The sequence below is a fragment of the Lutjanus erythropterus genome, chromosome 3, assembly GCF_056507025.1.
Source record: "Lutjanus erythropterus isolate fLutEry1 chromosome 3, fLutEry1.hap2, whole genome shotgun sequence".
Taxonomy (NCBI): Eukaryota; Metazoa; Chordata; class Actinopteri; order Lutjaniformes; family Lutjanidae; genus Lutjanus; species Lutjanus erythropterus.
The window spans coordinates 3,043,505-3,109,737 of record NC_139319.1 but is presented as its reverse complement, the minus strand read 5'-3'; the positions used below and the strand labels follow the sequence as shown (position 1 = coordinate 3,109,737).

General features: G+C 38.9%; 4 protein-coding genes across 4 annotated transcripts; 3 read left to right on the top strand and 1 right to left on the bottom strand.

Moving 5' to 3' along the window:
- The first annotated feature begins 605 nt into the window (after positions 1–605).
- Positions 606–8,252, top strand: taf5l (TAF5-like RNA polymerase II, p300/CBP-associated factor (PCAF)-associated factor). Its single transcript, XM_084714681.1, has 5 exons — positions 606–975; positions 1,472–1,613; positions 1,938–2,042; positions 2,375–3,135; positions 4,336–8,252. The coding sequence occupies exons 2-5, from the start codon at positions 1,475–1,477 to the stop codon at positions 5,131–5,133; spliced, it is 1,803 nt and encodes a 600-aa protein (XP_084570807.1). The 5' UTR covers positions 606–975; positions 1,472–1,474; the 3' UTR covers positions 5,134–8,252.
- A 3,625-nt stretch (positions 8,253–11,877) lies between these two features.
- On the top strand, positions 11,878–26,291 carry capn9 (calpain 9). Its single transcript, XM_084714680.1, has 20 exons — positions 11,878–12,226; positions 15,912–15,981; positions 16,083–16,201; positions 16,981–17,114; positions 18,275–18,443; positions 18,565–18,648; positions 19,119–19,204; positions 19,836–19,913; positions 20,063–20,223; positions 20,422–20,579; positions 21,135–21,343; positions 22,245–22,281; positions 22,365–22,445; positions 22,867–22,924; positions 23,068–23,132; positions 23,824–23,892; positions 24,052–24,130; positions 25,090–25,206; positions 25,438–25,496; positions 25,603–26,291. Exons 1-20 carry the CDS (start codon positions 12,020–12,022, stop codon positions 25,627–25,629), a joined length of 2,067 nt encoding a protein of 688 aa, XP_084570806.1. The 5' UTR covers positions 11,878–12,019; the 3' UTR covers positions 25,630–26,291.
- Positions 26,292–28,604: 2,313 nt separating this feature from the next.
- Positions 28,605–43,465, top strand: ltv1 (LTV1 ribosome biogenesis factor). The gene is made up of 11 exons (XM_084714679.1): positions 28,605–28,791; positions 30,041–30,172; positions 30,689–30,886; positions 31,500–31,587; positions 32,162–32,294; positions 32,595–32,823; positions 34,318–34,445; positions 34,616–34,755; positions 37,263–37,315; positions 38,699–38,899; positions 42,210–43,465. Exons 1-11 carry the CDS (start codon positions 28,789–28,791, stop codon positions 42,318–42,320), a joined length of 1,416 nt encoding a protein of 471 aa, XP_084570805.1. The 5' UTR covers positions 28,605–28,788; the 3' UTR covers positions 42,321–43,465.
- A 3,021-nt stretch (positions 43,466–46,486) lies between these two features.
- On the bottom strand, positions 46,487–57,098 carry ifngr1 (interferon gamma receptor 1). Its single transcript, XM_084714423.1, has 7 exons — positions 56,779–57,098; positions 51,540–51,657; positions 50,345–50,529; positions 50,066–50,211; positions 48,696–48,873; positions 47,560–47,690; positions 46,487–47,439 (listed from the first exon to the last, which is right to left on the bottom strand). Exons 1-7 carry the CDS (start codon positions 56,840–56,842, stop codon positions 47,056–47,058), a joined length of 1,206 nt encoding a protein of 401 aa, XP_084570549.1. The 5' UTR covers positions 56,843–57,098; the 3' UTR covers positions 46,487–47,055.
- Between the last annotated feature and the right edge of the window lie 9,135 nt (positions 57,099–66,233).

Genomic DNA, 66,233 nt, shown 5'->3' with positions numbered 1-66,233 from the left:
ATGGACCAAAGTCCAAAAGGTGAAGTGTATTAAAAGGGGGGAAATGGCAAATAAATTATTATTAAATCTGAGTACTCAGAATAATCAGGCCATAACTGAATGTTGTAAAGAAAAAGGAGACTGAAACTGATGTTGTTAAATTTATTTCTTCAGCTATGAGCATGAATTATTGTTATTATTATTATTATTATTATTATTATTATTATTATTGTTGTTGTTGTTGTTGTTGTACCATCTTGTCTGTCAAGGCAACATAAAGTTTTTATGTCAAAGATTTCAGAAAACATTGCTTATACTTGGAATTATTTCTTCGTCAATTGTAATTTTGCCACATAACAGCATAAAATAATACAAGTAAAACAATGTGAATGAATTTATTTTTATGATGGATTAGAAAAATGTTGGAGGACCACCTGTCAGGCTTTTAAGGCCACATGTTGAGTGTAAGTTTAGCCGCCCCAGGAGGGATCTTTTGCTCTAAAAAATCTTGTTGGACACCATTAAAACCTGCCTGCAGGTCTTCTTGTTTTTGGAAGTAATAAATAAAGTGCTACATTTGGCGCCATGCAGTGGTCAAACACGTGCGCTACAGCTCCTGACGCACTTCCGGTCCTCCAGTCAACAACGGATACATACGAGCCGTTAGCATTTCTGCTGCTTGACGATGTTGCAATGGAACAACCGACCAATTAGGTTTCCCTTGTGGTCATTTGGGGCAGGGTCTAACGTCCGACCCCACCTTTTAATCTGAGTCCACCTCATTCCGTATTCCGCAGCGAGGACCCTGTCGATGAAAGCGGTGAGCTAGCTAACCGGCTAATCTAGCATGAGTAGATGGAGGCTGACCAGGGGGCGGAAAACCACGATGGAGCGGCAATGACAGGCAGCGGCGTAACTTCGACTGGAAACTAAGTTGCATTAAAACTTCATCAGCCTACACATAGTAACTGAGGACGTAGGACATCACGATATGCAGTGAGTACCGATTTTGAACCGGTGGTGCTACGGAACCGGGCCGATCCCGCTAAAAGTTTGTATCCGCCAGGCCCACCATCGCTAACGTTAGCCGGTTAGCTCCGTTTAGGCATCCTCCTCTAAAGTGTTAGACTGGAATTAAGCGTGGCTCCAGTTGTTTCAACTTTCCACATTAGCTTCAGGCAAACACACACACTCGACTGTTTGTATGGTTGTACTCAGTGTCTTTTGCGTTAGTAAACACATTAGCTCCCTTCTTTGCTAGCTAATTAGCTCTGCAAAGATGCTGTGCTGAAGAGGGTTAATATTGTCATGGAGATGATGAATCGGATTTAAAACACTAATGCAGATAAACATCGTCTTTCAGAGTAATTTGTGCACTTAAAATACTTTGTTGTGAACTGTTTGTTGTGCTTGATGTTTGACAGAGAGTGATGTGCAGGTGTCTTCTCTAGAAAGTCTCAGGTGTGTGACCGTTTTGTTGTCTTGTCTTCAGGTCATGAAGCGGGTTCGCACTGAGCAGATCCAGTACGCTGTGGCTCAGTACCTGAAGCGGAGGCAGTATGTGGACACCGACGTCTCCCTGAAAGGAGCCAAGCTGTTCCAGTCAGCTGAGGAGATGGCTGCCAGCCTCACAGGTGAGCAAACTGTTACTGCACAGATGACACAACACACACACAATAGTGAGACAGTTGTTTATAGAGTCCAGTTTGATTACAGCCCTGAGAAAAGGTATAATCAGACCAAAAAATAATCTATATACCAGTGGGGCAACCATTAGTGTGCAGGATCTTTGAACTTATTATAAGATAACTCAAATTATCTTCATGCAACCAGATGCATTAAAATGCTGATATGTATTTTAATACATTCCATAATAATCTGCGTCATGAATGTTTTGCCTACATTTACATGATGGTATTTCCGCTTTCTCTTCCACCTCTTTCTGGTTCTCTGAGCAGTACAGACAGAGTCGGGATGTGCCAACATCGTCACTGCGGCGCCCTGCCAGTCTGACCCACAGCAGTATGAGACTCAGTACTCCAGGCTGCGCTCCTTTCTGTCAGGTATCACATTCACATCCCTGCTGCAAAGTCACTGAACGCACTATACCTTAAAAAAAAGTCATATTGGAATTATTTTGACAGATATTGTTGAAGAAGATTTGTAGGCCAGCTCATCTCTGCAGCACTACAGTTTTTCATTATAATGCTTTTCTGTGACACATTTTTCCTTTGTCAAAAAATTGTGTGTTTTGCTGTGAGGTTACGAAAAGGTTACAAGCTAAAATGTAAAGTTGTGTTGGAAAATTGCGTCCACCGAATCATATTCCTAAGTCTTATTTGGATGCTGTGTGACCTTTTTTAAATTAGAATGTTTTTTATTTCCCCTAATTCAGAAACACAAATATCCTGGGCAAAGGAGGTGAGCACTATCCTCTACCCGCTCTTCGTCTACCTCCACCTGGACATGGTGCACTGCGGCCTGAAGGGGGCAGTAGATGGTTTTTACAGTCGGTTCCATGGTGCCTTTCTTCAGGACAGCGAACAGCGTGCCACCATAGAGCAGCTCCGCCATGTTCTCACCGCTCAGGACATTGCAGCCAACCCCAAGCTGAGTGCTTTCCTGGAGCACAAGTACGTGGTTCACCTGACAGAGCCGGCCTACAGCTACCTGCTGCGTTACCTGCAGAGTGAGGACAACAGCGCCCTCTGCAGGGCCCTCACCACACACCTGCAGGTGGAGGTGACTGCCTCGAGGCGCACAGACTACCAGCTGTACGGAGCTGCCAGTGGAGCGACTGGTGCCCCAAACTCCACCTCCTCCTGGGCCGGAGTGGACGGGGCAGATGGCGGAGAAGGGGTCGAGGTCCCTGCAGGGATCCCACAGAGTGAGGCGGCCCTGGAGGCTCTGCAGGATTGCATCAAGAAGGTCCGTGAGGGCCCCCCAACACTCACTACCGTGTGTTTTTACGCCTTCCACCACACTGAACAGATGTTGAACACCGCCGAGGTCTCGGCTGACAGCCGGCTGCTTGCTGCCGGCTTTGACAGCTCCACGGTGAAGCTGTGGAGCCTCAGAGCCAGAAAGCTGAAAGCCAAGCCGCATCAGGCAGACGTGTCGCTCATCCACCTGGCCTGTGACGTCCTGGAGGAAGAGGTGAGCTCACTGAAGGGATAAATATCCTCTTCAGGCTGTGTTTAATCATGTAGTGAAGCCACCTTGGTTTAAGAGTACCATCAAAATTTCTCTGTAGGTGCTTTTATTTTTTCAATTTGTGATATGCAGAACTTATTAGGGACTTTGCTTAATGATTATTATTATTTGTTTACCTGTCTGTTATTCACTTAGTGAATCTTTTGGTCTATAATGTATCAATATTAAACATTTTTACTTCCTCCTGTAAATGACCAGTGATTAATCAATTGTAGATTAAATTGACATTTTTTTCTTTAAATTTATTTATATTTGTTTTGAGGTTTTTATATCATTCAGCAGCTTCCCAGTAGTCTTCCTTATACATTCAAGTCTGAACAATTACATATTGGTCATATGTTTTAGTTTTAGCATCAAAATACTAAAAAAAAAAATCCATGTTTCTGCATGATGCTCTTGCTAGATAAACCCCTAGTTAACGCTGTAACATACGTCACCACTTTAGCTAACAGCTGGGTTTGAGTTCTATTCGAGGAACCCAGAGAAAAATGTAGATGTGTAATTATTTATTTAAAAGACTTTACAGGCTGCAAAATGTCCATTACATTTTAATGGGCCTGTTGTGGCTTCTAAGCTAAATGGGAACAGGTTTGAAGTAGCCACTCACAGATATCAATAATGTTAGAAATGACCAACACGCTGTCTTATAGATAGTTACTGTTTGGTGAGACATTATGGTTCAGGTCGTCCAGAGGTTTTCTCAATAGTGTATTGAATGTTTTTGGGCTAGGCTACAAACCGTTTTGGCTAACTGTTGCGCCATAAACCGAAATCAAAACCCCAAACAAATATTCGCCAAAGTAAACAAAAAGCGAAATCAGTGCATGAACAAAAATCAATCAAATCAAACAAAGATTTAATCAAAAAAACCAAAACATGCAGCGGTTGAAGACTTAATTCCCACAGTGTCTTCCACGGTCCACCAGTGTCAGCATGTCTGCTCTCATTAAGAGGCTCCTGAGATGCATTGTGAAGCTGTGCACTCGGTTCAGCACCAAAAACCATCACCAGGTGCTGCCAAACTGTTTACATGGAAATAATTAGAGCTCATATCTCCTGCTTCCGGATAATTTTAACTTTTTCAGTAGTTTAGGATAGAGATGGTCATGTTAGATGTCACATTTTTCCTTTGCCTGTTCTCAGGTGGATGAAGAGGACAGCTCCGGCAGCGAGATAAAGACGCTGCGAGGTCACAGTGGCCCGGTGTTTCGTACCGCCTTCCTGACGGACAGCTCCGGCCTGCTCTCCTGCTCTGAGGACACGACCATCCGATACTGGGACCTGGGCAGCTTCACCAACACGGCGCTCTACCAGGGCCACGCCTACCCGGTGTGGGACGTGGACGTCAGCCCCTGCAGCCTTTACTTCGCCAGCGGCTCCCACGACCGCACGGCCCGCCTCTGGACGTTCTCCCGCACCTACCCGCTGCGGGTCTACGCCGGGCATCTCGCCGACGTTGACTGCGTCAAATTCCACCCCAACTCCAACTACCTGGCCACCGGCTCCACAGACAAGACTGTCCGGCTATGGAGCACCCAGCAGGGGGCGTCTGTTCGCCTTTTCACTGGCCACCGTGGGCCGGTGCTGTCACTCGCGTTCTCACCTAACGGGAAGTATTTGGCATCCGCTGGCGAGGACCAGAGGGTGAAGCTGTGGGACTTGGCGTCCGGGACGTTATTCAAAGACCTGCGGGGACACACAGACAGCGTCACCAGCCTGTCTTTCAGCCCAGACAGCAGCCTGGTGGCGTCGTCGTCTATGGACAACTCTGTCCGGGTGTGGGACATCCGGAACCCCCACGGCGGGCCGCCGGCCGATGGCTCGTCCAGCGAACTGGTGGGAATGTACACTGGAAACACCAGCAACGTGCTGAACGTCCAGTTCATGGCCTGCAACCTGCTGCTGGTGACAGGAAGCGCTCAGGAGAAAGCAGAACAGTAACCACGTCGATCTGGTTTTTGTGTTCATGTTGGAGAGAAAAGCTCCAGATGTTTGTCTGAAGATGATGTCAGACTGTTGTTCTCCTCCCTGAGCCAATCACTGAGACATTCAGTGTCACCACCAGCGCTGGAGTCACATTCATTAGTTCTTGGCATAGAAAAGAAGCGAGGATAAATACATTTTTAGGTAATTCATACATCTCATTCTTCCAAAACTGGCTTAGACATTCATATATATTCATTATTCATCATTTATAGATAAACTTGTTATTTTCTAATTGCCAAAGCATCTTGACTAGATGTCAGTATTAAAGAATTATACAGTTCTGGTTCAGCCTTGGTGTTTGGAAACTGTTTCTTCTGCTGTCATGCACAAAATTTATGATCTGAAAGCAGAATATTAAATATTCAACAAAGTTTTACCCAATAGGAGCTGAAAACATGGCTGTTCTGAACTGAGAAACTACAGACACAGAGATGATTTTTGCTGGTTGTTTGATGCAGAATTGTATTGATAAGCTGTTCCCCGGTGTGCAGAATATCGGGAGCATCTCCTGTACCACATTTCATATGTAAGAATCAGTCTCACACTCAGAGAAGCTCACTTGTGAGCCGTCTTACTCAAAGTCATTTTAATCTGTGTGCGTCCAGTGCAAGAACTTCAGGCTTAAACAAACTCTTGTGTCTACATTATAATTCTAAAATTGTTAAAAGGCACCTTGGAGTCTGAAGGCGTATTTCTCGCATCTCTTCTGATTTAGACAGGCTAGTATTTACACCCTGCGCTCAATATCTGTCTCAATTCGGATACTTCCATTAGTACTCTATCATGAAGTACACTTTGCACACTTGGTTCTCACTCGCGCAGTGTGCAGATTTCGACAGGGTAGTTCTGTCTCAAACCAAGAACGGCCGTCGCGCCCTTACCGGAAAAGCAGCTGCTTCTACTTCGCGGGTGAACTGATCTGGGTGGGGCTTCAGTGCCACCTACCAAAACAACTGTTGGCCTCTTTATTCATTTGTGTTCCATTTCACTTCATTCAGCACGAACATCCTTTTAATTTGATTTGATCTCTGTTGACGACAGGCCAGCCCTCCCTCCTCCTACCTGTTGATTTTTATTTGATTTTCAGCACCAAATCTTTACAAACATAACCAAATAAACATTTAGGTGGCTTCAATCCAACAGCAGCATAGTGGTGCTTATTGATTTAAAAAATACATGTGTGACTTCAGGGCTGCAGGTAACGATTATTTTCATAATCAGTCAATTTTTACATAAGTTTGGTAGCCCCGCCTCCTCTGCTGCGTAGACAACATCGCGACTGTTGAGGGTGAGAAGTGTCCAGTGTTCCACACTCAACTTTTTGACCATTTTGAGTACAGCATCCGGGTACTTGCGGTACATGTTGTTCCGCACTCAAAACAGGAAGTGTAAGTACAGAAGTATGCAGTTTTAAGTTTGCACCAAGCTAGGCTGAACATGTCCAGGGTCAGGCCTAAGTATCGTTTGAAATTCTTCACTTCTAGTGCTGATGTGATACCCGAGTTTCATCAGAAGTACAAAAACAAAACTTCAGTTCATTGCTTTGATGAGTGTAAACAGGTTTTTCTCCAAAGAAACCCAAGCTCACATAAAAGAACTTCACCCAATTAAAACTGTCTAAAATTTAAATTTAAAACAGTAATCTAAAATAAATAGGTTTACAAAAAAACAAAAAAAATATTGCTGTCTTTGGGGACTTCACAGGTTTTGATTCTTGGTGCTAACCGGACTAGCCTCCGTTTCGCTAGCTTCTGCAACTCAATGCAGTTTCTCATTCAGCATTTTCTTCAGAGGGCTTTCAGGAAAAAAAACTATGTTCCTGTTGTTTATTTTCCATAATCTAGGAAGGTGAAAACATGTTTATTCTGTTAGCAAACAAAGAAACTACAGCTCCCATGAAAAACTACAAGCATGGAAACATGGGCCCTTGTCATTCTAACTTGATTTCATTCATATTCATAAATCCCACCTATGCTCTCTTAAGTAATTTTATCAAATTGTCTTGCTCTTATCTCTGCTGTCTAACCACAGACACTCGACAGCTTGCATCTTTCGTTGACGTTTAGCCCTCAGATGTCTAAGGTTTATGGGAAAAGGTGTTTGTTGAAGGTCACTAAAAAAACAAAATTTTAATAATAATGACATCCTTACATAAACACTAACTGAGCCACAGAACATGCTGTTACAAAATCTCTATTCCAAGGCTGTATTTTTAGTCATTGTTGATGTTAACAGATGTCAATATGATTTTGAGTGTTTTCCTTCTGGAACAGAACCAGGAAGTTGTGGTTTCACTTTGGGTTTTGATTAACCAGTGCCACCTTCTACCTGCTGGATGCACTAAGATGAAACCTGATTGAATCTTCTGATCTGACTTTGAGTAAGACAGTATATTCTCAGAATGTGGGACTGTTCTTTTTAAAGTTCTTTCTGTGTTCTACCCGCCCGACCCGTAGTACCTTTCATCCACTTCTTCTCCTCAGTGATTGAAATGCGTTTATTACATAAAACAGAAGCTTCCACTTGGTCGATTTTAAATCGGTTTGCTGTTGTTGGACAAATTCACATCTACAAGAAGAAAGTTTCAGAAGTGAAGAAAACATGTTTTGATGCTTGTGGAGTTCAGAGACTGTATTAAGAGAAATTAAAGGGTCTCAGCGGTGGAATACAAAAGCTAATGAGCGACTGTGTGAACGTGTTTGTCTCTGAGTCAGACTGTCGTTCCTTGTTGAAGAAGTTTCTAAGAATTTAAGGCTGTATTTTTCACACTATTCTGCAGGTGGCATCAACTGTGCAATGCTTAAAGAGTGTAAATATACTGTATTTTTGTAATATTTTGGCTACCAAGAGCTGACATCCAGGTTGTTCTTAAGGAGGGCTAAAAAATACTGACTTAGAAACTGATTGAGTATTTTTGGATAATTTTCATATGTTCAATGTGTGATAAAACTTTTCTTTTTTTTTTAGTTATTTTTTCATAAATTCAGCCTGGAAATTGTCTTTTCTGTTTGCCAGTGAACATTTGTTCCCTCCTGTAGCCCAAAATAAATAATAAATAACAGAATTTTATTTGAGCTAATGCTTCATGGAGTTTTTTTTTTTATTTAGTCACCTGTATCATGTTGGGACTCATCTTCATATAAAACACACTCTGATACAGATGTTGTTAAACAGATGTATCCAACTGGAGGGACAGTGTGAAGGACTGAAACTGGCAAAATAAAATGACTCAATAAATAAATAAAATAATATAAATAAAGAATTAATGATTGAACAAAAAAAAGAAATGAACAAAGCAATATGTGTATAGTTGATGAACAAAGAGGCAAAAAGTTACCCTCATGACACTTTGAATGACAGCACCCTTGTTGGCATAATGATACAGAAATGCATACATAACTGGAAATAACTAAATACAGAAATTTGAAAATAAATAAAATGGGAAATTAAAAAGACAGGAGAGTTTATGTAAAAGTAAATAAATACAGAAGCAATTTAAAATAAATATTAACATGTCACATTTTATAGATTAAAGGAGAACTCTGTGATATATTTACTGTAATAAATCATAAAATGACCAGGATACATCATTGCAGATTAAAGAAACATGTTAAGTTGACAACTCTACAGCTGTAGTTTCCTTTTTTGACATTTATATTAGGACTTGTGTTTTAGTTTGCCTGTAAAATATTAATTAGACTAATGACTAATTAATGCCGAATGTTTGCTAAATGAGTTAGTGTCTGTTTATGAGTTGCAAGAAAATATTAGTAATCTTGTAGAAGGTGTGTGTGTATAACAGTTGAATTGAGCAAAAGTGTATTTTCAGAGCAGTGGACTTTTGTTTTCAGGATAACAGGTTGAACTTTATGACAAACAAATGACAGTTATAAGCAACTGATCAGCTTACAGTGGAGGACTCTGTGTCACTTGTTATTGTTAAATTATAATGATGCGCTCGTCTTGTGCTCGTGCTGTGGTCCTGCAGCCTGCCTGAGCTTCCTCGAGTCTGTGGAGGAGGGCATCATAATCACATGTAATATTGTTTCACTCTGTCTATTTCTGCCCTGGTCATGGAGGTGGAGTTTGGGGCAGTGACCTCCACCTGCAGGTGTGCCGAGGGTCCTGCAGAGGGCGCTGTGTATTTGCTGTTTACCCACTGATATAAATAGGATGCACCTGTTAAAGAAACAATTAAATTCAGCAACACCACAATCAACAGTCTCCAAAGTGACCATACAGATCAATCAACATCTCTAAAATGGTCAAAACAAAAACTTGACATTATAAGTTTCATGAAGGGAGAATTTATCGCAGGATTGTTGTAGTAGATTTTTAGCAAAGTTTTAGCAGTTTTATCAAGGTGTACCTTATAAACTGGAAACTTTACTACAAATAAATTAAAGTGTATGATTACAGGTTAAGACCCCTGAGGGGAAATTCATGTTACCCAGCAGTATATAAAGTTATTAAAATTAACTCCATCTTTAGCTGCAAAGTTAAAGTGATGAAGACATATTTATGCATCGATAACTATAATCCAATAATATAATTTATTACATTAAATACTCAATTCTGATCTGGTCAGTTATGGAATTATAAGCTCTGAACAACAGACCAATGCTATGTGTAACAGACGGTTGCTATGAAGAACAGACTGTTGCTATGAAGAACAGACTGTTGCTAGGAAGAATAGACCGTTGCTATGAAGAACAGACTGTTGCTACGAAGAACAGACCGTTGTTACGTAGAACAGACTGTTGCTATGGAGGCAGTTCTGATTGGAAACTCTAGAGGAGCAATAAAATCACTTTTAAATCAATATTTCTTAGATGTTTAATAAGTGGAATAATGCACAGTAAACCCCAACAGGGTGAGGAAACAAACATTAATACACAGGTAGATTAGCTGGTTTCACCTGTGAAGTGTTGTAATGTGTGCACTGCACACACAGTATATCATTTTTTATTCTAAAATGTATCGTAGAATGTAATTCTGCTAGTAATCCAAATTTTTTACTAAACGTAACTGTAATCTGATTACATCTTTTTTGTAACTGTAATGGAATACAGTCACCTTTTTTGTATCCTAATTATGTAACCCATTACATGTAATCTGTTACTCCCTCTGCCTGGTGCTGTCTCAGTGCTGTACAGTGTCTGCCCACTGCTCCTAAAATACTTATATCAAATGCAGAAAACTCATTTCCTGGTGTTTGTTGTACAGTGGATGACTGTGTCCAGTATGTGACTAATAAACTTGATATTCTCTACCTTAATCTCACACCACAACACGTAACTGTGTAAATACACACTCGACTGGAGATATGTAAAGAATCCAGTGACTGCAGCAGGAATGTGGACGTTGTAGCTGACAGACAGGAGTGAGTACAGAGTCTCATAGCTGCTGGTGTGGGTGGCAGGGTGCAGCACAGACGATGTGGACACACCCCGACCCTGTCTGTCACTACTGTGCACGATGAGTCTATCATCTGTAACCATGGACACTTTATGGATCCCGTCCAGACTGAAATGTTTGTAGTTGCTGTTCATTTGTTTTTTGCTATTTTGTGCATCTTTGTGACTCTATAGTCATTTTGCATCTTATGATCATTTTGTTTCTCTTTGTAATGTTTTTGCATCTTTCTCTTGTCTTTTTCATTTGTTTGTAATCTGCTGCAGCGAGGCACACAGCAGGGCGTCCAGTGTGTTCTTTCAGCTCAACTGATCTGTACTCAGAGTACAACAAAATGGGCTTAAATCCTGAAACTGTGGACTTTCTGCAGATTCTGTTAAAATTTAGCGTTCAGATATGAAGGGTTGAAACAGGAGGAGGAGGAGGGAGAAAGCACAGAACAGACTTTATGTATTAAATGAAGGGTTACTTGTTTTGCTGTTATTCAGTGATAAAGAACATGCTTTGTCTATTCAGCGCCGTAAATCTTCACACAACAGTGCACTGGAGAGACAGAGACACTGTAGCTGCAGGATCAGGCTGTGTGGCTCAGTCCTGACAGTTGTGCCACTGCCACTTGTCCCCATACAATGAGAATATCATCTGTTGTCCTTCGTCACTTTAACTTTGCAAACAAATCTCGGCTCAAACTAACGTTATAACCAAGCAACCACTTTGTGTGCCGTCTTTGCTTTGTGTGTTTCCCTGGCATCTACTCAGGTCCTAATGTCAGTGTCTGTGAACCACGGTGTCTTTGGTAAGATCAAGTCCAGCTGTCTTTGATTTATGCAAATAATCAATTGTTTTATAAGGGCAGCCATGTTGCAGGATGTTTTTGGGAGTGTGTCCTGGTGGGAAATTGACATCAGTGCATACCCTGTATTTGTACTTATGTACAGTACTTAAATGTACTTAGTTACATTCCAGCACAGGCACGCAGAAAGGTTTGAGCCCAGAACCTTCTTGTTTTGAGCCTGTAATGTTCTCCAAGTAATTATCAATAGATGTTAAAATAAGTTTAAGTGCACCACAAAGTTCCCATTTGAAGATGCTGTTGGCAAACCATCAGGAATGAATTCTGACAGTTTCCTGCAGGCCAAGCCCAAAGAGAGAGAGAGAGAGCGAGGGAGATAAGAGACAACAGTCAGTAGGGGCGAGGTTCACTGCCAGGGGAGGATAAACCAGTTTCTGTCTGGAGGGTGTGTGTACCTCCCTCTCTCCACCTGTACTGACCTGACAGGCTCGTCTCTGCATCAAACACACAGCAGGCAGGCAACTCCCTGCATCACACACACACACACACCTCCTCACGTCTCCGTCTCGTCCTCACTGAGCTTCTTATCCGAAGAAGAAGCAGAAGCAGAGGAAGCAGAAGCAGGAGAAGAAGATGCCTCTCCAGTCCACTCTGTCCGGCGGCCGCTCCGGCTCCACCAAGGCCGTGGACACACAGTCTGATGGGAAGTCTTTTGAGGAGCTGAGGAACGAGTGTCTGCGGAAGGGGGTCCTGTTTGAGGATTCAGACTTCCCCGCCACCGACTCCTCGCTCTTCTTCAGCCAGAGTGTTCCTGTGCAGATTGAATGGAAGAGGCCCAAGGTAGGACATGGAGCTGTTAGATTAAGTTTGAGGAGGCTGGACTGATGCTCTGATCAAAGCAGCATCCAGAGAAGTGCTCAGATGTTTCAAACTGTTTCCTCTTAAAGCCCATAAATGTGAAATCTGGGCACGTTGACAGTTAACGTCAGAGAATGAGAGAAACAGGATTGAGTCTGTAGTTTTGAGGTTTTAATATCTTACTTTATCAGTTATTATGGTTCATAGACTTACATAACCTTTTAAGGTTGTATGTATTTTATATATATGAAGCATTTTAAGATAATCCAGGGAATGTTATCACAATTTAAAAAAAACCCAACATAGGTATGACAAAATATTTCTGTCAAAACTCCTGTGCACTTTGCTCATAAACATGAGAAAATCTCAAAAAATAAAACGTAGCTCAAATTAACTTAAGAGGTGGTGAGATATATTGGATAAATATGTTTTTTGTCTTTATTTTAGTCCAATGTGATGAAAAAAAAAACATGTCAGATTAAAAAAAATATTAATGACATAATTTCAATCCTTTCATCATATTTTAGGGATATAAAGTATTTGAAGATACTGAATAAGTAAAAGTACCAGTGTAAGCACTGGCAGAACATTTAAAAGGCTTACATTTAGCATTTTATGTCTTAAATTCAGTTTTTGTTGAATGAATGAACTGTTCATCTGATGAGAGGTTGCGTCACTCATGCAGACTGTTTTATTGTGGGTCAACACTTGCTTGAATATTCTAGTTGTTTTTAGTGATAAAAACAGGTCATATTTACTTTTCTATCAGGTTCTGAAGTCTTGAACTAAACTCTGCTTCAGTTCAACCTGATTTAATGAAAAACTAATGAAGCTGATTTAATGAGTGTAAAAGATGGAGAATCTGTGATTGCTGACATTATGGCACCGGATGAATGAAGTGAGACTTTATTTGATGTTGGTTTCTATTGATTTTTAACACAAAAAGCTATTAAGTATTTATTCAGCCGCAGCTGCAAAACCAGTTCTGCTAGAAAACAGTGTAAATAGAGTCAAGTGCAGGTCTGTACGCAGACTTTATCCCCACACACCTCAGTGTTATCTGCAGGAAAAGTAAAAGTCTGCAGTGAGCTTCTTTCAGCTGATCAGCTTTAAATTAAGACATTTATTTAAACTTTCTTCACTGTTAGTTTATTCACAACAGTTTAAATACAAGCACAGTCACACAAGAGATAGCAGATAAACTTTCTGAGGGCTGATTATAGGGAACAAAACACTGAGCAAACAGAATCCAAAATACATGATTGAAACATGTTTTTTAGACATTAAAAAGTGCATAAAATAATGATAACTTTATTTATATAGCACCTATAAAACAGAGTTTACAAGACAAAGACAAAATTAAGGTAAAACACAAAGCAAATAACACAAAAACACAGTAAACAAGACAGAATGATAAGAAAAAAACCAAGAAAAAAGTACATAAAACTTATAAATGAAGTGTCTATATAAATAAAGAGAAATAATTGGATGTGAGATGCCAAGTTTTTGGAGATATCAAGCACACTGTCTGTACACTGTTCAGTCTTCTCCCCAGTTTAATGGGACTAAAAGGCAGTCACTCACTCAGAAATACATTTGATGGGGCGTCCCTGTAGCTCAGCTGGTAGATCCTGCACCCTGTGTACTGAGGCTGTTCGTCCTCTGCAGGTTTGACTCCCGCCTGCTGTTCATTTATCTATCAGCTGTCCAGTGAATAAAGGCAAAAATCCCAACAAATGCATTTGACAAACTCCTTCCTGAAATCACGACCTGCTTACTCAGGATGATCAACAGAGAATGAGGTCAAATTTTGGGTTTGCTGTCCTGCTTGACATAAAGCACAGACTTTTTTATTAAAATGTCCTTTATTTCTTTTGGCTGGATGAGAAAATTGCATTGCGCTTTAGATAGAAGGCAAAATATTCAGTTTAACCGTTTAACAGGCATTGACTTTATATGCAACTAAATTGCTGCAATAAAAAGTCAGTGAACCCGTTTTAGGCCATTTTAATATTGTTCCCTAAACTGAATAAAGTGTTTAATGTTGATTATATCCACTAGACAGAAATGTTGTAAAAAGATATCTTTGTTTGGAAGCTAAGAAAACATAAGACTTTGAGTGACACTTAAACCTGATATGAGAAAGAGAAGAATCACGACAATAACATTTTTTTCTCTGTTTCCCATGAAAAAGTGTGTGATCAGCTGGTTGAACGGCCTTTGTGATTTCTTATCAGTTTCTTTGTGTTGAGAAATGTTAACGTTGTTGTTAGCACGGTTGTTAGCCATCCACTGGTAATCCCACGATGCCTCGGGTTGAGTCTGTCGACCAATCAGAGGCTGTGTGGGTTTGTGTTTTGAAGCTCTGACCTCAAACTTACTGTACAGTTACCTTTCAGTAGATCTATACTATTATGACAGAGGCCTGAAACGATGAGTACAGTTGTGTAAATGTAACTAAAAATGCACAGATTCTCCTTTTTGTGTGAGGACATTATTGTAAACTGAAGTTGTGAGATTTTATTTGTATTTGTTTATTAGACAGGGACAGTCCACAGCTTTTTCATATGTACTTTCTGGACAGGAATCAGAGATTAACAATTATTTTATTTCTAATACATTGACTAATGAAATTGTAATGTGTGTTAAAATAGGATGATGTGTCTTTTTTATATATACTGATTGAATATTGAATATTATTAATATATTCTACTCTCTGTACTGTTTTTATATGACAATACTTTAACTTAAGTTGCACAAAAATTCCATTGAAGTCTAATACTTACTAAGTCATACCTAGAATTACGAGGACTGGGCAGGTCAACCGGCTGGTTGAGTTGCATATCTGCCTCCTTATTGGGTCATCTGAGGAAAAAAAACCTGAAAAGTTGCTAAGTGTGGAGCCAGGAACACAGTTTTACCAATAAATATTTGCTTGCAAATGTTTTTCTTGCTGTGCCCGTTAAGAGGTTAAGACTGAGCTGTAAAACTTGAAGAAGAAAGTAGTTCCGGTAGATTCTACTGCAGAAAGTAGTTTCTTCATGAAACTGCTCACAACAAGGTCTCTGTTGTAACTGGGTCATGATTCCTGGAGAGAGACGCTGCCGTTGTGTTTTTTTTAGATGTATTTTTTGGTGCTTTGAGAACCACAAGCTGAGTGCCATCTAGTTCCATTACTGGATAGAAGGCAGACGTCTCTACAGCTGATATCTCCAGAACTCTGCAATTCACACCAAAACTATCTAGGAGGATAAATAGCACTACAGGCCAGAGGGAAAATATATAACTTTGATTTTTGAGTGCAATGTCCCTTTAAAGTTAGAGTCTTTTTTTGGCTCATCTGCAGCTCATTTTCCTTCACCTGTTAACGTGCCGTCAGCAGCGACCTGGCCCGAGTAAACTGGAGTAAAACTCACTTCTCGTGTTCTTTACAATGACTGCACATTTCTGTCTTGGGCGTTGCTGCAGAGTAAAATGCTCCGGCTGCCAGCGTGTGGCGTGTGGTGTGGTTTTTGTGTTTCACTGACTGGGATTTAAAGGCTGATTAATATGCCTGGAATGTGAACACGCCTATCAGAGGCACCTATGTCACCTCTCAACTGTCATTTGTTTTGTTCTTTTTAAATAAACCGACCTGTTCTCCTGCTGTTCCTCACCTGTTCTACAGGAGATCTGCGACAACCCGAAGTTCATCGTAGGAAACGCGGACAGGACAGACATTTGCCAGGGACAGCTTGGTCGGTACTCTCAAGTCATCTGCATGAGTCATTTTGTGTGTTTTACTGTATGTGCACAGATTTAACTAATTTACCCATGATGCACCTGTTTGTCTCCACAGGGGACTGCTGGCTACTAGCAGCCATTGCATCCTTGACGCTCAAGAAAGACGCCCTGGCCCGAGTCGTCCCCCACGACCAGGGCTTTGACCAAAGATACGCCGGCATCTTTCACTTCCAGGTACACTGACGGCTGATTGGCTGCAGACTGATGAGGCGATAGTTTATTGGCTGACACGTGTCCCTTTGACTCATGTTCTCCCGCTGGTCCTTTTCAAGTCCAAGTCAGGACGCAGAAAATTAAAAACTCTACCCTGAAAAAGACACAAATGAACGACACAGATTAGTTCAGAATTAAAGTCACAGTTTCTGAGGAATATAGTGTACATTTAAAGGGATAATTCACCCAAAAATGAAAATTCAGTCATTATCTACTCAACCTCATGCTGATTGAAGGTCAGGTTTAGTTTTGTAGTCTGCATCTTATCTGATCGTATCTAGGAAGATGTAACAAGATAAAAATGAGGTAAAAGACATAATAAGATGAGAACAGTGTAAAAGACGTAACAAGATGAAAGTGACACTGACAACGAAAATGACGTCGTGACACAAAATCAAGATAAAAGGCAGCAGAAAAAAAGGGAAGCAGGAATAGCGAGACAAAGATAATGTAGAAGACGTAACAAGTCAAAACAGACAGAGACGGAGACTCGACTGTGGGAAAAAGCTGAGGTTCAGTGAGCTTTGCACAGACACAGTCAGTAGAAATGTCCTTCAACGGGCGAGTTTTTACTTTTATACTTTGAGAACATTTCAGAGCCTAAACTTTTTCACTTTTACATGCGTACTGAAGATGAATCACTGCTTCTACTTTTACCAGAGTCTGTACTTCTACTCGAGTAAAGAATGTGTGTACTTTCACCGCCTCTGTTTGTGACACGTGCTCTTCGTGTCCCTCAGTTCTGGCAGCACAACGAATGGCTGGACGTCGTCGTGGACGACAGGCTGCCGTCGGTGAGAAATCAACTCATCATGCTTCACTCCGCCTCCAACAACGAGTTCTGGAGTGCCCTGCTGGAGAAAGCCTACGCCAAGTAACAACGCTTCCTTCATTTTATACCTAATTTTGGACAGACATATATGTCCCCCTCAGGATGAACTGTGGTGATTCACTAAATAACCTGCAAAACTACATATTCCCATATTGCTGATTTTGCACCTGCCAACGCTGGCTTGCAGTTTCCCCCTGCTCCCAGTCTTTGTGCAAAGCTAAACAACTCCTGGACTTTTACTGTACACACTATACAATTGTTAATCGGTCTTGTAGGCATTGCAGCAGTCACTGACTTCATTTCTAGCGTGCACAAAATCAGCTTCCATGATGCTTCACAGGGTGATAACACACCAAAGTAAGTTGTGAAATGTTAAACGTCAGGCCTGTAGTGAATGCAAAGATGGCATCCATTTAGTCTGATGAGAGCTGCTCAGCTGGCGCATAAGAAAAGAAAAAAAAGGTTTTCAAGCTTCTAGGTTTACTTGCTGGTTATATGACCCACTGAATATGTGCAGTGGGTCATTTTCCTCAGCTTGAGGAAAGTTTTGCAAATGTAAAAACTCCATGGATCAAAAATTCATAATAGAAAGAGTCATGACTGAGCTTGTTTGCAGCTCGATGTGTCCTGTCAACGTCTCTTTTAAAATGGTGACCAATGAGGGAAAATGTTTTTTTTTGGGTCGGTGGGAAATTTTTCGCTGCAATGCTGCTTATACTTCTGCATGTTAGCATGCTGATGTTAGCATTTATCTCAACCACCTCTTCGCTTAATGCCAGAATCAAGTCCATTTGTTCCTCCTACGTCGGTGTGTTCATGAACATTTAAGTTACACTGTGAAAACAACATGGACTCTGCACGACTAAACTCCCTAAAACCACTAAAATATTGCTTTACCAGACTTTATATAACTTTTCTAACCAGTCTAAATCACTCTACACTGACAGCAACAAACAGTTAAAACCATATTAAAAATTACATGTGAGCAAAAAAATTGATAGGCAACATGTGCCAAAGAAAAGGTCAGAGGTCACCAAAAGATCAGGAACATGAGTATCCACAGGAAGACCATCCATCATAAAACTCAACTAAAATGTGACTGACTGACTGTGACAAAAGTCTTATTGTTTAAATCCACATAAATCTTCAAGTTTGGTTTTGCCTCTGTGTTAAATCCATGTTAACCACGGTGTTTATTTTAGATTGCACGGCAGCTACGAGTCCCTGAAGGGCGGCAGCACAATGGAGGCCATGGAGGATTTCACCGGCGGTGTGGGTGAGAATTACGACACCAAGAATGCTCCAAGCAACCTGTTCTCCATCATGAAGAAGGCTCTGGACAGAGGCTCCATGATGGGATGCTCTATTGATGTAAATACCTGAACCCCAAAGAAATGTTCTTATTTATACCATTTCATTATTGTTACTTTCACTCCTCACTCTTTTCACTAAGTAGTTCTCCTGTTGTAAACCTCTCTGTGTTTTTCTCCAGATCAGCAGCTCTGCAGAGTCTGAGGCCAAGACGTCCACTGGCCTGGTGAAGGGACATGCATACTCCATCACAGGCCTGGAGCAGGTAAAACTCCCGTCCTGGAGGGAAGAAAACAACTCAGACAATATATATATATATATATATATATATATATGTATAACTGCTGCTCTCAAAAAACAAGAATCTCAAATGCTTTGCACAAATACAGAAATACACTGACACACAAAAATGCAAAAATGGCTAAAAAAGAAAACAGAAAAATGCAGATTTTCAGTTACGAAATAGAAAAAATAAGAGAGTAAGTGAGAACTGTATACACACTGCAGCATTTTAAATAATAATGTGTCTGTGTACAGAGGTCAACACAGTACAGTAACATTTTTCAACATGAACTTTTAAAGAAAACAAAAAGCTAAGATTGCATATTGATGCAGTCAAATAGATTTAAAAGTGAAAACAAGCCCGTTTAGTCATCAGGAAAGTTGAACACTTTGTGCCTTTTTAAAACAATAAAGTAACGGAAGTTAAGAATTAACGGTTTGTCTGGTTTTCAGGTGAATTACAGAGGTCAGACGGTCCAGCTGGTCCGGGTCAGAAACCCCTGGGGTCAGGTCGAGTGGAACGGACCCTGGGGTGACAAGTAAGCATAAAAGTTATACTCATGAGACACTGGGCTCCTGGAGCAAGTGACTCCTAATCCCTCGTTTTTAGGAGCACAAAACAACAACAAATGACATGACAGCATCTCTCTGTGGTTGTTTTACATCTGATTATAGTTGTTTTATGTCTCTTTCCAGGAATTTTTCATCCCCACATGTGTAATACCTGTTCTGATATGATCCATTCATTCAATTATTTGATTTAATCTAGAAAACGTAACAAAAAAAGAACTTTTTTGACGGTACTGAAAAAAGGGAAATGCCTGTGTGTGTTTTCTTGTTTTCATCTAACTAATCTATCTAAATAAACAACAGTAATAACACATTTAACATTTTAAAGCACTTTTGACATTGGATATTAATGTAGATTTTAAGGAATCTCATTTCCTCATTAAGTTATTTATGTACAATATGAAGCCTTTTATGTCATATTAATGATATTAATGCTTTTTAAAACAGATTTAATGTGGAAACAAATAAACAACAACAACAACAACAAAAAACAATGCCTGTAATGAAAAATAATGCTTGTGTTTATTGTCATTCTCTCTTCTCTCCGATTCTGTGTTTTAAAGTTGTAACATGTTTTTTTTTGTTTTGTGTCTGTTTCAGTTCCAGAGAGTGGAGTTACGTCGACAAAGCTGAAAAGAATCGCATCCTGCAGAATTCAACAGAGGACGGTGAATTCTGGTGAGTCCACGTGTAATCAGACATTTTGAGGCTGCGCTCTCGAGGCCAGTAAACAAAAATTACCTGCAGACAAATGTGCGGGCCGCCGTGTCAGTGTGGCTGCTGTGAACTGTGAGTTTTTGAGACACTGAGTGTGTTTGTGACTCCAGGATGGAGTTTGAGGACTTCAAGAGGAACTACGACAAGGTGGAGATCTGCAACATGACCCCTGACTCCCTCACCGACAACACGAAGCGCCACTGGGAGGTCAGCCTGTTTGAGGGAAACTGGATCCGCGGCTCCACCGCTGGAGGCTGCAGGAACTACATCGGTGAGACGAGATCTGAGAGCGAGCTGAGATTGAATCATTTGTCTCAACATCCAGCAGTGTCAAATGTATTTAGAAATGTTACCCCCCCCAAAAAAAATCCAACTGTACTTTGCTGCAGAATAAACAGGTTAAGTTTAGATGTCAGTCGGTGTTTATGTCCCAACCTGCCGTCTGAATCTCTGCACCTTCGATCCACAGACACATTCTGGACAAACCCGCAGTTCAAGCTGCAGCTGGAGGACGCGGACGATGAAGACGACGTGTGCAGCGTGGTGATCGCTCTGATGCAGAAGAACAGAAGAAAGCTGAGGAAGGAGGGCCTGGACCTGGAGACCATCGGCTTCACAATGTATGAGGTCAGTGAGAAACCATGTTTACGCCTCAGACTCCAGCGTGAAGCGTTTTTATTTTAATGTTGTCACTTTTTTAATGTATAAAGAAACCAGCAACAAGTCAATAGACAATTTGTCTAGACTATTGATTAATTATCAACAAATACTTTTTTAATTGTATTGTATTGGTTTTGTTTTTCATCCTGGTCATAAGCTCATTTGTGGTCAGATCACCTGATTGGCTACTGAAATGCAAATGAAAGATCTGGTCATTAATTCAACTTGTACACAGTTTTGTTCTGGAGCTTTCAGTTATATCACTTGAGCTTCATCAGCAGATGGAGATGTAGGAGATGTTGCATGGAAACTGAAAAGGGAAGCTACTAAATGGACTTTTAGTACATATTGTTTTGTAAATGAATCACTTCTTCTTTTCCAAAATTCTTAAAAATCTGTACCTGTTATCTCTCTGTAATCAGATTTTGTTACTTAACATGTGGACTTATGTGTTAATTGGCATGTATTAAATTAGAACAGGAAAAAATTAATGTCTATTTTCTTCTGTTTCTCCTCGTTCAGGCTCCTGATGACGACGACTACGTGGGGAAAGATTTCTTCCGCTACCACGCATCCAAGGCTCGCAGCAAGACCTACATCAACATGCGGGAGGTGTCGGAGCGCTTCACACTGCCTCCTGGGAAATACCTGCTGGTCCCGACCACCTTTCAGCCTCACAAAGAGGCCGACTTCCTCATCAGGATCTTCTCTGAGAAGAAGGCAAAGGCTCTGTGAGTGTTCAGTTTGGACGTGGAGGGACGAAACTCAAGACAAACAAAACAAAAAGTCAATAGCTGTGTTTACATCAGTGTATTTTTATCCATTAGAGGTGGATGGAAGTGAAAAAAATATTTTTAAATGTATGAAATTCAGCAAAAAAGTTTCAATGCTGGTTTAAGGTGTTTTTTCCCTTTTTTGAGAAAGACTTGGTAGATGGAAACATTTTTTCTAAAAAGTTCTGACGTACAGAGAATTTAGCTCACATGACTGATCAGCTGTTTCCTTCTGAGACAAGAATAAAAATTACTTCAGTTGGTGACACACAAATGAATTAAGTTCTTTCAAATTGAGTTCACAACTTTTTTTAAATCAGATGTACTTAATCATCTGATCACTTTCAAAACAAAAGTTTGCATTAATGCAACTTAAATGTAAGTCAGGTCAACTAAAAAGTTTCCAATTTTTCTAATCAATTATTTGCTTTATCCAAAAGAAAAATATTTCTCCATACCGACCTCATGCTGTGGCTTCAGGAAAAGTAGTTTTTTCATAGTAGCCTATCAATCAGGTGCCGCAGCTCTTAAATTCTCTATTTTCCTCTGAGACTTTTCTTTTTTTTTAGGTTTGGTAACATTCATCAAAATTAATTAGTAAACAGCTTAAGTATTTTTCTACACCTTTTTACATCTTTAGGTTTACAACATAAAATAACATATTAATATATAATAATAAGGGAGCCACTAGAGAGGAGCTAAAGAACCACAAATCTTTCATAAATACGCAATCAGAATACAAGAGATTAAAAGCCTTGGAGTAACACTGAATCGTTTTTTTAAATGAAAAGAAAACATTTAAATGAAAAAAACTTTTCTTTTAATTTTTTTCATCACACCGTGTTTTTCTCCTCTGCAGGGAGATGGGGAGCAACGTAGACGCTGACCTCCCAGATGTAAGTAGATCCTCCAGGTTTTTAAACATCAGTCCATCAGCTCGCCCTTTCTGCTCGTACTGACGCTGTGTTGTTTCCTCCAGCCGCCGCCGCCCAGCCTTCCAGAGGAGGAGTCGGACGAGGAGAAAGGCCTGAGGAGGCTGTTCGAGCAGCTGGCTGGTGATGTAAGAAAACAGCAGCTTCACCTTCTTCACATCAGTCCACATTTAATTTACTTTACAAAATCAAAAATACATATTTTTCCTCAGGCCTGTAGAGCTATTTCTCCATCTTGGTTGTTTCATGTAGGAACTACTTTGTGTCTCATAGCGAGAAAGTAGTTCCAGTAGATTACACTGCTGCAAGAAAGTATTTTTCTTTAAAAGAATAAACCATATTTTCTTGTTTTTTTGGTGCAGCATTTTTAGCCTCTTTCGGCCTGTTGTTTCAGTTTCACAGCAGGCGCAGAACACAGAACAGTTGGTAACATACAAATAGTGAAAAACTCAGATTTGTGTGTTTCAGCAGGTGTTATGGTCATTACTGTACTATGTATTAATATGAATGAATTTAATATTTTTTCTTTATTCCCTCGTGTGTCTACAGGACCAGGCTATTTCTGTCAGAGAGCTGCAGCAGATGCTGAACGGCGTCCTCAGCAGAAGTACGTGAACGATAAAATAAAAGTATTTAGATTTTTTTTTGTCTGTTTATAAGGAGCCACACCAACTAAATGACTTGAGATGTAATGTAATATTATTGTCACTATTATTGTATTTTGTTTAATGACTGTTATTTTGTGTTCAGGAAAGGAGATCAAATTTGATGGCCTGACTCTCAGCACCTGCCACAGTATTATGAACCTGATGGATGTATCCTTCCTCATTACTGACTGACTTATTTTAAACCTCACTTAACTTCATTTACAGTATACAGAAACCGAGAACAGCAGTACCAGCAATTATTTTATTTAATGCTAGAGCTTTGTTATTACGAGCAAACTAAAAGTTGTTTTCTCTGATTACCAAAGATGCACCTGAGTCTGAAAAGAACAAATAATGCGACGGAAACGGATATTTCTTCCATATAAAGCTGCTGATTATCATTTGGAAAAGGTCAGCTCCATGATGATTTGGGTGGGGTTAAAAATGTGCAAACCACGCTCTATTCTGGTCTTCTGTCTGAATACAGATACAGATACAGATAATTTTGTTGGTTGAACAGATACAGATAATTGTGCATTTCTGTTTGAGTCAACATTCAGATCAGTCCTTGTCATTTAAGAATAACATGGCTACGACTTCACAGGGGATACATTATCTTGAGAAATCATCATTTTGTTTTCTCAAGATAAAGAGATTAACTAACTTGTTATCAATATAATTGATATAATAAAATGATCAACTCATAATCTTAAGATAATAACATAAAAAAAATCATTGCAAGCACAGGAGTTATTCCTGTAAAATTATATTTTAAAACAACTCAGAGAGGAAACCAGTGTGATTTTAAGATAATGATAATTCCCATGATGCAAAGTTTTTGTCCTTGACGGTGAACCAGACTGACTGCACAGGGAAGATGGAGTTCCAAGAGTTCAAGGTCTTCTGGGAGAAAATGAAGAAGTGGATCGTACGTGTTTATTTCTGTGGTAAAACTGTGAACTGGTGGTGGAGGAAGTACTCAAACCTGCAAGTAAAAGTAGTCATATTGAAGCGTAGAGGAACGTTCTGTGATTGCTGAGGTTCTCTGTGGTTCTGGATGTTAAAGGTGAACTTGGTGTCGTTGCAGATGCTCTTCCTGTCCTTTGACACCGACCGTTCAGGGAAGATGTCGTCCTACGAGCTTCGCATCGCTCTGCAAGCTGCAGGTGAGAGTCGACTGAACGCTCTTCAAACTTCAAGCAGAACTACTTTAGATTTTTTTTTACTTTATTATTTTCATTTCATTTGAAATTTTCATTTTATATTTCATGTTGGACATTTCTTATTTGACTGTTTTCATGTTTTAATGCTTTCACTCAAAGGACGTATCATGTTCATGTGTGGAGATGTGACATACTGACAGACTTTGAACTCATATATTTGATCTGATAATTAGTTTTTACGAGCTGACTTGCCACTTACTAGCTTTTTTCTGAGTTTTTGAACATCTCACAGTCGTCCTCGGTCAAAAGTTTCATGACAAATGAGAGAACTTCATCTACTTTTTAAAAAATCAAATTAAGTGTTTTTTTTACAATCTCAAAACTAACTTTATTGTATACTCAATAATGTACATTACAATACAGTATTTGTGATGTATTCTGTTGTGAAACCCCATCTACATTGTGATATAGATGAAGTATATTATAGAATACAACAATAACCGTGTTTAAAACAATATAGTAATACAATTAACTTATTTCGTTTATATTTCCACATATTTTAATGTTATCTGAATACATGAAAATGACAGTATATTTGCATGTGCTGTAAAATCAATGTTTGTGTCCGTTTAAATATTCTAATGTGTTTTTAAATATATTTATTATATTTCATATATTTGTTTCACAGAATTTAAATATGATTTTGAAACAGTTTCATCCTTTTATTATTATTTATATTAATATTAGTAAGAGTGGAAGTCATTCTGGTGTTAATAGCAGCTGATAATAAACATGATAAAAGTCATATAGTAGCAGTAATAGCACTGCAGTCAATAAATATAACAGCCATGATTTTTGGGGAATGATTTAAGTGTAAGTTTTGTGCATTTGGGTTTGAACTGATTGATTGATTGATCGATTGATTGATTGACTGATAATCAGTGGGTTTGTTCCCTTTGCAGGCATGCATCTGAACAACCAGCTCCTGCAGCTGGTCGGCCTCAGGTTTGCTGACAACAACTACGACATCGACTTCGACGACTACCTCACCTGCATCGTCCGTCTGGAGAACATGTTCAGTACGTAAAGAAAAAAAACACAACATGGATAAAACCCACTTGATAATACGAGTAAAAGAAAGACATAAATGAGGATAAAATTAGAATGCATAGCATAAAATTTAAAATGAAACCCACTGAGATGAACAAACAAAATTAAAGTTAAAATACAGGATATAGAAAACATTGTAAAACTTGAAGACAGTTATTTGCCCCTTTATGCTCACTGGAACTCCTCCTCTTCATCTTTAGGAGTTTTCCAGGCCATGGATACATTCAAGAGAGGACGTGTGAACATGAGCATGATGCAGGTAAAAACAGACGTCTGTGTAACAATCAACCAAATCCAGCTTTTTACTTCCTGTGACTCGATTTATTCACGGTTTATCTTGTTTTTATATTTTCTTTACGTCACAGTTCCTGATGTTGTCGATGAATGTCTGAGGAGACGCTGAAAGCAGCCAGAAGCCACCAGAAGAACAAAAGTCTGTCTTGGAGTTGAATAAATAAATGTTGAATATTCAGGGCCAAATGATGAACATGAAAACACTTTTTTAATGCTTGCTTTGCTATTTGAGCAAATAATGTGACATACTGTCTGTGCTTGAGTACTGACACGGGGGGATCAGAAATTAAAGGTTGCTGACTTCTACTTTTGGACAAAATATTGTTTTATTTTCTCTCTGCATGAATGGAGATAATGTTTTAAATAAAGCTGGCTTTGGTGTGAAGAAAAATGCTACTGAGCTGTACAGATATCAGTTAACGTCTGTGGTTAATTAAGATTTATATTCACAGAAGATTATGGACTGAAGAAATAGTTTTTCCCCAACAATTAGAGTCAGTCAGGTCCGCAGTGAAACACATTAAATCCTGTAAGATGTGCAGTTATTATTTGGAGTTTATTTATGATCCTCCACATTACTTAAAACTAAATTATAGTTGATTCATGTAGAAAGACGGAAACTCCTCCAAAAGATGAATAAATTGTTAGATCTTTGATGTGCTTTCCAATTATTTTGTTTGTGGTGCTGAAACCAACCTTCTGATGAAGCAGAAACATGAGTATGTTTTTTGACATGGCCAGAATAAATTGATGAAATTGAGTTGATGTTGTCCTGAAGATCTGTGTTTGTTCTATTAATTTAATCACTGGAGCATTTTTTTTCCGCATGGTAGGGTTGTGTGGACGGCCTCCAGCAGCCTGCTAACTACAGAGAGATATCCTTATCAGCTATTGTTTCTAAAATCTATAACTCACTTCTTCTTATAACCGTACAACACCTCATGTTGACCCAGTTCTTTGCAGGAACCAAAATGGACTCTGTAGGAAAAGATCAACCCTGCCGTAGATTCTAGCTTTAAGAAGAATCATCGGGTTTCAAAGAAGAAAGCCTCCGTCATATTTGTAGATTTTTGTAAAGCTTTTGATGTATGTTTGATTATGATAATATCTCTTGAAGTGTCGGCTGTCAAAGTGGGATTATTGTTAAATGCCAAGAAGAACAGACTTCCTGACAAGGACAGGACAGGCTACGAATGTCTGCAATAAGTTACATCCAATATGGCTGCCAGACGTCTCAAGGGCTGCAGTCAACTTTTACAAAACCTGTGTGGAAAATGTCCTTCATTATGGTTCTGAAACATGGACAAAGCATAAAGAGCTCCAGGACCGTCTTGAGAGAAAATACACAAGACGTGTCCAGAACTTCTCGTGGAGTTTTTATGGTGGCATCTTGCTCATCTCAGCTGCTGTGGCACAAAGAGGAATCCACTTTGCTGGACATCGCGACAGAGCAAAATACCAGATGTAGAGGAAGCAGACCACTCACGTTTCCAGATGTTTTAAAACATGTCAAATGACATCAATAGTATGTTATTTATGATCGTCTAATCAGTGAGATCAAGATAATTTTCAATAACTAAAAGCAGGAATTATACCTGATTTGATCTGAACATTTTCATTAATTCATATGTTGTTCATATCATCTATTACAGGGGTCTGTAACCTGTGGCTCAGCTCCTGTGGCTCCCTAAAAAATAAAAATATTATTTAAATATTCTATTAACCAAGATGTGTGTGATAGCGTACATTTACGGCCTGGCACCTTTTCCTCTAAATTTTATAAGTGGCTAGTCCTGAGTCTCCCAAAGCTATTGATAGAGAACGTCTCTGAGGAAAATGGAGAATTTAATAAAGTAAAGGTTGCCTGATTTATTGTCATAATGTTTAATTTTTCTGCACAAAAATGACAAGATTCAGGAGAACTGCTTGTAATTTGGGACTGCCCTGAAATCTTTCAGAATGTCTGGTCACCCAAAGTGGGTCATAACTGATGACTGAAAGAGATTATGTTTCCAAGTCTATTTTTTTTTTTTTAAATAAGGAAAATGTTGCATACTACACCTTTAAGTTGCAGCAGAGAAACGTCCTCAGACTACATGCAGGAGGATCAGTGTTAAAGTAGGTTATAGAGTAAGTGCAGGTATGTTGATTGAACTGGAAAAACAGGATCTGAGACATTTCACAACACTGATGTTTAAAGTGATGGAAAAACACCAGAGTGAACTTATCAGTGTTGGCTGGGAAATCCTTTTTCCATCAACAACAGCAACATCATTATTATTTACACCTGAGCTTTTCTTACACGTCAAACAGTAACCAGTCACTTTGTAGTAACTACTGATCACACAACAGCAACACATGGAAGCTTAATTGTTTTTTGCTTGAAGACCCAAAAAACAATCAATACTCCTGCTTTAACACCACCATACCCCAGATTTGTTGTTTGACAGTTACTTTGGTGTTAATTTGATGAAATACAAACTTATTTTGGAATATCTATACAGAAAAAACCACCTGTCAACTCAGTTGAATGCTGTCCAGTCCAGCAGATGGCGGTAACACACTTCTAAATTACTTTTCCAACCACACATTTGAGAAAGAGAGGAGGGACCCAGGCGGTCGGCGCTAGAAGGGAATCCTTCATTTGCAAAACTCTCGCGAGATTTGTTCCAGTTGTTTCTTTTTTATGCATCTTGTACAAACTAATTTATTTTGTAATGATAAATCGCTTTGATTAAAATATTTTTAGGTTTAAGGACAAAGACGGTTTCGTTTGAGTTCTCGAAAGATCAAGGAATTTCTTAAATTTATCACTCTCACGAGATCTTTCGCGGGTCTGGGGTTACCACTAGACAGGACCATCTATGCTATTTGGACTATACCAACAATGCCTAATGGGACGGAATACAAACACAGTATACAATAACAAGAATGGCATTATTAATATTAACACGTCAGTCCATTTTAGAATCATTCATTAATAATAAAATATCTTTTCTGTCAAAAACCTTGTCACATGTGCTATCCATATAAAATGATATTAATATTGTTGTTAACACCCCCGTTGTTCAGCGGGGTGGTTCTTTCCAGTAATGGTAGTAGCAGCATGGTGGAGCAGAATCCAACGTGGATAAACAACAACAACGACAGTTTCTGGATTTAAACGGTTATTTGTTGTAACAGCTTCCTTTAGTTTGAGGTTTGGGGACCTTTAAACCGGACCAGTCGAAGAAAACAGCCAATAATTCCGTCACAAAATGGTAAGCTGACATTTGTAAAGTAAGCTAACCTTGCTAGCTAGCAGCGGCTAACGTCACTCCTGTGTAGCCACCAAAAGCACTGTATTGGTAGAAAATAATGTAGTTAATCCAATTTAGTATTTTAATTATATATCTCAATTTAGACAACATTTTAACATTGAGAAAAGTGTAACGTCCACGTGTTTTACTCCTGCTTTTGTGGTTAGAATAAAAATAATTTCTTGAATTTTGAGATTGACATTAACACCAGATATTCAGAGAAGCTTGAGCCCCTCTAAAGTAAGCTGACACAGGCTATTCTATCATTTGACAAGTGTCTTGTTCATCCTGCTCGTGTAAACTGAAGATGCAACGAAAGAAAGTCTTTATTTCAGCTAAGATTCTGGGACATGCTTCATTTGCATGACTGCATATAATTCAGTGTTCCAAGAGCATATTCATGCAAACCATCAAATCGCATTTAACATATATACATATAATAAACAACGATACAAAAGGGGTTGTAAGAGGTAGGCCAAAGTAATATAAGAGATAAACCTACAATTAACGAATTATGTATCAGTAAACAATAATCATTAGACAGAGGCCCTCACAGGAATCCTATTACAGGGTATTTCTTATAACATCAATTTGACAATCTTGTCTCAAATCAAAATTTGAGGAGGTTAGTGTCAGCTTGATGTTGCGGTTTACATTAAATCTATGTGCAGTTAAAAATAAAAACTTGTAAATTTGGTTATTATTAAGTTACAAAACCAAAAAATATTGAGAAAGTGGTTCTACAGCCCATCAGAAACAACAATGGTGGCAGCCTGGACCCTCACCAGTTTGCATTCAGAGCCAACGGTTTACTCAGTCTTCACTCACCTGGAGAAAAACATCACCTAGATCAAAATGCTGTGTTTTTTTTGTGAGTAAGAAAAAGGACACTATAACGTAATCTCTTTGCCAACCCTGTGTTGCAAAATGATAAATAAGTCTACCTTGTACCATATATGATTTGTTTGTTATCTGCTATTTACATTTAAGGAAAAATAATGAGTGTTTGGCAACACGATATCTTAAAGGTTACTCAACAGATTTTCATCAAGTTTGATGGAAAGCTGCTGAAGACAATTGCTGAGACAGTCCACAGGAGCTGTTAGTGCTTTGCTCAGATTTATCCTGGGAACAACAACCCAAAAACCTCAGTGTTATATCATCACCAGCAGTCGATTTTCCACTGTTCACCACTGTTTGTCTCTTTTAGCCTCATCGAAAGAAGAAATCGTTTATTGAAAAGAAGAAGGCCGTGACCTTTCACCTCGTCCACAGAAGTCAGAGAGACCCGCTGGCTGCAGATGAGAAAGCACCGCAGCATGTCCTCTTACCTGCCACCAAGGTGCTGATTAACTGTGAATGTCATGTTAATCTCTGTTCATAATTGTTATTTATATATAGAATCTTGTTGTTGTTGTTGTGTCATCTTAATGCTGTGAATTCTTGTTGTTGTTGCTGAAGCGGTTGTTGTATTGTGAATATGTAATTGTGTTTCTATGCTACAGTGCTAGGTCTTAGCAGAGATGTTATTCTCTGTTTCCTGCCCAGGGCCTACAATTTAAAAATTAATTTATAGCTAACTCTGGTACAGCTAAGGAGCTGTGCACTGGCCCTGTCAACTAAACAAATAAAATAAAAAGTAAACAAAGAAAAGTAGCAGAGACTTTCAGCCACAGGTTGTGTATGTCTGTGAGTTGTGAGTCATTCAACCAAAGTGTGATGTGCTCTCTGAGAGTTTAGAACTTTGACAAAACATTCAGCAACAAGTGTATTTTACAGCCACTTACATTTGACCAAACGTGGCTTGATTATGGAAAACTTTGGTCTGATGGGATTCCATGATTTTGATCTTTCTCAGGTGGAAGTAGAGAAGAGGCGTGAGGAGCAGAGAAAGTTTGGCGTTTTCTTCGATGACGACTACGACTACCTGCAGCACCTGAAGGAAGCGTCAGGCGCGACTGAGCTGGTCGCGGCTCCCCCCTCACAAACTGACAGGCGAACTGTTCAACTCCGTGATGAAGATGAGGAGGATGAGGAGGAGAGTGTCACAAACAAGGTCACTCCTGTTAGCAGACTCAGAGTTCAACCTCAGTCATGAAAATCCTGGACAAGAGATATAAATTAAAAATTAGTTTCAAAGAGCGGAACATCTGTATTAATGGAGCAGCAATCTAACAGCATCAAAAATTACATTTATGTAGAAAAACAGATGGGTTTTATTCTTTAAAGGAAGTGTACTTGATAAAAAAAAGAGTAATTTAAATTGAGAGTCTTGTTGGAGGATTTAATGAAAGACTTTCAAAGCTTCGTTCAAAAACCTCAATAGATGCTTCAAAAGTTAAGAAATAAATTGATCTCCACATTTCTACTCATAATCCCTGAACTGTGAAGCATAGAATCAAATTAATCTGTTTCATTAATCTAGCATCGTCTGTTTGTCTTAGAAAGTCTGATTCTAACAAATAAGTGCACCTGAAAATATTGACTTTTTTCATTATTATTTAAAGATTTTCTTAATGCAGCTGGTCAGACATTAGCCACTGTTGCTGTAGATGTTGCTCCTGTACGTCTGCAGAATTGGAAACAACATAGTTGTGCTCTTTGTTGAATTACGGTAAAAAAAAAATTGCTCTGGCTCTGAAATGATTCTCGTCTTGTTTGATGAACAGGCGGCTTCCATCAAACTGCCGTCCTCAGTGTTCGCCTCAGAGTTTGAGGAGGAGGTGGGACTTCTGAACAAAGCTGCGCCGATCTCAGGTAAGCAGCTCATCTGTGGTAATAAGAAATATAAATTTCAAATTTCAAATTTGGCAACTTTTAAAAATGAAATCTGTGAAGTTTTGTTGCTTTGGATTTCATTGTGTTTAACCAAACTAGTTGTGTGACTGCACTCTTCAAGATATCATGAACAGTTTAAGAAGCTCAAACAGAGTCGCTTTCTCCGGAATCAGGAAAGATTTTTATCTAGAAATCCAGTTGTTTATTAGCAGATTTTGGGATTGAAACATATATATAACATATAAATCATAAGTACTCAGATATTTCCAATGTTAATACTTGTTAGGTGTATTTGTAAAGACAAAAGCATGTTAAACAGTTTTGAAGTTTATCATTTCTCTCGAGTCGTTCTGGATCTCCCTTTATGCCTGAACTTGACTTTTTGTTAAAACTGGACGCCCAGAGTCATGGCGGTGTTTTTATTTTTACCTCCTGCTGCTGTTTCTGGTCCCCGACATGTGAAGTCGCTTAAAGCAGCTTTAAAGTTTCCCTCAGGTTCAGCCGTCTTCTTGTCGTGTCTTCACCTTCATCGTGTTTTGTGTTTTTTCTGCAGGACCGCGGCTGGACATGGACCCTGACATCGTGGCTGCTCTGGACGAAGACTTCGACTACGACGACCCCGACAACATCCTGGATGACGACTTTATCATGAAAGCAAACAGTGCGAGCAGAGCAGAAGGCTTAGAGTAAGAAATGAAACACATGTAGAGATTTGTTTTGAGTCCTAAAAGGTTGGTGTCAGGATAATTTTGGTTGGTGTCAGTTATCTGATGTTGTTTCTCACCTTAATTTTCTGCCTGAAGTCTTCATCATTTGAGGGATTCTAAAATATTTTTAACGCCTGCTGTTCAGACACGGTGCCTTTTTAAATTTGTACCAGTTGATTGATTTATTGTGTGTCATCTTTAGATAAAATGAAGGGAAACATTTGCAGATATTTTATGACATTTAATTGCGATTCCTGATTTGTTTGTAACCTGTGACAGAGATGACGAGGATGACGACGATGATGATGATGAGTGGGAGGACACAGACGAGGAAGGTGACTTTGACTCTGAGGGCGGGTTTTCGGGTGATGAGGAAGGGGACGGCCGCGGTCGAGAGTTCCTCTTCATGGATGAGGAGACGAAGAGTCGATTCACAGAGTACTCACTGACGTCGTCTGTGATGAGGAGGAACGAACAGCTCACTCTGCTGGACGACCGCTTCGAAAAAGTAAACTATTACTCTTTTTTTTTTTAAACACTGTCTGATTATTTATAGTCCTTATTTTTGTTTTTTTTTTTTTACATACGTGTACACTTCAAAAAGTTGTCATCATGTGACCACGGTGTGTTTCTGACATCATAACGTTCTGTTTAAATGTTGGAACGAGCAAAGTGAGAAACATGTTGAAATAATGAAAGCTGAAGTTTTATTTCAACAAGAATCCTGTGAAAAGCAAAAAATCTTGCAGTGATCAGCGAGTTTTTAAAGCAGAGACGCTACAGAGAACAAGCAAATCACTGAAGTAAGGACTTAAAATTGTGTATTTGCAATTAACCCATCAATTTGCAATCAGATGGGTCCAAGGAGAACAGCAGCACTGTGTGCAACACGTGCAAGATTTAGACATCACTGCACACAGAGGGAGTCATGGTTACTCCCCCCTGAGCGGAGAAACTTGCAACAGACAGCGGCGTCATCAGGGATTCACATGGATGGAAACATAAAAAACATAACGGTGACAGAAAACAAACAGGTTCTCAGTGAGCACAGAATATTAAACCTCATGACAAAACGGTCAGTCGTTGAACAATTTAGTGAATAAAATAACTTTTAAATTACATCATTAAACAGACCAGTTTTAAAATCTTCATCCTCACCTCAGCAGCAGCGTCACGATTCTTAAAATCCACAAACTTTTGATTTTAAAGTCACAATTCAATTTAAACTTTTTTTTTCAGCACTGACAGCTAATACAATAACAGCCATATCAAGTCTTGATTTGTAAAGATCAGCAGATTATTGATTATATATAAACAGCTGTCATGTACATTGTCACATTCTTATTTTAAAAAAAAAAATAAGGCTACATGGTATTAAGTGATATAACTACCATGTTTTTGTGGCCGGTGTCGTCTTTGACGTGCACAAGAAAACACCGGTGGAGAGAGAAAAAATACTTGGAGAATCACAGATACGATTTTAGATTTTGAAATAAAATTGTAACACAGCTAATATGCAGGACTCATGCAACACCACTGCTCCATGTTTCCTAAATTTGAAATCTGGAAACTACACAACTGTGTGAAACTTCCTTGAATTGTTTAGGGAGGATCTGTTAGATCATGGCCAACACTTGATCTGCTTAACAAGGAATGAGCAATGAGACCCTTTTTGGGGGTTCTGCTGGTTTTTGATTTAGTTTTTATGAATGAAAGAAAATAAAAATATCAGCATCATTGGTTGTGATGATGCTGATAAATCCTGTTTTCAGAAAGGACCAGGCATAGCATCTTTGGCAGCTATGAATGAGCGGAGCTTTGAGGGAATGAGTATCTTCAACAGTATATTTCATCAACAGTGGTCCGTACCAAAGATGTCAAAATGTGCAGGAGTCCATCCCCTCAGTGTGTTTCTGCACAGGGTCTTAAATCTGCTCCATACTTCACCTTTAGATGTGAGATGTAAAACTGGTCAAAAAGTGCATCTGCGTTGTTGTTTCAGTTTTACGAACAGTTCGATGATGACGAGATCGGCGCTCTCGACAACACAGAGCTGGAGGGCTTCATCGAACCGGACAGCGCTCGCCTGGAAGAAATTATCAAAGACTACTTCATACAGAAAGAGAAGGAGTGAGTGGATTCTGTTTTTCTGCCCTCTTGATCTGATTCAGTCCTGTGTTTAGTGATGTGAAGGTTTATTTTAATATGGGAGCATCTGCTGGACAATTTAGATTGTTTTTTTTTTTAAGCAGAAAATGTTTTAAATGATCCAGCTGACTAATGTCGTGTTTGTGGTTTAGATCCCTGAGGCCTGAAGACTTGGGTCCGAAAGAACTTCCTGTCGTGAAGGAGGAGGACGAAGATGATGAGGAGGAAGAAGAGATGGAAACTGTTGTTGTTGAGGCTCCAGAAGAGAAGTGGGACTGTGAAACCATCATCAGTGAGTTTAATTTTCCACTGAATTTCACTTTGCCGTAAAGCTCTGCATTTTATTAGCTGTTTGGTTTGGTTTCTGCTCCAGTCGATCAGCCACTGATCGTTATCGGCTGATAGTCATTCTGAATCGTTTGATCTGTGTTCTCTATAAAGGCAGGTCAGATGACGAAGTGACAGGGTCAAAAATTAAGAAACACCAGAGGGGAGTAGAGTACTGAAAATCTATACTCAAGTAAAAGTACAATTACTCCCAAAAGAAATGACTCAGTTCTGAAGAAGCCCCTTGGATGAGAGGCGAAACGTCTTCAAGAACTCTGTCAAGTCCAGTTGCCTACTACAAACTTTGATACGAATACCATGACCTGGATGAATGAGAACATTCACACACAATTTGCCACATTGTTGGCAAGTAGGATTTGTCCACATGGGGATTCGAACTCTTGATCTTTGGATCCCCAGAGACGGTGAATTACAGGACTAAACCAGTGGGGAGACCTGGTTCTCCAGACATCTTCTACAAGTTGAGCTAATGATATCAGGTTTGCAACACTTGAACATTTTTATCTGTTTAAATTTAAGACTCTTACAATGATCAAAATATTGGTGATAAAATTCAGTAAAAAGAAGGAGGAGATATAGATGTTAATTGATTTTGTTTATTTTGGCAAATATAGAGTGACAGACGTCTGACTTGACCGCAGGTTGTGTAACTACACTGGTCATAAAAGAGTCCACGCTTCTTACTCATGTCCATATTCGCATTTATTCTTCACTGAAGTATCACGGGACGCTGTGAAAACTATAAGACAAACAAAACGGTTTCAGATACAAAGTTCAAAAACTAATAATTAACGTACCTTTTGTGTCTCATTTCCTCATAAACCCAAGTATAACAGTATTCAGATAGGGTAATTTAACCAGTTCACCTGGTAGACCAGCTGTAGAATAATAGAGTAATAGAGCATAAAAGTCCGCTGTTTACACTCGGCATTTCCCTCGCTCTCTGTTGTCGCCCGGCCTTTTCCTCACTTAAACTTCTGGGTCACGGTCATGTGATTTACAAAGAAAAACGTTTTTATAATGTATCATTTTTGGTTGAGTGTCATTTAGTCTCATTATATTGGAGAGAAGACGGACGTCTCTCTGGCTGATATCTCCAAAACTGCAGCACACACCAAAAAAATCAAGATGGATAAACAACACAACAGGCCAGGGGAGAAATATATGTTTTTTGTTTTTGGGGTGAACTGTACCTTTTAAAAAGATTTTCTATTTGGCGACTAAATCTGAGAAGGTTATCCAACACATTGGCGGTTAAGTTTGATTCAAAACAGTCATGTAATAAATTCAGTTCTGATAGTCTCTGCTGTGTTTTGTGCACGCTGCTCTGCTCTGCTGTCTGTGTGGGAGTTTGACACGCAGGGACAGAGACGGGGATGTTATGGTGCGTTCATGAACACCTCATAAACTCTGAAATCTCAATGTCTTTGTATGAAGAAGTGCATGACTGCTAACAGTGACTTCATGCTGCATTTAAGTGCACCTCATAAACGTAGAAATCTATACTGGAATGGCCATGTTTAAAATGAGAAAGTTTATTTTCCTCTTTTCAAATACACAGGTCCACATCTGCCATTACTTTCTTGATCTTTCACAACAGTGTTTTTATAACTGTATGCTAAAAACTCATCAGACTCAGGAAGACAGTAAAGAAGCATGTGTCCTAAAATGTTTGTGCAGCTGAAACCTTAAACAGGAAGTGAACGTCTATCCACAGTTAATGTGATGTACTGTTCAGAAATCAGCTGAGCTCATTACAATCATGCAAATTCTAGCAGCCGTTTGAAGAGCCATCATTTTAAAATAGATCTGCACTTCTGTATGATAATATTTCACTGAAGTCATGACACACTCGATGAAATGACAGAGATGCCCTCAGAACAGTCAGTGAAAGGTTTGTGAGCTGTAATAAAAAGGATTGGCGGGTTCATTGACTTATTACCCTGTCACAGAGAGCCACACCGTCATACTTTTATCTTCAAACAGGTTTCCATATCAACAGACACTCTGCAGTACGTGTTGGCTGAGAGTAAAGCGATTCATTGGGGAGCCAAAGGTTAAAATCTTATCTCGGTGCAGGAAAGCTTATTTGGTCAGTGGTTATAAAACACCAATCAAAAGTCTTTTAAATGTCAGGAGTGATCTTGTGTATGAGCAAGTCTTACTTATGATACTCTACATCATGAAACTGGTTGTAATGGCCATTTGAATTGGTATGAAATAAGTTTAAGAGTCAGTGTTTTTCACTTTTACAGTATATTTGATAGATCTGATGTTCCTGCTCAGATTAATAGAAGAAACCCTCAAATCTTACTTGTTGAGACGACCTAATTATGGTAGTTTAATGTGCAGTAGTTTAGAGACTGATGGTATTTATTTACCTGTATTCTTCTGTACATGTTGTCTCTGTATATTTTATTTTGACTGCATGTTGTTTCTCATCTTCTCCAGGCACATACTCCAACATATACAACAGACCCAAAGTCATTGAAGAACCACCAAAGGTAATAAGATACGCTAAAACACAAACAGAGGCACATCTGGAGCGCTAAGGGTCCAGAATACACACAACTCCCACTGAGAGCTTATCCTAAACCAAAGAAAGAAAGAAACAAATTAGTTTTGGTGCCTAAAGCTAAATCATTTCGAGGGTGTATCATTTAATAGGCATGTCCTGTAGCTACTTGGAAGATTACAACTTGGAAGTTAACACAGGAAGTTCCTGTCTTGCCACTTTCTGTAAGATGGTTATATGACCAGCTGGTGGCGCACAACACACCAACACCTGTGTCTCTACTGAGGAGATAAAGCTACAGCTGAAACTGTCATGGCAACAAACAAACACACTGGTGAAGACTTTGCATGCAAACTGTGTCACGCATGACACGACAGACAACAACGAACATCCGTGATAACTGATGAAATCCTGTTATTTCAGACAGCACGCACCTTTTGTATGTCGATTTATTCACATTCACAGGTTTTGTACATTTTGGGAATATCTTGGAAGTGTGTTTCCTGTCTGTTTGCAGCTGTAGGTCTTAATAATTGTTACTATTTATTTCAACCCGCCGACTTGTTTTCAGCAGAGATGAGAGTAGAAGTTGTAATGAAAACAACACCGAAGCTGGAGGATGAAATATGTAGAGTTTAAAGTTCTGCAGAGTTGAGCTGTCAAACACAAAATCAGGGCAGAGTCAGAATAGTTACAGAGCCAGATTGTATTATTTTACTAATCTCTGTAAACAGATATCTGCTTATGAATGCAGAATCTTCTGTTTCTGGTCTCTGTTTGTAGTTCGAGTAGTATCGGCCAATCGTGTTTGATCAGGCTTTGGTTGCATGCAGGTAAAATCTGTGTAGTCGACAAAAGAGGCAGAATCCATCAGCTATCGTCTAATGATGATTTAGGTGTTTAATAGCTTCTTTAATTTAATTGGACTGTAAACAGTGACCAGCACATGGAAGAGGAAGTTTTGTATATTTGCTGTCTGACCACTTTCACCTTACACTGTATGTTTACCAGGTGAGTCAGCTCAACAGACACACCTGTGCAGCAAAAAGGGTCAAAACCTACCTTCTTTGCATATAGTTTAAAGAAACTATATGCAAAATCAAACAACTCTAAAGCAACATGATGTGATGAGAGGAGAAGAGGGAGCACAGGCTGCAGGAAGGAGGGGTTTTATTGAGACTGGAAGCTGTGGCCAGCTGCCTCCAAGCCCGGCAACTCCCAGAGGTTAAGTAGCTGTCAGATGGTAGCCAGTGGGTTCTGAGGTTGTAATTTTACTGATAAGTTAGTTACTACCTTTTTAGTTAACATTGTTCTCAAGATACTTCCAGTCAGACTGGAATGAGCCCCTGTTTTTGTTTCCTTCTGTCCTCAGCTGAAGCCGATCCGTGTGTCCAGTAAGACGGGAATCCCTCTGGATGTCCTTCCCGCCAGAGGCCTGACCGCCAAGCAGGCGGAGCGCATGACGAGGATCAACGACTCGGACCTGCCTCGAGTCAGCACTCAGCCCCGGGACAAGCAGGAGAGCAAAGAGGAGAGGAAAGCAAGGAAACAGGCCATCAAGGAAGAGCGCAAGGTGAGAAAGAAAGAGAGAAATATAAATGTAGACGGGTGACACTGGCATCTAAAACTTTCATCCTGTTTTCTGTCGCATCTTCAGCATCGATCAGTTTGTCAGCTGAAGTCACTGTTAACAAGCTAACTTTATCCACCACTTCAAACTAGTGTGAGAGCCAAAAAAGAGGCCGACAAACCTCTGAAGATCAATATAACACTCATGCAAGAACATTTTTATATTCTTGTCTTAAATTTCTCGTACGAACACGCCGTGTCAGATTCAACAAACGTTCGCAGCTTCAGAAAACTGTGTAAATGATCCACCTGTGCTTGTTTAAGTGCACCAAAGAATACAGTATGTCAGGAAGTGTTCATTCATGAAAATGGCATCAAAGAGGAAAAAAAAGAACTTTACAGGTTTGAAGATGGAGACGTTCTTCTTTCAGAGATCCATAAAGGAAAATCTTGTCATTTTATCAGCGTCAGCAGTGGAATTAAAAGAGCTGCTAAAGCAAAGAAACAGGAAAAGTGAGTGGCGTTAATGGTGTGTTACTGGACAGTCGGATTGTCACTGAAATAAAGAGGAAATGTCTCAAGTAAGGGGTGATCGACGACTACAGCGAGAGGAGAGGGTTAAGGTGAAGTTTTCGTCACGTAGAAATGTAGAATTGTAGTCAGACAGGATAATTATGAAGTGTAATTTATTTTTCAAACTCAAAATGTCTTCAAACTTGAAATGTACAGTCGACTCTTGTCAGGCTACAGAATTTTATAGAGGAGAAGAAAATGATTGAAGAGTGATAATTGTAACAACTTCTATATTAATAAAGTTTACTAAATGTTCAAAAAAAAACAGACCAGGCAGATAAATCTTCCACCTGACACGTTAAGAAAATGAAAGTGATCATATTTGGGGGAAAAAAATGGCACCTTGCATCAGTGATGATATTGGCAGATCACAAAGGTGACAGAGTGATCGCACAAACAATTCCAGTGCTTCACAGTCTTATATTGTACTGCAGGTTTCATTTTCACTGGATGTCCACCCACAACAGACTCACACAGTGGAATTCCCCTGTTAATATCAGTTACATTAAGTAATAAAAATTACCAGCAGGCTAAGTTACCGTTGGCACATAAATATAACAACTATCAGCATGTGAACAGGCCGTACACTACTTTAAAATGTGTGGCAATTATTATTTTACATGATTTATATAACAGTTTATTCAACAGAAATGTTCTTTACATAAAAAAGTTTTCATAATTACACTATTTTAATACAGATTTACTGTCTGTTCTGTGGTCATTATCATTGAGAATGACCTTTTCCTTTCTTTCTTTTTTCTCTCTTGGATCACCTGATCACAGTCTTTAAAGGCCTGCGTCCTACCAAGTACAAGGATCAACACCACCTCCTCACTTAGATAAAAGTATCTGTCACTTCCTGGTCAGAGTTGCTCTGAGAGTTTTTCTAAAGGACTCCGAAGCCACGAGTCCTCACCAGAAACTTTTAGGCGAAGTTAAGACTCTGAGAGTTTTCTCAGAATGTTTGTCCATAGATTACAAATTTATTGTCCAGCCAAGGCATGACGATCACCTTCGATCTCACCAGATGCAATAAAAAGTGTCAAATTACGTCAATAGAACAAATCTTTTAACATCACAGCAGTTGTACAACAGTTAATACAACATACACACAGATTACAACATATGTTCAAACACACTCGCAGCATACAATATGTGCAAGTTTTCACATCACGCTTTTGTAAGTTGATTTGTGATGTCTGAAACAAATCCGTCAGTCAGTGAAGCTCCAGCAGCCGACAACTGTCCGAACAAGTAAAAAAGTCGAGGGTGAACTTTAAGTAATTCTCTTTGACATTAAATATTCATGACTAAATAAGGAGTTCAAGTAAAAAACATCCTTGAGGTGTTATTATAAGAGATAAAACTCAGTAATCTGTGCCATCTGGACTGTGTGGGTGTGGGTGTGATTTGATTGACAGTAATCTGGTAACATGAACACAAACATTCCCACAGCTGTCTTCACGTCCCGCTTCAAATCTCGCTAAATCTTGATCGATACGGATCAACTTTTTCTGACTGAGCCTCACCCTCTTCAGCCCAGTGAAAGGAGAGCAGACGAAAAACACAAACACGTAAATATCTCAAATTATTAAAACCATTCATGTAAGGTCCTATTACTCATAGTGAGAACCTGAAAATTCATTTTAAAGGGCCTTTAATGGTCATTCTGGTGATATTCTATAGTTTTATTTATCTGTAAATCCACTGAAAAGACCCAAACCAACAATAAATTAAAACACTGTGTTTGTATCACAGCCTGTTATATCTTTTTGTGTGCCGTAGAGCCTCATAGTTGTCCAGTCGCTCTGTCACGCTGCCTCACGTTCCTTCATTACCGTTTTGACAAAGTGCCGCAAACGCCGTCCTGTTGCCCCAAATACAGATCAACGTGCTGCTGGAAAAAGTCCGCCACAAATTAAAAAGTGCAGTGAGCAGCTGGTTTAGGAAATTTCTGTACTGTATTATATGTTGTGTTTTTAAATATTTATATTTATTTTTGGAACCAATGAGTTGGAGCTGAGAGCCACAGACAGGAAGTCAGACAGTATTTAAGAGACGTCGTTGGTTTTTGGGCTTTTCATGTCATCAGAACGACAGTATTTTTGTCTTGGGTGCAATATTCTCAGTGTTTGATTTTGACGTGTTAAAAGTGTTCAAATTTATTGTTTTAGTGGTCCAGACATTTCCATGTAATTTCTGTTTAGTAAATGTGTTCAGTTCCTTCAAAATAATCCCTGACTAATAATGAAACTGTTGCTCATGACGTGTTTTAAAAGACACTTTAAATGAATAATGTCCTCTTTATTTACGTTTGTAATCTTTCTAATACATTTCTCTTTGTGTTCTTTCACATAGCTAAGATTATAGAACTGTTAAAAAAAATCTTTTTTTTTTTTCCATAGGATGAGGTCTTGGCCAAAAAAAAAAGAAAAAGAGAGAATCTCTGCAGTAAGAATTTTTGTGCCAGTGATTTGTTTGATATGACAATAATTTAAATGCCAATCACATCAGAGCCTGGTCGTTCTGTGTTTACTCTGCAAACACCACAACCTGGATTCAAATAGTTTCCTAAAGAAAAGCATCATCAGGGCAGCAATTAATCTTTTAGGTCACCTCCTTAAAATAAGTGAGCGTGAAAAAACGTGCCAGCCGTGGAGGAAAAGATGTCAACAAATGATTGAGACATGAAAATGTTTGCACAGTACAGTGTGTTAAATTCTTCTTCTGTGTTTTAACAGGAGAGGAGAGTAGAGAAGAAAGCCAACAAGACGGCGTTCAAGGAAGAAAAAGTCCGACAGGAGAAGCAGATGTTGAACCTGAGAACGAACGTTCAGGGCCTGAAGCTTTAGTAGGCGCCTGCTGGCGCTCCGCCCGCACAGACTTTATACCCGTTGATGGCATCATCAGTGGACACGCTGCTCTTCACTTTTGGTGGAGAATGAAAGGACGGCGAACAACCCCAAACAAGAGGACTGACGGGGTGCTGAGAGGCTCTGGGTGTTTAAACCAGAGTTTCCTCAAATCATCTTGAGATCAAGTTTATTAAACTTCAAATAAAAAGAGCAGAGATGAACTTCATCCACAATAAACCAGCTCAGGTCATCATCTCATTACTGTTAAACTAAAGGCTGGGGATCAACCTTCAATCATGGCGGCCAAAATATGTCTGTAGCACAGAGACTTGAACACGTGTGTAACAAAAGTTAAATATCTGATCATATTGGTAATTTTGTTTTACTCAGTCTCTGATTAGATTCTGGTTTAAAATCTTAAGTTTTGACAATTTCAGACTATTTTTTCTTTGTATGGCTGCTCATTTTAAACCACATTTAAAGAAAAAGTTTGACATTTTGGAAAATATGCTTATTCCTACTCAAATATCGAAGTCACTCTCTCGTCTGTATGCTAGTAACTGGCTAACTTGGCACAAAGAGTGAGAATGGGGAAACAGCTGGTGTAATGTGTCACATTTAACCAAATTTCAAGTATATCAGCAAAAGAAAAACAAAGCAATTTAATGAGCGCCTGTTTCCATCCACTACCTTTATTAAGACTTGGTTTATTGAGATTAGCAGTAGGCGGAGCCTATTCACTCAGAAAACCATCATACAATTGGAGAGGAAGAGGGTGCAACAAGCTAACGTAATTAGAAGAGCGGCAGTTGAACCTCAAACAGCGAAATACTGTAGAAAACAGGACTCGGAGTCATATTTTCTTCTGTCGTAAATGCAAATGATATTGTTTCATATTCTAATCTTTGTGCCAGAGAGCAAACGAGCATATTTCCCAAAATAACAACCTTTAACATTCAAAAACGTTGCCGTCTTTTGTTAAATGAAATCATGTATTCCTCAGAGATGGCGAAAACTTTAGCGTTTGGGTATCTGTGCCAAAACTCGGCTGTCATGTCAGGATTTTTATCTGACAGTTTCCATGGATACCCAGCCTAGAAACACTTTGTTATATTTGGAGGTAAAATAAAATATCAATCTCGTTCATGCCTCTTTATTAAACTTCATGTTGATCTCATCACACTGTACTTTCCCCACATTCCTTCCTCTCAAGCTTCAGGTGCAGCGGAGAAAGGAAACTTAAAAGCTACTACAAGGAGTTTTTAAGCTGTTTATGAAGCAGTCTTAATTTATTACTGATGCCATTGTATTTTAACGAGACCATCTGTTAGAAGATCGGGTATTTCTCTATAATTTTGAATTCCTGTCACCAGTCAGATTCTCCTTGAAATCAGATTAAATGAGCCTGTTTACATTTTTCTAGGCAAAATTGGAGTTAGTAGTATGTAAGCCAGTTAAAAAGAGGCAGGAGGATATTTTCATTTGGATAATTTGTTATATTTTGTGACCATTACGGTGGAAGCACTACCGCTTTTGTCCACAGGGGGCTCCAAATTCTCAAAATACAAAAGTTCCTTGTAGTAGCTTTAATGTTCCATGAAAAACACTTTGGGTTTAAGTTTATTTTTCACTTGTTAAAAATGTAAAACAAACTAATTTGGCTTCGTCTGTAATTATAAAAGATATTTATTATACACACATTTTCAAATCCTGTATGACAAATGGTTAAACTACCACAGCCTTAGAAAAAACCCTCAGGTAATGTAAACAAAAAGCCTAAATCCTCTCGATGAAAACAAATGAACAACACTCCCACACTTCATCCACAGAGCCAGTTCTACAGGTCGACCAGCAGCAGCCCACAGATACACAGACTGATTACAGCAGTTATGTGGTGGCATTGATTAGGCGTGGCACCGTCAACAAGCTTCAGGAGGTATTTATGACACCTGCTGCTAAGCTGCTGCCAGGAGTGGAAAGTCCAGATTGTGTGAGGAGTTCAGTTTAACTCTCGACAGTAAAAAAACCTTTAAAAGATGTTCAGAACAACCAGGACGAGTATTAAAGAGTCAGTTCACAAAAATAACTTCTATCATATATATCTCATAGATAAGTGATACTTGACTGCAGCCTGTGGGCCAAATCTGGGCCCCTGATATGGTTTCTAAATAAAAATGATAAACTGATTCACACTGAAAATCTTACACATCAGTAAATATTCAATAATGGCCCTTGTGAAGCTTATTCTGTCCCATAGCAGCAGTTTATGTTTATAAATGCAGAATTTGAGTGATTGCGTGACGGAAGAGGTTTCAGGCAGCTATATTAGTGTTGTATTAACTCCTTAAAGGGACAGTTCAACCCAAAACACAAACAAAAACACATTTTTCCTAGATGTATTTTGTGTGAGTTGCAGAGTTTTGAGATTTCTGCCTTCTCTCTAATATAATGCAACTAGATGGCACTTGACTTCTGACGTTCAAAGCACCCAATGGTAAACTTGAAAAAGTCAAAAGCAGTGTCTCTTTCTAAAAATCAAAGATGATCCACAGACCTTGTTCTGAGCAGTTTCATGTAGGAGCTACTTTATTTCTAAAAGAAAATGGAAGTAGATCTGGTTGAAGCTGCTCACAACAAGGTCTGTGGATCATCTTGAATAAACGGGTCGTGATTTTAGGAAAGCCGGGCGCCTTTATATTGGAGAGGAGGCAGACAAGTCTACGGCTGACATCTCCAAAAGTCGGCAACTCCTCATGAAAAAAGTCTAGACAGATAAACAGCACCACAGGACATGGGGGGGGGGGGGGGGGATAAATAAATGAATTTTTGGGATGAATCATCACCTTTAACAGTTACAACTAAAATGCAGTTGCAGCTATTAAATGTGAAGCCCAGTGTCAATACAATAGAGTTTCACAAAAACATCAGTAATGGGCCTTTTAATTTTTTCATTTTGTGTGATAAATGTTATTATTTGTTAATTAAAAAGCCCCCTGAACTCCTGTCATTTCACAGAAGTGAGATATAGATATTTGTATTTGTCCAAGTTTTGAGATATCAGTCTCTGCCATCTGGATATAACGGAGTTTTAATGTTTGTGAAGCTCAAAATGCTAAAAATCAAAATCACACTTAAAAGATTCAAGCACAACATCTCTTTGCATAAATAAATTTCCACATTTGCTCTGAATAATCCACTGACAAGTTTTCACTGGAACTGCTTTCTACCAAAGAAGCAGTCGCTATGAAAACTGAGGGCTGTGTCTTATTTGTTATATGAGGATTATTACTTCTGAAAGGAGATGTTGTAGTTTTTGAAGTATTGTAAGTACTTAGATTCTATGAACACAACCTAAAATTCAGTTCCAGCATGGCAACAGAAACGGTTCCTTTAAAAACAACACAGAGATGGTAGATACAATAAAAACATGGCATGATGGATCCTCCTTCATGAATAACAACATCAGTTTCAGACAGTACTAAAACTAAAACATATACAGTTGGCTTTTGAAGCTGCCGTTCTCTGACAATAATCTGCACAGCTGCATCTGATAAAATGCCACAGGAGCTGAGGCTGGCCGAGGGTGAGAGATCCAGCTGACAACATCTGTAACCAGACAGAAAACAGCTGGAAAGTGACTGGAAGATCACCGGTTTGTTTTCCCTGGTACATCAAGAGTCAAACAGCAGCGTTAACTGCTGTAACTGATTTAAAAAATGTTTAAAAGGGTATAAACATGGCTGAGATTTCATATTGTCACTCCAAAATGTCGTTCCACATTGTTCAGTGCGCAGACGTTTCATGCTCAGGTCTTTTAAATCCTCTTTGTGTTGCAGGTCTTTGGTTTTTGTAGTGAAGGATCAGGCTTTTTCCTGCTTCTCCCTCAGATTTGTATTTACTTCCAGAAACTGGAAACCAATAATATTGATCAACATGTAGTCCACAGGGATAGTTTGAAGTTTGTCTATTTGAAGTGGGGCTGTACAAGCCACAAGTCTGAAGAAGCAGCAGGAGTAAGCAATGTACCGCAGGAGCAAAACAGATTTTTAGCCACTTTAAAAAAAAAAGCGGTTTAACGGTCCGATATATTGAGTATAATTTCACTGTTTTACATTGCCATCAAACAGCCTTTTGAAATGAGAAACTAATGTTTAAGCTAAATATTGCTCTCTCCAAAGCAACCAGACTCCATCAACAAAAACGCTAATTTTACCTCACAGAACACAGGACTGTCTGGTCTACTGCCGTCTACAATGTTTAACTTGTTTGTGTTTTTGTGAGACTTGGGCATTTTAAAGGATACATTTGGATTCACCGAAGTCACACAATAACACAGGCAAACTAACTGATTGAGGCAGAGATAGAACAGCAACTCCTGTGTTCTGTAAAGTAAAATTACTGTTTTCTGTCAAAGGAGTTTGGTTGCTTTGGCAAGAGCGATATTTTAGCAAAACGGTGGTTTCTGTATGAAAAGGCTCTCTGACCTCATACAACCCCACTTCAAAATCCTGGACTATCCCTTTAAGTGTCACTTCAAAGATTAAAATTTTCAGATTCCATCAGTGCAGTCAGAAAGAAGACGGTTTGAGGGGAGACATGGGATACAGCATCACCCCCAGGGGTCACTTGAGGAAGGCACCAACTCCCTGAGTGTGCAGTCCTGAGGTACCAACAGGTGACGGTGGTCCTGGAGATATCCTGAAACCCCAAATCAAGTCAGCTGACGCTCGTTTTACCTCTTGCTGTAAGCTGTGACCATCTCTCCATCACCAATGTCCACTTCAAAACCATGTGGTCGGTCATAGGCTGACCGTTCCTCTTTCCTTTCCTCCTTCTCTTCTTCTTCCTCCTCCCTCAAATCCATCGAAACGCACTCAGTTTTCTCCGAGTCAGCTGCAGAGTCGCTGTCTGTCCCGTGTCCCTCCTGGCTGCTGCTCTCTGAAAGATGTCGAGCTCTGTACTGGTCAGTGAGAGGCTGCAGGTCAGGGCCGCCGCTGCTGGCAGGGAGCTCCTCGATGGGAGTGTTCTCCTCCTCTGATCTGACTGAGGACACGATTATGGGTGAAATGCTTACCGTGTCGGGATTGAACACCAATTTTGTCGTCTCATGGTTTATCTATGAGGAGTTTGTGACGAGAAGACAAGCACAGACAAAATTTTATTAAAAGGTTGAAAACAACTAAAGCAACATAATTATTAATGTTTTGTTTGTTTTTTTTTCAATGTGACACCTTACCACCACAGGCCTGGGTAGGTAGTCTGGTGTCTTCACCGTCCAGGCCCTCGCCATACAGATGAGAATTGTGAGCACAATGATTACGAGGACAACGACGGACAGCATCACAACCAGAGTTATCACATTGACCTCTGCAATCAGAAACATTTTATAGTTTAGTTTCATTGTTTAAACAATCTCTGATTTAGCAAAATTAATGATGCATAGACAGCTTTTATTTTAAAGGGACAGTTCAACCCGACGCCACTTCAGTTTGAATTCTTGTTTCTGCTCATGTCAGTGTTGGAGGAACTTGGCAAATCTCTGCTGGTGGCATCTGGCAGTTGTGGTGGCACTGCAGTAGGTGCTTCACCACCCGTTGCCTCGACGGGATCTGCACCTCTCCTAGTTTTAAATGTATTTTTACGCAGAACAAGCACTGTTCTGTGGAAAAACACATAACAAACTAGGAGAGGTCACTCAGCAGAGTGTTGATCCCCGCCAGTTCCTCCGACATTAACATGACCTCCACAGACGTGGACGTCGTCCCGAGACGAATCAAATATTTCAAACTGAAGCTTGAAGTTGTTGATCACTTGTGGCCCCGAGTGGTCGGTTAAGAAGAGTGATAAGTCAGCTGTCAAAAAAATAGAATTACTGTCTCACAGCTGTTTGTCTCCACCAACCAGCCAAGTTACAGTTTACATCCATGTCTGTCCAGACTCATATAATGTCCGTAGTGAAGACTTTGAAGGAATTTAATATGGAACTCTACCATACTGACCTGTAAGTTTGACGGTATTTAATAAAAGGTATGAAGTATATTTCTGGGTTATTGTGACCTCTGACCACCAAACTCTGACCCGTTCATGCTCCGTTCATGCAAGAAGGGATTTTTTGGGATTGATAAGGTACTTATCCAGTCAGTTTATTACCTACAGCTCTTTCTAAGGTCACAAAAACACAACAAATCATATTTTCATGTGATTATACACTGATGAAAACATACTTATAGATATTATTTTTATATTCCTGCCATATTCTGCTAATAAATTTTTTGTAAATCTTACACAGTGGACCTTTAATCCTTCTGAACCAGAAACATCAAACATGCATCGACACATTTCGATGCATTAAACTGTCAGTCTTTGACTTACCAGTATGTTCCTCGCCACAGATGCGCTCAGACCCTCTGAACATCACTTCGCCAACATCATTCCAAGAAAACAGCGATCCATTTAATGTGACGCACTTTTCCGCACCGGGAAATACGATATCACATTTGCAGTTTTTCTCTTTCACTGTGCAATCATTGCAATCTTGAGACGTGTTTCTCTGAAAGACACAGAACATGGATCAGCTTCAACACTGCTTTTTTTTTTTTTATAATCTTATTTATCTCCATTGTTTTGGGGTGGAGGCAGAAATCTCAGAGACGGAGACACTCTCCTTGTGAAGCGACCCTTTCACAAATCTTTACTTCTTATTAAACTGTAATTAACACATCATGGTCGTATGCCTCCACCAGCATGTCAAGTTACAGTTTACATCCATGTCTGTCAAGACTCGGATAATATAGTACAGTTTTCTGGGGGCCCACTTTTAAAAAATGACAAACCATCGCAACTCAATTCAGAATAGGCCTTATCAACAAACCTCAGGACTTAATTTGCGCACAAATGAACGATCCTGACAATTTTCTCATCACCTTATATTATCATGGCAAGAACTGCAACGATTAATCAACTATTAAATCAATCCCCATCTATTTTGACAATCGATTAAAAAGTTTTCTAAAGAAAAAAGGTAAAATTTCTCTGAGGTATCGTAGACTTGAAGAGGCGTTTTTGGTTTATCAGACAGCAATGTTATTTCAACAGATTTTTTTTTAATAAATATTTGAGATGTGTTTTAGTTTTTTGTTTCAAATATAAATGTTTGGATAATTTGTTGACCAGTTGTTAATCTCTTGGGGGGATAACTGATTATCAAACACTGATCAATGTGTCTTAGTAGGACCCAGCTGATAAAAGGGAAGAGGCTGGAGTTCCTGCTATTTCAGTGTCATCTTACCGTGAAGCAGACAGACAGCAGTTTGTGTTTTCTCACAGTTTTTGCAACTCTTTTTGTTTTCTTGCAAGTAGTGTTTTTCCTTTATTTGCCAGGCCTGCACTGTAAAATAAGTCCACCTGGCCGGTGCAACTGGATTCTGTCAGTGAACCTTACAGCCCACATCGGGGCAAAGCTTCTACTTGTGCACAAAAAACATCTACTGACAAGACTGCTGTAAACCACGCAGATTTTGAAACCCTCTAGAGTTGTAAATTCCTTTTTCATACAATCATAAACCACCTTGCAGTGTTACTCCGACCGGCCTTCCTGGACTGGATTTCACTGTATCACAACACACCTGCACTGACAGACCCTCCAGCATGTCTTGTTTGTTTTGTGCAGCTTTCAGTCTGAACGTTTCAATGCACCCGTCCTCCGAATGCAACCTGTGATAAAAAAATCTCTCTTTACTCACATCAGAAGTGACTCTGAAGCTGAAGTGAGCATCATCCGACTTGTTCGCCTGCTGCAGTTCTCTGTAGAAGTGGAGGGGATTTATGAAAGTCACTGTGGCTCCTGAATCCTTCACATTCACATCCACCGGAGGGAAATCTAATTTACCTGTGAAGAGAAAATCAAGTTTTTATTCCTGCAGGAGAAACTTACTAAAGTCATTTTTATTTTTTTACTCAAACATCTCCAGTTGGTTACATCTGATTGATAGTAAAACACTTTTTTTTTTCATGCTACTTACATTTTATAGAAATTGATTTTAAATGGTTAAAGCTGAACGTTTTAGATTTCACTGGTGTCGACTTTCTGCCTCCCTGTATGGCTGCTACAGAGACATAATAGAGGTCCACGTAGTGCTCTTCAGATTTCCAGATGAAGGGGCTCAGATCAAGCTGATGCTCTGTGGTTGTGGTTGTTTCAAAATGCCTTAAATATAAAGCAACAATACAGAAGATTAATCCTCGATCTTACTAAATCCCATCAGCAGCCAAAACAGTTTTCAGAAACAAAAACAGAAAACTGGTCTTCCTGCTTTTTACACGAAGCTCAAAAGTTGCTAACTAACTAACTAACTAACTAACTAACTGAGCAGCAGGTTCATGTACAGCCCCGATTCCAAAAAAGTTTGGGACCTCGTGTGAAAAATAAAAGCAGAACGCAACGATTTGCTCTTTGACTTGCATTCAATCAAAGACAGTAAAAAGGAAGTCATGGACATCACATCCTCCAGACTAAATTTACATTTTAGATGATGTCCCAGCTTTTTTGTGAAACAGGGTTGTATTAATTAACAGTTTTAATCTACATGCATTTATTGATCATATCAGATAAACCTCTCATGAAAAACACAGTAGTTTATTTTGTGAGATAAGAAAGAGCTTTATTAATCCCAAAGCAAATTCTTGTGGCAGAAATTGCTCCAAAATTACAGAAACATACGAATAAAAACAAAGAAAACAACAGAACGTTAAGTATGAAGTGAAATATAATATATAAAGTGTATGAGGAGTAAATGCAAAAAAAAACAAAAAACACTGTGCCTAATAGAATAACAATAGCAGTAAGAAAGGTTTAGAAAAAAGTGAGCTAAAATAAACTAAAACAGAAAAGTTATACTGGCAATGATACTGTGAGTTATAAAAAGTTATGTTGCACCAGATAATAACAAAATATTGCACATGACAGGAAAGATTGCACATTATATTAAAGTTATATTAAACTAAATAGAAAAGTGATATTACACATGACATTAAGTTTCTGTCAAACTGCTCAGTTTTAATGGACCTTTTAAATCTCTGCAGGAAACCGATTCATTAGAAGCAAAAATAGTCAGACATTTGTGTCTTGTGTAGTGAGTGTAACATGTAAAAGTGCAAAAAATCATGACATTTAACCACTAAACTAATTCAAGTATTACCAAAGTTCTTCAGTCTTACCCATGTGAACCTGTGAGGTTTACCCTGAAGCGGGTTTGAGGTTGCTGGTTGCTGCATTTCCAGCTGACTGTGACTTTGGCATTTTGGCAGCTCACAGTCACGTCTGTTGGACACAGAACTGCAACAAAAAAAACAGAGGAAATACCCATAAATACACGTGCAACTGCACAGCCAGTCATCACGAACCATATGGGCATCTGGTTCAGTGTGCTCTGCACAACAGTTGGCATTTTTATACTTTAAACCCACAACCTCTGACAGTAAACTGAATATTTTGGTGTTGTGGACAAGACATTTGAGGACGTCATTTCGAGCTCTGATCAACATTTTATTTTTTATTTTTTTACCATTTTCTGACAATTTATGAACCAAACAACTACTTGATTAATTGAGAAAATAATTGCCAGATGACTCAATAATGAAAGTAACTGTTAGTTGCAGCCTCAGTCATGATATGACGATATCCAAAATCTATGACGTCTAGTCTCATACAAAATATAGATATAATATTGTATAAAGTGTTTGTTCTTGGTGGAAACAGTTCAGTTTATAAAGAGCTCTATTTGAAAAGTGTCCTGAGAATAACATTCAGTAGTTACAACAGCCACAGTGCTACCTGTCAATTATATTTATCCTCATATTATCCAGGGGAGGGATGCAGTACAAACTTTCAGCCAAACAAGTCCGGTAACAACTTTAATGCTTCACTCTGTCAGGTAGCTGGCAGCTATAACAAAAGGAGACGTACAACAAAAGGTGTGTAAAGTTCTACACGGGTTGTTCTTCAGCATTCCAGCAGAGTCAGACCTCAGTGATTCTCAGCTACTGCTTCATCTACTTTACTCTCCTGAGGAGGCGGAGCCAGAGTCTCTAATCAGATGGGAATAACAGAAAATAAGAACTGTTTGGAAGAAAGTTCTCAGTCTGCTAAAGTCTGGTGAAATTACTCTATTTAAGTAGTTTTTTGGGGTACTTGTACTTTTATGAGTAGATTTTCAAGTCTGTACTTTTACTTGTACTTAAGTACGCACTGCAAGATGTAATCTACTTTATTACCTTTAAACTCATAGTTGACTACTGAGTACAACTTGAATTAATGTTCAATGATCTTTCATCTGCATTTCAGTACGGGCCAAAGAAAACAAAGACATGGATGAAAAACTAAACAAAACACTGGATTAACACACATTTGAGTAAAGATATTAATGATTAAGCATTAACTGATTAATTACTGTGAGGACAAACATCATCAAACACTTAAATACATCTGGGCTTATTAAATCCACAGTCTCAGCTTTCCAGTCAATTCCAGTGGTGTTCAGGGACGCCACTGTGCGGACATGTTTGAATAGAAGAGGTGAAAATAAGACAGTTACACTGTGTGCAAAAAGCTGCATGATTTTTGCTTAAAACTGCCCCTTTTAGCAACTCAGATATACCAGACATCATATTCACAAAGCTGCTTGGCTCTAAGAGTTGCTCCTAGTGAGGAAATTCTGAGAAAATTCTTAGAATTATGACATTTTACCCTTAAAGTTAAGAGTTAAGTTAAGTTATTCATAAAGCATCTCAGCCCTTAAAAGAGATCCAAAGGTGAAAAACTGTTAGGAGTAGGGAGGAGGACTTCTGACAGGCTTCTGAAGCACAGAGACAAAAGAGACAAACAAACTGTTGACACATCAGTGGAAGAACACAATTGTCTATAATTGTGTGGAACAAAATCATGAGTAAGTGCTACGGCGATTCATTTGGTAGTTGTAGTTCAGCGGAAAGGAAGTAGTTCCAGCAGAAACAGTTCACAAGAAGGACTGTGGATCATCAGGGAGGGATTTCCTAACATCCAGGAATGATTCCAGCAAACAAAACTAGCAGAAATAAAGTAGTTCTGGTAGATTCTACTGCAGAAAGAAAGTAGTTCCTACATGAAACTGCTCACAACAAGGTCTGTGGATTATCTTGAGCAACTGGGTTTGATTTTTTTCAAATGTATTGTTTTGGTGCTTTGAGCATCACAGGACTGGTGCCATCTAGTTTCATTATATTGGAGAGAAAGCAGACATCTCTACAGACCCCATCAACTCACAACAAAACCATCTAGGGGTGAACTGTCCCTTTAAGACTCCCCAAACCAGGACCTAAAACCTAAAACTATTATGGCTGAACAATTAATCGAGATTTTATTGAAACTGCAGTATGATCTACTGTGGTTAAGAGGTGCAATATTTGATAAAACCAGAGAATTTGGACAATTTCCTTTAAAGAGAAAGATCCAAACTGATTATTCGACAATCAGAATAGTCACCAAGTAATTTAATAGTTGACAACTAATCGATTAAGCAACAATTCATTGCAGTTCTACAGTCTTTAGTACAGATCTTTAATATGTTTTTCAATGAAAATGAGAATAATGATCTAAAAATTATCATCCCCTCGAATATTGCAAATCATATCGCAATTGAAAAATCAGTAATAATTTGTCCACAAACTTTTGGCCATATAGTGCACTGGTGTATCTACTGTAAATTTAATTTCTATAAACAAATTCCAACAAATACTCTTTGTTTTCCCTGACATATACACCATGTGAGCAGATCGTTTAACACAAGCTCTCATCTGGAACAAATTATCAGTTTGATCTGATGCAAAGCAGGACCACACCCGCTCTTTAACAGAGTCCACAAACACACGGGCAGAATTCACGCCTCGCCTTTTACTTCACGGTGGAGTCGATTAACACACTACGAGTTCTGTGCAACTCATGACCGTGAACTGATTTGGAAAGTTTCAGGAAGTGAGATGACGCTGAAGAGAGCTGGAACAGGAAATGTTACCATATTAAGAGTATTTCAACATACTGTAGTAGACAGACGTGTGTTACAGGATTCAGACTAGACAGGAACAGCGTTCATCTCCAGCACTCCACATCATTTTAATACAATGAACTGAGGAACTGACAACTGATATATATATATAAAAAAAATCATCACATGATTTAAACAGCAGCAGTCAGGATGTAAAAAGTTTGTCTGGCTACTTATTAAGCTGATAATAAAATGACTGTGAATTCAGTGCATGATGAAAACAACCTCAGTCATGAGTGATAAGATGTCGCCTGGACCTTGATCACATTTATAAACCTTCAAAATTATTTTATTTGCGTCAGGCACACAAATTTCCTACAGTCTAAAAAACCCTTTTATTTTCCACACAGCTCATAACTTAGAAGTCAGGCTGAATGATTTTGAAGAAATATCTAATTGCAATTATTTTTCCAGGATCTGCACTAAACAAAGATGTTTTCTTAAGTTGGCCAGGACACCTCTGCAGCACCACAATATTTAATGTCAAATGGTGTTTTGACAAACATTTTGCCTTTAACAAATATTGCGCATCCTGAGATTTGAAAATTGCAGTTCGATAAAATTTCGATTAATTGTCCAGCCCTACTGAAAAGGAGTAATATGTCACAACTGCACCTCAAAAAATGAGTACAGCCGTTCAAATAGTGAGATGAAGCCATAGACGGTACATTAAATAGGTTAAAATCTTATTTAATATACCGTTTATGCAGCCCTACAAAGTTACAATAACTTCTGTGACATTAAAGACAACCTTCGTCGCCCTGTGTGTATCTCTCAAATGTGTTTTATTTTGGAGGAAATAGGAGGTCAAAGTTACAGTAACCTCTAAAAGGTACAGAGAACTCAAAGCAAACCACCGTGACTTCAGTTACCCTAATCTAACATGTAAAATATCTGCAAGGAAATAAAGAAGTATGGTATTATGCTACTATACACAGAGTCGTAACTCTCAGACTCACCACTATGATTACAATCCCAGGTGTGAAAATGCATCAAAATTAAACAATCAGTGTCATATTTCATCAGAAAAGATTTGATGGTATTTAATTTTTTTTTTCTGTTGCAGCATGTTGCCCAAGACATGAGGAAGCTCAGGCAGGCTGCAGGAACCCTGCAGGAGCACAACACGAGGATTTGACTCTAACAGGCGATGGCGAGTCCTCCACTCTTAAGTCGATCAGCTGTCAATGTAAAGTTAAGTTCATTATCCTGAAAACAAAAACCCACTGATCTAAAAATACACACTCTTTGAGTTAAGTGGCGGCCTGCATCACTGCCTGCCAAACTCCATTAACATTTTGCTCAATTTTCATTTTTGCTCCAAAAAGCAATAAAAACAAACCATCCAAACAAAAAAAACAAAAAAACAAAAACCAGATAAAAGCAGAGAATTCTCTGGTTGACACCAGTTGAAAGACATTTTTACGTCTCTCTGATAAACTGATGCACTGAGGCTATTTGGACAACAGTATTCTGCTACAATAACTGCTACATTTTATTGTTTACTCAAGTGTGGAGCGACGCACAATTTACAGGCACAACACCTGTGTTTGTTGTGAATTACTGTGTGTTTGTATACGAGTACACACTATAGTACGGGTGGAAGGTATAGGAAGTACACAGATCGAATGGTTCAGGGTTAAAAAGTCAGACAACAAGCAGAAAACAATTATCTGCAAATTATGTCAGACGACAGTGGTTGTAAGTTGATACACTTGAGGAGGTTTTCTATTTAGTTTTCTATTTATCATTCCACTTTTCAACATTAAATGTTCTTTAAATACCTCTGTACTGTGTGAAATATGTCAGTAATAACAGCTCATACCAGGGATTTACCCCTGCAGAAGAATATAGTTTGAAATTTAAAGAGAAACAAATATACTGTGACCGTTCATGCTTTAAATGAGTGGTTCCCAACTTTTCCACTTGAATCTGGGCAAAGGTCGTTTTAATAGAAACTGTTAAGAAATGTTATCTGCGCCAAAACATCAGATCAACATCCAGAGTTTCTTCCTGAATACTTCAGGCTCCAAGTTGATGAGTTAGTTTTAATAATTAATCTGTGAAATCAGTTTTTAAGAGCATGAACTGAACACTTTAATTTACTTTACTGTTGGAAACAAAACACTGATGATTACTTATCAGAAATCTCAGTGTATTAATATTTTTGAATAATAATAAACCCTACAATATTGCTGCAATATATTTGGTCAAAAATATCTGATTATTTAGATTTTCCACTACTGTTGGGTAGTTTAATCTACACCAATGCATCTGAGCCTCCAAGATGATCGTGTTCGCACTATTTTGAGAACATGAGGGTCATTATTATAGAGAAAATGTGTAGCTGTAGGATATAACTGAGTCTGATTACTTACCAGAAGCAGCAGAAGATCCAATGAACAGAACAACTAGGACCGTGAACGCACCGTCCAGCAGCATGCTTCAGGCCTTCAAAGTGTCCAACAGCGTCCCTGAACACCGGCTTCTGTCTCCACACCGAGGAGACAAAATAAAACCAGTAAAAACTCACAGAGTTTTCATCAGAAACAGAGTTTTCGCAACAACCCGCGGAGTTTCCCGTCAATTGTTCTGGTCTCCCACAGAAAAAAACCGTCTGTGAGCAGTGAGTCACAGTTTAATTCATCCTCCAGAGTGTGAACTCAACATAACCCACAACACGCTCTGTCAAACTTACCTGCCCATCCTGGATATACACCTTGATGGCGTCACAGCATATGATAAAGGATGTCGATTTATTCTTTCAAAGAAAAGGTTTTAGGTAACTTTAAGTAAAAGCATGATGGAAAAGAGGGAGAACTGAAAAAAAAGGTTAAATAAACAAAGATAAATAAATGGATAAACTAAATGAAAGAAAAAAAATCTTAAGCAGCAAAACATGTTGAGAAATAAAAAAAATGCACAAAAGGCTGCATGTAATGTAATGTACAATGTCAGCCCTAAAATCTACATTGTAGGGTTGCAACAGTTTACCATATTTTGGAATATTGCAATAAAAAAATGTTTCAGTACTATACTGGACTATGATTATATTTACCATTTATTTTATTTTACTTTATTTGATGCTATTTTATAAAAGTACTGCTACTGACTGCTGCATTGCTTTGGTGACATGACTTACAAGTGAACAGAAGCTTTTATTGTGAAGCCACAATTATTTAATTTCCGGTTTTGTAGATGTTTCTACAGGTGAATCAGCTCATTATGAAAGTTGGTGTTTGTCGCCCCCTTCAGGACATTTCCTTATAGTAACAGCTGTAGTACAAAATATAAATAAATAAAAGAAGAAATGCCTTCATCCTGTTGTAATCTGTTTCATTCAACTTTAGCTTTTTCTTTTTTTTAAGTCTTTTGTTTTGTTTCACACAATAAATCCTGTTCATACATACTGTGTATAAGTTTATACTGCTTTTATATCTTGATTTAATGACTTTTTATGTGTATATTAAGCACTTTAAATTACCTTATTGGTTAAAATGCTATTCCAATGATCTTGTCTCTCCTTAACAACCCAGTATTTATACAATATTTAAGAGAAAGTACAGATATTTAGCTTAGTTACAGACATTTGAGTAGCCACCCACATCTCTGATTTGTTCTGATTCAAATTTGAGAGATGAGGTGAAATAATCCTTTATTAGTCCCACAAAGTGGAAATTTGTAGTGTTACAACAGCAAAAGGTAGAAAACGACAGAAAGAAGCAGCAATAGCGCACCATAAATAATAAATAAGTAAATGAGCAATATAAACAAGAGGAAATATAAAAGATGGTCTCAATATAAACAAGAGAAAATCTAAAAAAAAAGTCCCAATATATACAAAAAGAAATCTAAAAATTGTAACAATAGAAACAAAAAAGATTTATTTTAAGTTACTACATATGAAATATAAACAAGAAACAGACTGAAACAGTTGAATTTACATCAGTTGCACAAATGAAATATTAATTTTATGAACTAAATGAAGTAAAATCAGTCCTACAGACTGTTTCTTTTCCAGGAAAATTACAAATAGCTCTTAGAAGAAGCCACAAAGCAAAAAATAGTCTGTGTAATTTCAAAAATATCCGCTGATTAAAATCTGTGTTTTGTATTACTGTCACTGCAGCCTGTTTCAGAGAACAGTCGTGCTTCATGCTGATGTGTCTGTTGTCCAGTTGTTGTCATTTCAGGTCGAGCTGCTGTGACAAAGCATGTTTATCGCACCATCGTGCCAACAGCACCCAACTTCAGCAGAGTGAAAAGCAAAGCCTCTTATGGGATTACAGCTGCAGTCTTTTACTGAGTCGGTTACAGAGAAGAGAGGAGCGACGACCACTCACACAAACAATATTCTCCCTGGAAAATCATCCAGACACATCTGGGAAAAGTTAATAAGAACGGCTCTGCAGGACATTACACTTAATCTATTGCAAGTCTGCAACAGGGATATAAAATATCTCCTCATGTACTTTTACTCATAATATAGAAAAATGAAATCAGATGAAATTAGCCTGTGTTTACATTTTCTCTGTGCATTGTACGTTAGCTGGTTAAAAGGAAGGAGGAGGAGATTTTTCTTTAGATCATTTGATCAATCATTTTTGACATTATATTTTAGGGTTATTAGGGTGGAAAACATGTAGCTTTTGTTGACAGAGTCCTCAAAAATCCACAAAATATGCTTTAAGTAGCTTTAAAGCTGTGGTAGGTAACATTTTTTTGGGCATCATTGAGCAATAATTCCATAATAACCTGCATATTGTAAATCAAATGGTCTCAGACAGACCTAGACTTCTGCACCTCCTCTTGACTTTGTTTCCAGGGTTTAGGGGATCTGGTCCATGATGGTAAACTTAATCCAATCATAGGACATCTAAAACCAGGCATTCCTCTTGGCTGTTCTGCTAGTGCAGCTGCACGTGCATTTTCCTTCAGTGAGATCCTAAATCAGTGGTGAAAAGTCGCTGCAGGAAAAGTCGCTATTAAACAGTAAAGAGTCCAGCTAACGAGCAACATGCTCAGCCCAGGAGTTTGTCAGCTCACTCGGTTATTTTTGACTTCACCTTCAGTTGTGTTCATTCACATCTATCAAGGGGCCAGTGGAGCTCTGCAGGAGAGGGTCGGTGGCAGACTGGAGCTTCTGGAAGAGGAAACACTGAAGTAACTCTGATGTCGACTCCTTTATTGGTAGGAGGGGAGCTCAGAGTGTATGTTTCAAACTTTTGGGATTAAAAAGGGGATTTATTTTCACGTTTGCTTGTAAACCTGAGTGCAGCAGTGACCATGAAGGAGCCGACTGTGGCCAAACCCTGACGAGCCTCCTTTTTTCCCCCTCGAACAAGTGAGTGTTGTGATACACGTGTGTGCAGAAGAGCACAATGTTTTAAAATGTCTCTTTGCGTTCAGCTCTCTGTACCTTTAATCAGGGGCAGATCTCATGGTTGGAGACAGAAGGCTGAGGTGATTTCCTGGATTCAGATGAGATGGGTGAGTCAGTGGCACCCATCCTCCTCCGAAGACAATTATTTTTCATCCAAGGTTTTGGGTGGATGGCCTGGTAGAACCTTCTGGCTGGTGCCCCCACATGCTGTGGCAGCTTGAGCAGGTTGGTTGAGGTGTTGCCAGTGGAAGTCAGCAGTCAACTGCGGGTCCAGCATGTGGTGAGCCAGGACCCAGGACCTCTCTTCAGGACTGTACCCCACCCAATCAACCAGGTATTGGAGGCCCCTTCCCCAATGCTACTAGCAAAGCATGCATGAACTGTTTAAGCAGGACGCTCCCTGATCCCCTGTAAATTTCAACTTTATTTGTCCCTGGAGGGCGATTGGTTATGCAGCAAGGCACAAGTTAAATACATAAAAGCACAAGTGAACACATAAAAGAGAATATAAATAGAGAGCAATCAGGGGAGGAGGTGCAAAATACAGTGAGCTGAAACAACAATAGACACTGAGAAACAGCCATTGCAATGCAAAAAAAACTACATTTAGACAAATTCAACTGTGCAAGTTCAACGAGAAGCAGCATATAGTACACAATAGGTAAGTAAAGTGCGTAATCAACCTGTCAAATGGATTGATTTTGTTTGATTTTTGGGTGAAACGTCCCTTTGGGTAAAGATCTGTGCTCTTCTTCCAGCACTGCTGAACTGCAGGTTGTATCAGTTAGTCAACATACAGTATAAAAGCTAAATGTGATGTAATGCAGGGCAGTTGGATTACTCAGGGTGTCATGACAGGTCTGATTTTACCCATGATCCTCCTCTCCACCTCTGTGTGCTCGGACCCACTCCTCATATTTCTGCCCACTCCGATCGCCACGTGAGGAGTAATTACAGCCGCCGTCTGCACGCCTGCACGACCAGTAATCCCGCGGGGACAAATCCTACCCGCTGCTCCCGTGGCACCGAGCGTCCCGCTGGGTCGATTCCAGACAGATGTTGAACCTCACAGCTGGACGGTAGACATGTCTTTGATCAGCATTGTCAGGAACAACATCTGGACTTCACAGCAGAATGGCTGATGCACTGGATGCTATTTGTTTAATTAACAGAACAATGACACTGACTACAATAATAAAGTACGTTTACTGTAGTAGAAATATGTGGCATTGGTACTTCAGTTTCAGTACTTTGATGGATGAAATGCTGAAAAGAACTATACATTACATGTTGGTCATCAAATTTATAAATGACCAGTCAAGTTTGTCAAACTGTGAAAAACTCAAAAAGAAAAAAAATCATTGTGTAAATTAATAAAATGAAAGTGAATTATGTTCAAGAGTTTAAGCTGGGCTCAAAACCCCAAAATCTCTTGCGATATTTTGCCTTGAAATCCTGTAGCTTTTCCACCAAAAAATATTTTGTCAACTAAAATTAGCGTCATAGCTTATGTCGATGGCTCGGTGCCTTTTCCTCTGAACTTTGACGGTGGATGGATGTGGATGCCAAATCCAAAAAAAGAAAAGTCTCAAAGGAAAATACAGAATTTAATGGTTGCAGCTCAAGACAGATTTTCAAAAATGGCTCTTTTGAGAGTAAATGTTGCTGACTCCTGTTCTAAGGTAACAAAATCACACTGGCTCTTATTTTAAGGTGATTATAAACTAATGAAAACATTACTGGATTATAGTGTGCATCAATTTGTTCATCACAGTAATGTTGATGATGAAGGCGAGCCGAGGTGGTTTTAATCACTTTGGATACTGCTGGGTAGTTTGTGATATACTAATAATATTATTTTCTGTATTATTAATCTGAATCTGCGAAATAAGAAGTCACTAAAGTTATCAAATAAGTGTAGTGGAGTAAAAAGTACGATACTTGCTCTGAACTGTAATGGAGTACAAGACATTAAAACTGTGGAAGTACAGCACAAACCAAACATGTGGAGAGGGGAAAAATAGCACCTTCCCACAGATACGACAACATATTTATAAATTTGTTTTATACAATGCTTAAAAATAATAATAAAACTACAGAGTCAACTTTAATTTCTGACTCTATATAAAGAATTAAGATTTCCCTTCACTGGAACCAAGAAGAAAAACAGCATCAGACCAAAAAAAAGTATGTGCAGTCAACACCTCACTCATTAATATCTATTTAAATAAATTTAAAACACCATAGTTGTTTGTATTTTCCAACAACATCAATGATTACTCAATATATTGTAGGTCAGAAAGCGAACAACTCAACCCAGACAGGCTAATCACCGCCGCCGCTGCTGTCTGCTGTCTGCAGTGTCATGGCACAGAGTTTATCTTTGACCTCGGTGTGATCGAGTGTCTAACACGGCTGGGTTTTTTTTTTTCCGTGATTACTCAGACAGAAAAGTGCTTCTACTCCAGCGATTATCCATCTGATCAGTTATTCCATCTGTTGGAAGTGGGGGAGCTCAGATTAACCTTAATTGATTAAAAAGAAGAAATATATTGTTAAATCACAGACAGACACGCGCGCAACTCTGTCCTGACAAAAGCAGAGAGAAGACAGTATAACTGGAGCTGTGGCAGTTTCCAAGATGCTCTTAAATTCAAAAGGAAAATTTTCAGTCCAACTTCAAAATTTCAATACTGTGAATTAAAAAGAGATGCTCCTGTTGCTCTTCAGCTAAATGTAAAGTACAAAGTTGGTACGTGAAGGTTTGCATACAGCTACAGTCAGCAATAAAAGCGTATTTGTCCTTTCACTGAACATAAAAGATGTTGAGTTGTAGTAATGAAAAGCTGCACAAATTTGGACAGAAACAGAAACTTACTGGAAACATTCATGAAGCAGGATTGTCTGTGCATCTCCCAGTCGAATGCGCTGGTCAACCACGGCTCAGCAGCATCTTTAAACTTCATAAAACTGTGAAAAATACCCGTCACATTTTCCTAGAGCCCAAAGTGTAAATACTCTTCATTTACTATCATAAACAAAATGAAATGCAGTAAATCTTCACATTTGAGAAGAAACTGGAACCAGGAGATGTTCAACATTTATACTTAAAAAATGACTGAAATTATTAATTAAATAACAAAACAGTTGGCAGTTAATTTTCTTTTGATCAACTAATCATTGCAGCTCTACTCATGACAGACTCTTTTGATTGTTTGTTCTTTAATACCCCTGGTATCCATATCTTAACACAAAGGTGGGCGATTATTTTTCACGGGGGCCACATGAGAAATTGATCAGGCTGCTGTGGGCCAGACACTAATGATATAAAGTCCTAATAATGGCCAAATCTCTAATAATGGATTGGTCATAAGTGCTCTATATAGGGAGCTTCTACTGTTGGTCACCCTTTCTGAATCGCTATGTTGAACTGTGGGCTAATATTTTGCTGGAAATGTCCAAAACCTGATGTTTTACAGTGTAACATGCAGGCTGCATACAGGTTGCAGCTATAGCAGCAGCAAAAGTAGACATAAACAACATGGGTGTGCAGCACTGAGTGAATAAAGTTACAGTTTAATATAAAAGACACCTTTCATTATGATGAATGAACACGGCACTGACCTTCAAAATAAAGGTCTGATAATGATTTAATGACAAACGAAAATTCGGTCATTATCTACTCACCCTCATATAGATTGAAGGTTGGGTTTAGTTTTTCAGTCCACAAAATGCTGCTGAAGTTTCACAGGAAAACAGTGTTGCAGAATCTCCCAAACAATGGAAGTGAATGGTGACCAGTTTTCAAATGTAAAAAAACTAACAGAATAAAAATATAAAATGCCTCCATACTGCTTGTCTGGTGTAATCAAAGTCAAGTCAATCAAGTTCACTAAAAAAATATTATTTACACCATGTTTTTTTAGCCTGAATCTTCACTGTCTTCACCGTTTGAACTGGCATGTTAGCATGTCACCTCGTACAAACACCGGCGGCTCCTGAAGAGGTTAGCATAGATTGGTTGAAGTTGGGCCGTGTTAGATGTGATAGAAAAATGGTTCATCCAATCACCTGTCATCTGCATTTTGCCCCTTTCCAAAAAGTTTGTAAGGACGACTTCCCACATGGGTCTGTGTAACAAATCATCTGGTGTGTCAGGTTAGCGTTAGCCAGGTAACGTTGCAGTCTCCCTCTCTGAGTTGCCTAATTTTCTAGCTGACCTTGTATCTTCAGTGTGCATAACAAGTGGCTAACCTCTCCAATAACTGTGTACTGACAGTTTATAAGTTATACAGTGGCAGTACAGCAGTGTATTGTAAATCAAAATACAGCAACTTGCTGGCAACTGACCCGCCAGCAACTTAATGTAAATATATGAGGAAATAGTTCACAGTGTGCAGGTCAGTCGGTGAGCTCCAGTCCATTTATTCTCCTTGAAGAGTTTGTGTGCATTAACACACAAGATGTCACATTCAAGTTCTGCTTAAACACCACATTACGATCTCTCTCTCTCTCTCTCTCTCTCTCTCTCTCTCTCTCTCTCTCTCTCTCTCTCTCTCTCTCTCTCTCTCTCTCTTTCGCGGTCTGACAGGAGGGGATGTTGAGTCGTCACACTCATCCTCATCATCAGCAGTCAGAGCCTGATGGCTTCTTTAAATCCCTTGATTGAAGGCGTGTTTAGGATTTAAACCGGAGTGAGTGAAGATTTCGCTGATTCGTAAATCTGGGTGGAAAATCAAGCTTCAGCTTTGTTGAGTGACACTAACAGACTTCATCTGTGTGAACTCTGACGACGGCTCACATCTCACACTGATGTCTGCGACAAAATACAGATAATGTTAGTGACCTCTGAGGGAATTAGGTCATTAGAGAAAGGTGGTTTAGTTCTGAGAAACAAAAGAAAAAGTGAAATATTTTGAAAGAACAAGGATATAAAAGTAGGAAAACTTTTTGACAGAAATGATTCCAATAACCACTCTATGGTTCCAAAGTCATTTTTATTTCATTTATTTATTTAATCTAAAATGTAAAATGAACGGGACTCAAGGATACCCCTGCTGATGAAGTGTTTGCAGTGTTTATTGTCGTGTCTCTGTGCTTAACAACAGATATAACCAATGAATGGGCTGATTAGCCGCATAATAAAATGATGATCTTCTAATAAATAATATAAACCTTCATAAACTTAGATTAGGTTATTTAAATAAAATAACAATGATGAACTTTTTCTTTGCATTTATAAATGATCAAAAGGTGAAATCAAGTTTTTAAAGGGTCACTGATTGGAACAGGTCTGTTATATGAGAATAAAATGTCTAATAAATCAATTGCAGTGATTAAAATGAGGTCAGGCTGGCGCTGTTAGTGATGACCTGACCTTCTATACAGTGAAACGTGCAGATAAACCTCGGCCTAATCCATCCTATAGATATTTAATCAAAAAGCGTTTTCAGGTATTTTCTCTCTCATGCAATATTCCAATGAGGAGGATTAATATAAGGAGGCTGCACGCCAGCGGCGGTTGACTCGTGTGTCTGTCCTCCTGTCTCACAGAGCCGCCACTGCAGGTTTTATTAACACTTACACACAAACATAAACGCACAAACAAATGCACAGAGCAGCCCATTATCAAGCCAGAGCATGTAATACACCTGCTGGTCCACTAGGGGAAACTATGTCAGTGTTGGCGAATCTACATGGGGTTTTTGTCTCAACACACAAAAATATGAGTGCATCCTCAGAAATTAAGTCAATGAGAGGGTCATCAAAAGTCTTTTTTAGGTCACTGACAGTGAGGCTCAAACATGAAAAAACAAGAAAAAGCAGCACACACTCAAAGCTCCATTTAAGTTCCTTTAATCAAAAATGTTTCGGCAGGTTGGCTTCATCACGGTATCTGCTCTCCAAAAACATTTGTACTGATTTAAGAACGATGGTCCATGTGGGTGTGGCTCTTCGGGTCACATGTTCAGATGCACCAGGTGTGATTCGTTCTCAGTTGCAACAGGTAGTCAACATAAACTCTCCAGGCAGAATATCAGACCAAGGAAACACGACGAAGAAAAAGAAATAATAAAAAACCCAAAAAAACAATAATTATTTACAAATTCCTTAGAAATAAAGACCAGCAAGGTTTAACTGATGGTTTTCCCTTCTTTTCTCTACTGGTAAAGTCTTAAAGGGACCCAAAACTTAAAATTCAGTCATTATCAACTCACCCTCATGCCAACAGAGGGTCAAGTTTATTCTGTTACTCAACAAAACTCTGCTGGAGTTTCACAGGAAAACAGTGTTGCAGAACAATGGAAGTGAATGGTGACCAGTTTTCAAATGTAAAAAATAACAGAATAAAAACATAAAACGCCTCCATCCTGCTCATCTGGTGTAATCCAAGTCTCCTAAAGCCTCAACATGCCATTTGCACATCGTCACACCACACACACAGTTCAG

Excerpts from the sequence above, each read along its gene's own strand:
- taf5l (XM_084714681.1), top strand. The coding sequence starts at position 1,475 with ATGAAGCGGGTTCGCACTGAGCAGATCCAGTACGCTGTGGCTCAGTAC. Across the intron at positions 1,614-1,937 it reads GATGGCTGCCAGCCTCACAG|TACAGACAGAGTCGGGATGT; the intron begins GTGAGCAAACTG and ends TTCTCTGAGCAG. Across the intron at positions 2,043-2,374 it reads GCTGCGCTCCTTTCTGTCAG|AAACACAAATATCCTGGGCA; the intron begins GTATCACATTCA and ends CCCCTAATTCAG.
- capn9 (XM_084714680.1), top strand. The coding sequence starts at position 12,020 with ATGCCTCTCCAGTCCACTCTGTCCGGCGGCCGCTCCGGCTCCACCAAG. Across the intron at positions 22,282-22,364 it reads TAGACGCTGACCTCCCAGAT|CCGCCGCCGCCCAGCCTTCC; the intron begins GTAAGTAGATCC and ends TGTTTCCTCCAG. Across the intron at positions 22,446-22,866 it reads TCGAGCAGCTGGCTGGTGAT|GACCAGGCTATTTCTGTCAG; the intron begins GTAAGAAAACAG and ends GTGTGTCTACAG.
- ltv1 (XM_084714679.1), top strand. Across the intron at positions 31,588-32,161 it reads CAAAGCTGCGCCGATCTCAG|GACCGCGGCTGGACATGGAC; the intron begins GTAAGCAGCTCA and ends TTTTTTCTGCAG. Across the intron at positions 32,824-34,317 it reads TGGACGACCGCTTCGAAAAA|TTTTACGAACAGTTCGATGA; the intron begins GTAAACTATTAC and ends TTGTTGTTTCAG.
- ifngr1 (XM_084714423.1), bottom strand. The coding sequence starts at position 56,842 with ATGCTGCTGGACGGTGCGTTCACGGTCCTAGTTGTTCTGTTCATTGGA. Across the intron at positions 47,691-48,695 it reads CTGTGGCGAGGAACATACTG|AGGTCAATGTGATAACTCTG; the intron begins GTAAGTCAAAGA and ends TTCTGATTGCAG. Across the intron at positions 47,440-47,559 it reads ACCTACCCAGGCCTGTGGTG|ATAAACCATGAGACGACAAA; the intron begins GTAAGGTGTCAC and ends AACTCCTCATAG.